Here is a 72,089-nt window from a genome sequence, read left to right on the forward strand (position 1 = left end):
CTCTTCTTTTATCACTCAGTGTATGAAATTTGAACAAAAAGATATTCTCTTCAAAGCATACAATATCAACCGTTTTAGTTAACCTCTAAACGATTTTGAACATATTGGCCATTGCGTCTTTCTTGAACAGCCTCAATGAGTGAATCTTACCTACCATCCACTTCCGTTCCTCCCCATTCTCTACTGTGTCCTAATCATCATCCACTTCCACGTTTACCTTTGTTTCTTCAGTGAACGAAAGATTCTGCCCCAATAGATCTAAATCCTCCTCCATGTCTTCCTCAATACCAATCACCCTCCCTACCATTGCCACTAGATGAACCGAAAAACTCTTTATTTCACTGAACGCCCCCAAAGACCAACGTCGCTGCCAATCCTAAGGGAAAAAAACACTAGGACTCCTCCCACAAAAACCTAGTTCCTAAGGAGACTCTCTCGTAGTAATAAAATAATATTATTTAATCTACTATTATTCATAATATCATTTTTTATCTTATCTTATTTATAATCTTATACACTAAGGATGTGTTTGTTTTACAAAACTATGATAAGATAATATTATTAATAAGATTAAAATAAACAATATCACCCTATATTGTATTTGATGTACATGTATAATGATTAGGATAAGATAATTTATTTATTGATCAAAATTATTCTTCTTAAAAGTTTGTATGATTTAAATTATTGATATAATTTTCAAAGATATAATAAAACATGTAAGTTTAATCTTATAAATTAAAAATAATATTTTTTAATTGAAGAGAATTGAATCATCTTATATCAAAAAGATGATTAATCCTTCTTATATCATATCCCTTATTTTAAATATAAATCAAATATAATATAAAATAATTATTATTCTATCCTATACATAAAAAATGACCTAAATATAACATTAATTTCCTTCATTCCCATATCTTTTTATGCTTCCTTATGATAACAATTAGACTTCATTACAATGACAACAAAGATTTCATATGGAAACCATCATTGTTACATTAGCTTTTTTTTTTTTTTTTTGGGTATTGTCCATTTTCATATTAATTAAGAATGTAAGCAATTATTCTCTATTTATTAAATTAAACACAGCCACATTTTTAAGTTAAATGAAAATGGTAGTAAAAATATGACTGTCCATGTTGGATTTTCCAATGTGCAATTTCTATTTTGTCCTTCAAATCATGATACTTTCATTCAAATTATTTGTAAAATATCCGCAATAATGTAATCTATTAATAAAATATTAATTTTTTAATTTAATAAAAATTTAATTTGTGATGATTTTATATAAAAAACTATTTACAAATTATAATAATAATAATAATAATAATAATAATATATTCATGAATATTTATACAATTTCAAATATTCTTTCATATATTATCAACAAAATTTTTTAATTTTATAAATGAATTAAAAGAATATCATGTATTTTTATTATATTAGTTTTTATTTTTTAAAAAAATTATTACTTTATACATCATCAATTGAAAATAGTTCATAAGACTAGAGAAAATTGAGAGTATCTATAGGTATTGATTATGAGTGATTGATTTGATTGTATGTTTGTAATTCTTTATAACTAGTGAATCTTTTTTCTTATCTATGAATGTAAGTCGATTGAGCTGAGCCATGCTAAATTGCTACCTCTTGTATAATTGATTGATTGTTTGATTTTGCTTTTGTTGACGTAAATATTTAATTAGATTATAGCTATTTGACCTAATAAGTGATATCAAAACTATCGTGATCTCTAACAATGTATGCTAAAGTAGATTGAGATTTCATTAAAAATAAGTGAAGAATTAAAAAAAAAGTACAAGCATTTACAAATCAAAGTTTATAAAGGAACTATGCAAAGCAGACAATTGATGCTGCAATAGGAAAAAATAAAAAGAAAATAAAGTTAACAAAATTAAACCCATTGTTGCTTTTAGTTTATATATATAACTACAATATACTTTATTATGAATTTTATCATAACATTTAAAAAGCTTTCATGAAATAAACATCTTAAAAAATTTTCAAACTTACACCAACACTACCATAATCCCTCTTTCATGTTAGACTTGTACCAAAATAACGCTACCACAAAAACACTTAAAACATCCTAAATTGATCGTAAAATTGAAAGATCAAATCCTAGGTTGTATATTAAAGCAAAGCTCACACCATAAACTTGTCATATAGCCATGTATGGTTATTCAATCATCAAACAGTATTAATAAGCATTAGTCTTTTCCACTATCTTCATGAACAAATGAAACAAACAAAACAATGTACAAACCCTTTCAAACTTCATGAAATCTTGTTTTGATAAGAGAAAAATAAAAATAGGTAGCATAGTAGTAACGGGTAGTTAGAGAACAAAACTTTTCCTAAAAGGAATCCAAACATAGCCTAAAATTTATCATGCTGAATTTCTTTGCTAAGTAAGTAATAGCTCCCCTAAAATGATGATTTCTGGCAATAACTAAAAATGCAATCTCATCTCAACAAAAAATAAAAGTCTAGATCAAAATTATGTATTTTTCATTATTAGTCTTCTCTACAAATAAAAATCCAGCTCTATGTTTACCTATCCTAAATACATCACATTATAATTTGTGTGCTAGGAAGTAATATTACAGGAAGCTGATAAAGCTCTACATAGCCAGACAATATTAGCTACAAATTCAAGCAAACCTTATTCAATACTAGTTTCTTCAATTTCAATCATCAAATTTTTTCACATAAAAAATAACCAAAAAAAACAAACAAACACTAGGAAACAATCATCTGAATGCAATGCTAAAATTAAAGTTTAAACATTACACTACTATAGATATCCTATTTTGTCTAAGAATTTTTTTCAACATTAAATTGGGCTTTGAATTCTTGAAGATGGGATGCAAAATTCTCATTAGGTTTTAATTGTTAAACTGAATTTTAGGCCCAAAGAAAAAAATAAAAAAAAAGCCTAAATTTCTATTTTTAGCCCAATTTATTTTCATTTTTATTATTTATTATTTTATTTTTTAGTTGTTATTTTAGTTTTAGTTTTAGTTTTTTTATTATTATTATTATTGGGTTTTTCAAACATGTGCCAAAAAAAAGGAAAAAAATATGGGTTTTTTTTTTTTACAAAGAGAAAAGTTAAAGATCCAGTTCTTAAATCCTATTAAAGACTGAAAATTTAAGAACCAATTGTTTTATGGAAATACTTGAGCCAAAATCCGTAGGAAACAGGAAAGATCATAGAAAAAGAAATCTTAGAAATTTTTTGCAGATTCAGTGGAATCTTAGATTTTCCAAGTTGAAGTGGGATTTCATCCCTATAAAAGACCCTAAATTTGTAATCACAAGATAGAAGTAATTGGCACACATAAGCAATTAAAAGCAATTAGCAAATAGCAAATAAATTAATGCAATTAGAGCATTAAAAAAATTTTCTAGGTCTTAGTTTTCTAGTTCTGGGAATTTAGTTGAAACTCTTGTTGTTCTTAAAAGTGCTTTTGGGTTTTCATTTTCTAGGTTCTTGGCTTTTCAGTCCAATTTTTGGAATTGAATTTTTTATTTTTGGGGTTGCTTGGAAGATTTTGGAAATTCTAGGTTTTTTTAGATTTTTTTTTAATTTTTATGCTTCTGTTTGAATTTTTTGACAAAAGTTTGAAGTTTTTGCTAAATTTCACGGTGGCTAGAGGAATTTATAGTGGCCAATTTTCTAGGTTTCTAAAAAATTTTGAGGAAGTTTGAATTTTCCAGCATCATTTGAATTTTTTTGTGCCAGATTCTAGGATTTTCGTTAGTTGATTTTTGGAAAACCTTTGAAATTTTTCATGGGTTTTTAGAGAAAATGATGAGAAAATAGAAATTAGAGAGAGAAAAAAAAAAAAGGGAAATTCTAAAAAAGTCTTATATTTTTTCCTTTTATATGCAATTGAAAATGATGTCGTTTGGAGATAGCCTAGATTTGTGCCTCAACATGTTCCTACTTATTACCTGACCCAATCGCAGGTTTCTGTTTTTCTTTTTCTTTTTATTTTCAATTTTGATTTTGATTTTATTTGTTTTATTTTCTTTTTTTACATTTTTATATTTATTTTATTTTCTTATTTATTATTTTTAATTATGATTAAGTTAAAAGTGATGAGGGAAAAAAAAACTTTAGTAGGATTGTATAGTCTATTTTGCATGATTTTTTTTATGGTATTCATTTGCATGATTTATTATGATATTTGTTACAAGAATAATTATAATATATCTATATATATATATATATATTTGCATGATATTTTGCATGTATTTAATTTATTCACATGATTTATTACATAATATTTTGTATGGATTTTATTTGCATGAAGTTTTTATGATTTTTTTTGCATGATAATTTACATGGAGTTTATTTATTTGCATTATTTATAATGATTTATTTTTCTGTGTTTGAATTATGATATTGTTACATGACATTTTTCTACGATAGTATTTTTATATGACAATACTTTATAAATAAATAAAGGAAATTGAAATTTATAAGATGTTTAATAAATCCGACAACGAAACCTCTTAAACTAAATAACAAGTTTATCTTAAATACTCTTAAGGTGAGTAAATTTTTTTTTTTGTGAAAACCTAAAAACTTTTTCCAATATTTAAATATCAAAATTAATAAAAATAAAAGATAAAAACCATTTGAATCAAGGCTTAGACAAGATAACATGTGATTAATTTGGTACCAATTTTGGGCATTGTGAGGGTGCTAAAACTTCCCTACACATAACCAACTCCCAAACTTAGTTCTATTATGTAGACTAGAACCTATTCTTTTTAGGGAACCTTCGTTTAAACTTAGGACAACTTTAAAAAAAAAAAAAATTCATATAGGTGACCAATCACACTAAAAAAATAAAAGATTAGTGACGACTCTATATTTTTTTATTTAATAGATAAGTTCTTGGACTTGAATGTTATGACAACTAATAACTCCACTAAGGATATTAGAGTGTCAAGCAATTTGTTAGTTGTGTGTTATCTTAAACCTTGCTTTGATTGTTTTATTATATAATTATTTATGATTTTTCATGTGTACTAACCCATTTGTTTATTTTGTAGCTTATAATATTTTACTAATTTATTTGTTTTATTTTGTAGATTTTGATTTTTGTATGTGTACTAACCTATTTGTTTATTTTGTAGCTTATGATGTTTTACTAATTTATTTGTTTTATTTTGTAGATTTTGATTTTTCATGTGTACTAATTTATTTAATTATTTAGCTGGCATGGTCCTTCACAACACATGCATTCATGCATAAGCTCTAGACCCAAGTTTTATCCTTTTTTAAAAAAGAACAAGTACCTATACTTTCATAAGGTGATAACCTCCGTGCGAGCTAGCAAAAACTCTCATTTATATTTAACCCTTTTTTGTTTTAGTATATAATGGTGGGCGAGGATTGGGGTGCCTTACTAGTTTATAATGAATGATAATATAAGAAACAATTTGGGAGCCTTTAGATTTTCAAACCTTTGAACCCTGCATGTTAAAAAACCCTAAAAATCCATACCTAAGCTAGCCTTTCCCTTTGTATAAAAAATCCTAAATAAGGCACATGAAAAAATATTTCTTACTATTTTATTTTGCTCATTTTATATATTATGTTTACTAATGTTTTCTTTTACTGTATATGTATGCATTTACATCATCATATTTATCATAAAAAGTGATTGCCATAAAATAATTTTAATAAAAAAAATCTTGATTATTTCCATGAGCCCAACAAAGTCCTCTATTGGCCTGAAAATGAAGTCCGAGCTTGCAAACAAAAGGCTTAAAAGGGAATTAGAATGGAGAATGGATAAAAATGTTCAAGCACTTAAATAAGAAAGGGATGAATGGAAGAGTTTATTCACTAAGCTTAACATAACACAATTGTCCACCATTCGTGAACTGGCACAACTCTTGAAAGAAAATAGATAATTACAAGCAAAAGTGCAAAAAAGCAAATAAGAACTCTTTAAGGCACAAAAGCACATCCAAATGCTAAATGGGGTGATAATTGAAATTGGAACACAAATGGGAGCCTTGAATAAGGAATGTGAGCAAGCAAAGAAAGTATATGTGAGAAAGCATTACCAATTGGAATGCCTACTTGATTAAATCACTCTGGCTACTTATAAAGTCAAGGATATGATAAAGAGATCGAGAAATGGAAAACAAGGATACCATCAGTTGGAACACATGGCCAAGGATTGCTAGATTTTCTCAATGCAACATAAGGTCAATATCGACAAATTAAGGAATTTCGTCTACAATAAACTTTAGACTTTCTATAAATGTAATTCTGGATTTTGTTAAAAATAACTTTTAATTCAATAAAGATTTTTCTTGTTAACAATTGTTATGTGGTAAATCATCCTTATTGCATTCATTCATGCATTCATTCATTCTCATACACAACTAAAGTTGAGATAATTTTATAATATCTTTCTAAATAGGCATGATAACATGTCATCCTAACTTAAAAATTATGGTAAATTAAGGTTCAAAAATAGCTCAACTTTCGAACAACTTGAGGCACTACAACACCATATATCAAGCAAGAATCATGGAAAAAGAGCACACTCTCCACTTCCAAAAATTAGAAAAGACAAAAGAGGAGCTAAAAGGACAATTAGAAACTATACATGAATTGTTAAAGAATCTTAACAAGGGAAAAAAAGTTATTGAAAAATGGTTGTCCAAAATGAAAGTGATTTATTATATCCCTCTGATTTTTGCTCATACTCAGTACAAACATCTTAAGCGACCCAACATCAAGTACCATTTACTCAAAGCTACCCTATGTGCATACCAAGATACTTTCAATAGCTACTCCTACTCATTTCTAAGGACATATCACTCTTATTTCAAATTTTAAAATATCTTATTGAACTTAAGTTCTCAATTTGTATGATCCAATGAGCAGAAGAATGCAAAAATAAGCATAATATAAATAAAAGAAGACTCTAGATCATAACAAAAGATAGATCTCACAAAAAAAAAGCTCAGAGCTATTGAAAAGACAGATTTCTATAGATTAATGAATGCTACTAAAATATGCTTAGTTCCTGGTATAGTTATTCTACCAAAATTTAATGTGCTTGAATTCGAGAAATATGATGAAACTAAGTGCCCTATAGCACATGTCATAATGTACTACTGTAAAATGGCTACATATGCACATGATAAGAAGCTACTTATCCATGTCTACCAAGATAGTCTCATTAGTTCTACTACCAGATGATATGTATAACTAGATAGGACTTGCATCATTGGCTAAAGAGAATTAGCAAGGGCTTTCATTGCCAAATACAAGCACAAAATAGATTTGGCACGAAATCATTTGTCCTTACAAAGTATGAAAAAGAAAGATACTGAAAACTTTAAAAAATATGCCTAAAGGTATAGGGATGTTGTTGCCTAAGTTCAACCATCGCTCAATGAAAATAAGATTATTATTCTATTTTGTCAATACTCTCAAAGCCTTATATTATAAATGGATGATTGGAAATGTCACTTAAAATTTTACTGTTATGGTGATTTCTAAAGAGATAATAGAGAATGCAATAAAAAATGACAAGCTTGAAGGTGATGATGCAACTAATGTAAAGAAAAAGGCTATATAGAGAAAAGATAAAAAAATATACTCAAGCTATAATTCATAAGAGACAACAAGTTGGAGGCTTCACGTTTTATTATCCTTATCCGATGTATCAACCTTATTACCTAGTCATAAATAACATATCTCCAAGTCCTTATACTTATCAACTAATTATGCAACCAAGATTACAAATAAATTTCAGGCACCTATACCTAACCCTGCATTTACAAATCAACCAACTGCTTAACCCAAGAACTTGGTGAAAAGAGAAAAAGTTCTTATAGATATGATAACTATAACATACACTAAATTACTCTCTTAACTCATTGAGAGTCAATTGGTTGCACCAATCTATTTAGAGCTTTTGAAGCCTCCTTACGCTAAGTAGTATGATGCTAATGCTACTTGTGACTATCATCTTGGGATTATCAACCATTTTACAAAACAATTGCATGGAATTGAAGTATAAAGTGCTAAGTTTGGTCAAAGCTAGTATGGTAAATTTTGATCAAAAAGTAAGGCTGAGCATCATTAGAAACCTTTTACGTAACCACACAATGGCATAATTTTGAGAAAGCTTTCATGAATACCTGTCATTATAAGAATTTTAAGAAATAATGAAAGTTTTTAAATATTTATGAAAATTTAAGAGTTCTTTTATATTAGTCTTTTGTTTATCTTTCTTCATTAATAAAATGAAAATTGCATTTTCATCACATTTTTTCTTTTATTCTATTGCCTTTATATATTCTAACCCTTCATATATTCCAAATATTTAATGTTTAAAAAATCATGACAATAATTCAAAATTCAATTTTATAAGCATTATTCATATTGATAATTTAAGACTCTTAATCTATTAGGACTACTGAAGTAAAAAGAGGTAAATTTTATGAAATGAGTCAAAATTGGCAAGGAGTTTCCCCTATTAAAAGATGATTTTTATGATGGTTTATTCATAAATTAGCTCTTAGTTAATAAAAGTTCTTCATCAAGAGTATTTATGTTTGAAATGAGAAATTACCATCTTTCTTCTCCTTTCATGAAAAGAAAATATCCATTTGCTACCTCTTATGAGTCTATTGAATTCCTTTTGGAGAAACCCTAACCAAAAATCACCTTTCACACTAGGGGGTAATATTTGAAAAAAACTTGTTCACAAAACAAAAAAAGTGAAGGTCCTTAATCTTTCTAAAAAATGATGAAAAGTGCAAAATCAAAAGTGAGAGAGAAAATGTGAAGAAAAGATAGAAAAAAAATGAAAAAAAAAAGAAAAACTAATGGGGTAAAATGCCAAAGTACTCTGTATGATGAGAAATGATTCTTTGATTTATAACCCTTCAAATACATTTTGGGCTTATTTTATCCATTTTTCTATAACCCCTCACCTTAGCCTATATTATATGCCTTAAAAGTTCATTTTGATCAAATGTGAATGCTCAAATTAGGGAATCATGAATTGAATTAAGGCAGACTTATGATGTTATCAAAGTAAAATTGTTTTGGATTTTGATAGAAAAGTCACTGATAAGTCAAGAAAAAAAGAAATGAGAAAAAGATTTGCAAACAAAAATGAAGAAAAATGAGGAAAAATGGAGACTTAAATTGAAAACCTAAAAAGGTGAATTAAGTTAAAAAAGATATTTGAGCTAAAGACTAGAAAAACAACATTAAGGTATGAAGATTTGAGGGTCCCCTAGGGTGTCGATAATGCTTGTACTGTTGAGTTCAAAGATTAAGAATATCAATAAAATGAGTTTTTGAAAAAAAATTCATAATTAATTTATTTAGAATTGTTTGAATATTCATTATATTAGATGTTGTGAACCCTTCCAAGCACTAATCTTCGTAATTTACTTTGAAATGGTTTCTTTGTCTATTTATTCTTGGTTAGACTTACTCATATTACAAATATCTTTTCTTTGATTTGTCTTGTTCTTCACCATATATTTTTTCCTTTCCCATGATGAATTAAGGAAATGTGATTTATTACATTTGTCATCAAATTGGAATGATGATGAATCAACAAATTATTAATATAAAAGATCCTTACATTATTTTAAAAAGATAGTTGAAAATGATTTTGGCAGATTGAAAATGAAATGAAAATGATGAAAAAAAGTTTAAAAGGATATTAAATCCTATAGCTTATAAATAAGAGAAAAACATTTGAAATGTTGATGAAACTAGTGAAAGGAAATTTTTTATTACAAATTGATCGATATATTTGCTGGCCAATTTTAAAGAAACTAAAGAAGAACATAATGGGAAGCTAAAAAGGAGAAAGGATGTGAAGAAAAGTCTTGAGAACCTTTTACCATAATTAGAGATATATGATATTGATTTTTGCATTTCATGAATTGCATTCATAGAATTTAATTCAGACTTTTGAAGTTTGAAAATGAAATTCTAAGAATTTTCACAAAAATATTGGACTGGACAATTCTCAATTGAAAAAATATTTAAAATGTTTGACATGACAAGATTTAAGATTAGCTGGACATGATGACATTTAAGCCTAACATATTGGCACAAAAAAATAAAAATGTTGATTTTCTTTAAAGTTTCATAGCCTTTGGTAAAAAGAGCTTTTTCATTTTTCAAGTTTCATAGCCTCTAGCAAGAAGAGTTCTTTCATTTTTTTTTTAAAGTTTCATAGTCTTTAGTGAAATGAGCTCTTTCATTTTTAAAGTTTCATAACCTCTAGTGAGAGAAGGTCTTTCATTTTTTAAAGTTTAAAACCTCTGGTGAGAGGAGTTTTTTCATTTTTAAAGTTTCATAACCTTTGGTGAGAGGAAATCTTTCATTTTTCTTAAAGTTTAAAGCCTCTATTGAGAGGAAACATTTTAAAAATTTCAAAGTATCAAAGCCTCTATTGAAGGGGAGCTTTTTTTATTTTTCTCTGGTAGCTTTTTAAGTCAAAAAAAAATAAATGCCTTTTATCTTTATACAATTCCTATTTCATAGAAAATATGCAAAAAGTGGTAACTGTAAATATCACATTTTGTCCCAAATTTTTTGGCATTAGAATGGGCTTTGAATTCTTGAAAATGGGATTCGAAATTGTCATTACGTTTTAATTGTTAAATTGAATTTAAGGCCCAAAAATTTTTAAAAAAAAGGCCTGAAATTATGTTTTTAACGTAATTTATTTTCATTTTTATTATTTTCTATTTTATTTTTAGTTTTAGTTCTTTTATTATTATCATTTTTGTTTTTTTGGACATGTGAGAAAAAAAGTTTAAAAAAAGGAAAAAACAACGTGGTAACTTTTTTTTTTTTGAAAAAAGAAGGCCTAAGATCTGGTTCTTGGATCCTATTGAAGATTAATAATTTAAGAACTAATTGTTTATGGAAATAATTGAGCCCTAATCCATGGAAAAAAAGAAAGATCATAAAAAATTAAATCTTGGAAATTTTCATAGATTCGATGGAATCTTGGATTTTTCAAGTTAAAGTGGGATTTCATCCATATCAAAGGACCCTAAATCTATAATCACAAGACAGAAGTACTTAGCTCACAAAACAAGTAGCAAAGATTAAACAAATTACAGCAATTAAAGCATTAAAATTTTTTTCTAAGTTTTAGTATTCTAGTTTAGGAATTCGATTAAAACTCTTAGTGTTTTTAAAAGTTGTTTTGGGTTTTTATTTTTTGGGTTCATAGCCTTTCAATCCCATTTTTGGAGTTGAATTTTTTATTTTTGGGGCTACATGGAAGATTTTAGGAATTCTGGCCTTTCTTAGATTTTTTTTTAATTTTTTGGTTTCTATTTAAATTTTTTGGTGAAAGTTTGAAGTTTCTGGTGTATTTCATGATGGCCAGAGGAATTTGTGATGATCGATTTTCTAGGTTTTTGGAAAATTCTAGGGAAGTTTAAATTTTCCTACACCATTTGAATTTTTCAGTGTTGGATCTAGGATTTTAGTTGATTTTTGGGAAACTTTTAAATTTTTCGATGGTTTTCAAAGAGAGGAAAGAGAAAAAAAAAACTTGAGAGATAAGGAAGGAAATTCTTAGAAAATCTTTTTTTTTTTGTCTTTTATATGGGATTGAAAAAACGCATTTGGAAGTAGCCCAGATCTGTGCCTCGACTCATTCAACCCACATGTCAACCTATTTTGGACCCAACCCAATCGCAGGTTTCTATTTTTTTTTCTTTTTCTTTTTTATTTTGATTTTGATTTTGATTTTGATTTTGATTTTATTTCGTTTATTTTCTATTTTTTCCTTTTTTATGGTTTATGTTTTTCTTTTTTTTTATTTTGATTTTGATTTTATTTTTTAATTTATTATTTTTAATTGTGATTGATTAGAAATGATGAGGAAAAGAAAAAATAAAAAACTTTAGTAGGATTTTTATAGTTTATTTTGCATTTTTTTTTATGGTTTCATTTGCATAATTTATCATGATATTTTTTGCATGATTTTTTTATGGTATTCATTTGCTTGATTTATTATGATATTTTTTGTATGAATAATTATAATATATATTTACATAATATTTTGCAATAATTTAATTTATTTACATGATTTATTACATAATATTTTGCATGGAATTTATTTATTGGCATTATTTACTATGATTTATTTTTGCATGATTTATTTTGCATGTTTTAATTATGATATTGTTGCATGACATGTTTCTATGATAATATTTTTGTATGACAATAATTTGTAAATAAATAAAAGGAATTGAAATTTAATAAGATATTTAATAATTCTGATGATGAAATCTATTCAAGTAAACAACGAGTTTATTTTGAATATGAGAAAAAAAATTTTGTGAAAACCTAAAGACTTTTTTTCAATATTTTAATATCAAAATTAATAAAAATAAGGACTAAAAACCTTTTGAATTAAGGCTTAGACAAGATAACATATGATTAATTTGGTGCCAATTTTTAGTGTTATAGGGGTGCTAAAACCTTTCTCACACATAACCGACTTTTGAACTTAGTTTTGTTGATGTATATCACAACCTATTCTTTTTAAGGACCCTTAATTTAAGCTTAAGATGATCTTTAAAATGATAAATTCACATAGGTGACCAGTCATACTTAGATAAAAAAAGATTAGTGGCAACTTCATATTTTTGTATTTAATGGGCAAATTCTCGGACTTGAACATTGTGACATCTATAAAATCAAGGAAAAAGAAAGGACACATTTTGATAGATAATTAAAGTAGATTTCTCAAAGATATTTAAATGATCAAATAATAAATGAGAAATGTAGTTATAAACCTATTAAGCCAACAACAAAGCTATCAAGGAAAGGAAAATTGAATCTCTCATGTTTCCCACATTTGCACAAGTAAACAGTTGTTTCCTAAAACAAATTGTGAACTTTGCTAACTAAACATAAGATAATATATAACTACAGTAAGCAAACATCAAACCTACCTCAAAATTAAAGGCTTATATCAACAATTCAACATGTTAATTAGAGAAGGAAATAAGGAAAAACCAAAGACATGTGCGTTCTAATGTGAGCCTGTGTGAAATTCTCGCTCTCAACTTTAAAAGATTGTTGAAAATAGGCCAATGTGGCAATCTCTTTCATTCACCACAAATAATGATGGCCACTACATTATTTCTATATTAATGATAATACCAATGGTATAATTCCCTTTATAAGGAAAGAACAAATTATTTTGCATCATTTTTACGTTTGGTTCTTTAAAAGCTAAATATAAATTCCTTTTGTCACAGTTTACTTATTTTACCTTATAAAAATTTTTCCATCAATCTTTATCAAGAATCAAATTAACAACCACCACTTCCCAATTTCAATATTTCTAAGGTGAAAAGATATAATTGAACTATTTGGAACCATAGTTGATTAATTAATATTAATTTAATTCAAAAACGATAAAATATAGTGGGCCTTAAAAATTGACAATATCAATGATTCTAGCAATACAAGAAGACCCAAGCCAAAATAAAGGCAAAGAGAAAAAGTGAAAGAATAGAGTCAACCAGATGTGTTTACCCACATAAAGACCAATGCCGAAACAAAGGCAAAGAAAAGAGGCAACAAAGCATTGTAAACACCCAATTTGGTCTAGGCCCAGACCAAATGGGGCCTAGCTCCATGGGGTCTAATTTGTTAAGCCCATTTGTTTATTTAGTTATTTGTTTATTTATCTGTTTATTTATTTTGGGTTTTATTTTTTATTCATTTATCTTTAATTTTTCGTTTAATTTATCTTTGATTTTATGTCTGATTTATCATTAGCTTGTTGTTTTTTATTATTATTAAGTTATGAGATAACAAAAATAATGAAAAGAAAAAAGTAAAAAAAATGATAAATATCCTGTCATGAATTTGGGGTTGGATTTAATTTAGGATAAATACTTATATTTGTGATAATACAAAAATTTTATCAAGGATGGAAGTATGGTAAATCATAAACTCTTTTGATTTCTCTTTATAAATACACACAATGATCAAGCAGAATGGGACAAGAATTAGGGAGAGATCACAGAGATCATAAACACATAAAAATCAAAGAGAAACAGATCACAAAAAAAAAAAAGCAGAAAGTAGTCAAAAAAAAATTTTAAGATTTTTTTGGGTTAAAAAAGAAAAAAGGATTTTTTTTCTTAAAAAATCTAGAAATTTTCAAGATTTTGAGCAAAAATTTTCAGTTTTCAATGAATTTTTTTATGCCAGTTGAATTTTTTGATGAATTTTCCTACACTGGTTGAATTTTTCGACAAGTTTTCTAGAATCCGGTTGAAGATTCCGATGTCGGTTTCATTTTTCAACAAACTTTCAATAAACCAACCTAGATTCCAATAGGATTTTTAGAATCTGATAAAGGATTCAACCAGAGTTCATCCATTTTAGAGAAAGAGGGAGAGAAGAAGAAGAAAGAAAAAGAGTAAAGGAAGAAAAATCTGAAGAAAAAAAAAGAACAAATTTTGGCTTTTATAGCCAATTAAAATGGCTTCATTTTAAGGGTTAAATAGCCTCCAGGATCTACGCATTTCCATTCGGAGCAACTCGACCCGAGCGTAACTTGCTTCACCAACTCGTATCCCAACTAAACTCCAAGCTGAGTCGAGCTGATTTCCCCCGAGCTATGTTTTTTAATCACATTCTATGTCTGCAGTTGAGCCAATTTCAACCGTCAAGCTGAGCTATTTTGGTATTTTATTTTTTTATTTAGTTATTATATTTATTTTGTAAGTTTTTTTTGCATAATTAAATTTAAAAAATATATAAAATAATAAAATATTTTTTCAGAATAGATAATAATTATCTAATGATGGAATTCTTAGAAATTTCAAATGGTAAATTTTTATAAAATTATTAGGTAAAAAATTTTATCTAAATTTATCCCAAATTGTGAAATAATTTAGATAAAGTTTCAACAACAATAATTAAAATTTATTCTCAATAAAAAAAATAAAATAAAAACTATTAATAAAATTTTTTGGAACTAAATACAAATTATCCAAGAATGAGATTTTTAGAAATTTCAAATGGTAAATTTCTAAGAAATCTCTAAGTGAAAATTTTCTCTAAATTTGTCCCAAATGATGGAATAATTTAGATGAAATTTCAATAAAAGTAATTGTATTCTTTTCAAAATAAAAAAAAATTTGGTTGAAAATATTTTATAATTATCCAATGATGAGATTCTTAGAAATTTCAAATGGTAAATTTCTAAGAAATCTTTAGGTGAGAATTTCTTTAAATTTGTCTCAAAAAGTGGAAGAATTTAAATGAAATTTTAATAAAAATAATTGTCATATTATTTTCTTTACAAAGATATAAAAATTTAAAAAAATTTTCTAAATTAACCCAAATAGTGAAAAATTTAGAAACAAAAAAATAATAAAAAAGTTTTTTAAATAAACCTAAATGGTAGAGAATTTAAAAATTTTGAAAGAGAAAATATTTTTAATTTGGCCTAAATGATGAAATAATTAGATGTATTTTCAATAAAAAAACAAAAACAAAAAAATTAAAATTAAATTTTTTTCGATGACGAAGTTTCTTTAAGAAAACAAATGAGATTTTTAAATACTCTTGAAGTGAGAAAATATTTTAAAAATTCTACCAGATTAATGAAAAATTTTAAGAATTATTTTTAATATTTAAACATTAAAATTTAAAACCATTAGAATCCAGACCTTAGGATAAATTTAAAATAAATTGGTATCATCTTTTGGATGGACATGTAGAGGTGCTATAACCTTTCTCATATGTAACAAAACTCTCAAACCCTGTTTCGGTTAGTAGATATGAACTTATTCTTTTAGGGATCTTTATTCAAGCTTAGGAGCTCTTTAAAATGATAGATTTATTAGGTGACCAATCACACATAAATAAAAAAAAATTGATGATGACTTATTTTGTTAAGTCTAGCTATAGATTTACATATCTATATGTTATGATAGTTTGACAACTCCACTAGGGATACTATAGAGAGTTAGGCCATAACATTTTAAATTTATCATATCCTTTAATCTAATGGTTTTAAATTGTAATGATTATGTTATATGTTTACTAATGTTTTTGTCTTTTCTATCTTTTATTTTTAGGGTTTAAAACCAATATGTTCTTTCACACACTCACTGTCACATGTATTTGCATTACATAAGTTCTATACTCGATCTCCATCTCTCTTAGAAGGGAGTAAAGTACCTACGCTCTTGTGAGATGATAATCTCTACAATGGCTACCAAAATACACTCACTCAAATTGAATCCTTTCTATCGGTAACCTGTGATGGGTGGGATTAGACTGCCTTACTAGTTTATGATGGACGATGATGTAACGAATAATTTAAAAATCTTTAGTGGTCAAAATCATCTAACCTTGCATATAGTATACACTTAAAAGGCTAGCCTTAAGATAAAGCCATTCTTATCCATTGATAGATGTAACCTAAAGATATAACATAAAAAAGAATAGTTTGTGATCTAACCATTTTGTTTATTTGACTTTGTAAATTTGCATTAAGTCATGCATCATTTTCATTGTCATATGCAACATTGTGCATCTGCATCATTTTCATATTAGATGTCATTCATGAAAATATACATTTCATTTATGCATCAACATACCAAACATAAAGCATAACATATTGTTTCTAATCACAATTGTGGTATTCAAGGTTCAAGGATAGCTCCACCAATCAAGAATCCCATACAATCAATTCATCAACATAATACAAGAGCTTAAGCCAGACAAATGGAATAAAAAAATTTCAATCATCTCGAAAGGATAAAGAAAACTTAAAAAAAAGCTAAAAGAAGAGTTGAATAAGATTTTGGAGGCCTTGAATAAGTTAAACAAGGAAAAAGGAATAGAAGGAAATACTAACCAGTAGGACCATCCATTACAAGAGGTGGATGACCCTCTGTACCTTTCTAGTTTCAGATCGTATCAAGCCCAATCCATACAAGACCCATCACCACAGTAGTTCACATATCTAGAACCAATATCAATCCCTAACTTGGATGATCCAAAAGAGAAAGAAAAACAAAGGCCTAAGGAAAAATAGACTTTAAAAGCCTCAAAAGCTAAATAGAAGATAAACTTATTAGAAGAAAGGTTGTGAGCCATAAAGGGAATTAATTTTTATGGTTTTATAGATATTGCTAGGCTTTGTCTAGTCTCAGATGTTGTTATTCCTCTAAAGTTTAAAAAATCAGAGTTTAATAAATATAATGGTACAAAGTGCCTAAAGACTCATATTTTCATGTATTTTCGGAAAATGGCAGCCCATGTCATAATGAAAAGCTATTAATACATACATTTCAACATAGCCTCACTAGCTCTACTACTAGATGGTATGTCCAACTAGACAAAACTCACATTCGTTCTTAGAGTGACATGGCCTATGACTTCATCAATCAACACAGATATATCATAGATTTGGCCCCTGATTGCATGTCTTTGTAAAATATAGAAAAAAATGAATGAGTCATTCGAAGAGTATGCCCAAAAGTGAAAGGACGTAGCTACTCAGGTGCAGCCTCTTCTAACTAAAAAAAAACCATAGTGTTGTGTGTCAGCACTTTAAAATCTCCTTATTATGAAAAGATGATAGGGAATGCAACAAAGAATTTCATCGACATAGTGATCTTAGGTGAAATCATTAAAAATGCCATTAAAAATGACAAGTTGGAAGGAGGGAAAACCAAGAAAGCATTAAAGAAGAAAAAGACTGAAGCTCAAGCTTTAAGCTTTGACAGACAATTCGGGGTTTATCAACCCCATCCATAAACTTATTCCTTATACTATCCTACTGTGAACAATACCTCACCCTACCCATATCAGCCTTTTTTACAACCATCTTACTCACCAATATACCAGCCTATTTTCAGCCCCCAAGCTCTCATATACAGCTTTAACATTTATCTTCTCGTAAAACCCCAGATTCATCTTACTAACCTTATAAATGGTTTACGAGAGCAACAAACTACCCAGGAAAAACTCGTATTTGACCCAATCCCTATTACTTATATAGAGTTATACTGAGAGTTTTATAACAACCACTTGATTGCCCCCAATTGTCTAGAGCCATTCAAGTTACCCTATCCCAAGTGGTATGATCCTACAGCTCATTGTGACTACCACTATAGAATTGCTAGTCATTCCACTGAAAATTATACTACTCTGAAGCATAAAGTGCAATGTTTGATTAAGGATGAAATGATAAACTTTGATACAAGGGGGATGACAACACCTAATGTTAGTGGCAATCCATTGCCTAGTTACAATATCAATGCTTCGAATAAAGATCAAGAAGGAGTGTGATCTAAAAAAACTTGGAAAGCTACAATGAATCAAAGGGCTAGATGTCAAGAAAAATCCTTCACTTTATCATATGGGGGCATAATTTTAGAAAGATGTTAAGGTTAGATGTTGTTTGTCATTCTAGATTTCTTTCAAAGTAATGTTAGGAATTTTTTTTTGCAATAAGATTTCATTTTTTTTATCATTTCAATAAAAGGTAAGGATAATGCATTTCATTACATTTTTTGTTTCATCCCAATCATTATTCTGTGCTTTGTTATCCATCATATCTTTTTATTCTCATTCTCAATGATGAATGTTTAGAAAATGATAACAATAATTCTGTGATTTAATTTTGAAAACTCATTCACATTGATTTAAGGAAACTATGTGAGCAAAAGAAGCAAGCTACTAGCAAATTTGAAATATATATGTCTTGAAAATATGCAGTCTTGTATAAAGATCCATGAGTTTGTTTTGGTTCAATAGATGATTTTCAAGGAAGGCATTCACATTTGAGATAAAAATGGCCGTCTTTCTTCTACCTTTCTTGAAACCATCCATTGCTACCATTTTGAGCCTATTATGATTTCTTTTTCTAAAGAACCTTGACCAAGAATCACCTTTCACACTAGGGGTAATTTTTGAAAAAGAAAAGAGGTAAAAGATCGTAAAATGTCTCAAAGATAAAAAGTAAAAAAAAAAAAAAAGAGAAATAAAACAAAAAAAAGAAAAGAAAATTTAAATGCCACAAATGAGTTGGGACAAAGTAATGAGAATCTTTTTGTGAAGAATGAGGTGAATGAAAAAGGGAAAAATAGTGAAATGATATGGGATGGGGCAAAATGCCAAGTTGCATCAAGTGATGAGAAATGATCCTTTGATTTTAAATCTTTTAAATATATGTTTGGAGTCTATTTTATCCGTTTCTTTCATGACCCTCACCATAAGTTACTTACAATCTTTAACAATCCCTTTTTGATCAAATGTGAATGCTTGAATTGAATGATCATATGTTGGACTAAGGCATGCTTACAATAGAGTAATGAAATTGTGCTATGTGGATGTGTGAAAGATATCAATAATGAAAATTTTAAAAAAATTAAATAATAAATAATAAATGAAAAACAAAAAAAATGACAAAAAAATGAAAAATGAAAAAATGAAAAAATGAAAAAATGAGAAAAATGAAAAAAGAGAGAAAAAAAAGACTCAAATTGAAAAATTGAAATGACGATTTGAGTAGAAAAACCTCTGAACTGAGAGTTGAATAAATAGTTCAAATGGATGGAAGATCAAGCATCTAAAGATATCTCAAAGTTAGGGCAAAGTTCAATAAACTCAAAATGATCTAGGAAGTCAAAGGAATGAGTTTTTTAGAAAAAATTCTGGATTAATGTTAAGAATTGTCTAAGTATTCATTGTTTGGACATTGTTTCTCCATTTGTTCAATACCATTCCTAATGACATACTTTGAATTTGTTTCTTTGCCTATTTATTTTTGTACTAGACTTGTTCCTTATTGATTACCTTTTTTCCATTTCATTTTGTACCTTTTTATTTTTATATCCCCAAAATAAATCGAGAAAATGTTTGATTGCATTATATTTATCAAAAATTGAAATGATGATGAATGAATGATAATGTGCATAAAAGATTCTTGCATTCCTTTGAAAAAAAAAATCCAAGATGATAAGGGGTAAAAAAATAAAAAGATGTTTGAAACCTGAAAAAATGACAAATGTATGATGATGGATTGATCGACATAACTTGTGAATGTGATCAAATGATGAAAATAATGTTGATCAGTGGACGAAATTCATGGCTAGTGCTGAGAAGCCTGTGAATGGTGATCAAATAATGGAAATAATGTGGATCAGTGGATGAAACACATAACTTGTGAGTGATGATCAAATATTAGGGATCAGTTGACAGAATTTATTCTAAGATAGCTAGTGCTGAGTAGCTAAAAGGGAATATGAGATGGAAGAGTCTTAAGAACCATATTACCATAATTAATTAGAATTTCATGACATTTATCTACATTACATATATGTAACTTGGTTTGGATATGCATAAGCCAGTAAACATTTGATTATGACTTAAGAGTATGGCATCTACATTATTGTGAGAGTATGGCATCTACATTATTGTGAGAATCCAAATTATTGCATTTGCATCATTGATCATGACATTCATTACATACAAAATTTTGATTTTGATAAAATTTTGAAAGTCATCTAGAAAGGAAATTTTGAGTATTTTGATAAAGTCTTTTAAGGTAAGATTGTGAATCCTCAAATAAGAGTCTTTTAGTTTTCAAGTGAGAATTTTTTGAGTTTTCAAACGAGAATATTTGAATTTCAAATGAGAAACTTTAAGTTTTCAAATGAGAATCTTTGAGTTTCAAATAAGAATCTTTGACATGTGAAACCCTAAAATTTGTTGGATGTGAATATTCAAATTCGAATGAGAAGCTTTGAACTCTCAGATGTGAATCTCTAAATTTTTTAATAAGAACCTTTGAACTTAGATGTGAAACTCTAAGATTTATCAAATGTGAATTTTTTAACTCAACTTTTGGAAGTGAATCCCTAATTTTTTGAATGAAAACCTTTAAACTTAGATGTGAAACTCTAAGATTTATTGAATGTGAATCTTTGAATTCAAATGAAGAGTTTTGAAAATTTGGGTGAAATCTTGAATTTTTTAAGTGAGAAAATTTTTAATCAAAACCTTTGACATTTGGGAAGTGAATCCCTAAAGTTTTTAACTTTAGGGTGTGAATCACTAGAATTCGAATGTGAATCTCCATAATTTGAATATTTAAATGTTGAATGTGAGCTTTGCAATTTGCATGCAAATCCCTGAATTAAAATTTTAGGTGTGAATCTCACAAATGTAAATCTTGCAAATCTTAATTCTTGCGAAATTCAAAACTCTTGCAAATTTGAAAATTTGTGAAACTAAGATTTTGAAAATCAAATTTTGGTGAATTCTTGCAAAGCTAAAAAGTTCTTGTGAATCTAAAAATTCTTGTGAATCTTTAAATTGCGAACTCAAATTGCGAATATTTGAGTTTCCATTACAAATTTTATCAGACATGATCTATGACTCCTCTGGACATGATTATCGAAGAGTTTTACTTTTTAAAGTTATTTAGCCTCTGATTAGAGGAGCTTTATTTATTTTTCAAAGTCATTGAGTCTTTTATTAGAATAGCTTTATTTATTTTTCCAAAGTTGTTGAACCTCTAATTAGAGGAGCTTTATTTATTTTCCAAAGTTGTTAAGTCTTTGATTAGAGGAGCTTTATTTATTTTTCAAATTTGTTGAGCCTTTGATTAGAAAAGCCTTGTTTATTTTCAAAGTTGTTGTGCCTCTGATTAAAGGAGCTTTGTTTATTTTTCAAAAGTCATTGTGTCTCTAATTAGAAGAGCTTTTTTATTTTTCAAAGTTATTGAGCCTCTGTTTAGAGAAGCTTTATTTATTTTTTCAAAGTTGTTAAGCCTCTGTTCAGAGGAGCTTTATTAAATTTTCAAAGTCGTTGAGCCTCTATTTAGAGGAGCCATATTTATTTTTCCAAAAGTTGTGAGCTTTTCCTTATGAGAGTTTTGTGTCATTTGATAAGTTTGAGTGTCTGATTAAAACAAACCTAAAAAAAAAATAAACATGTTGGAATGATTATTTGGACATGAAAGGTGAATACGTCTTTACACAATTTTTGTTGCATAGAAAATACGCAAAGAGGATAACTATAAACACTCAATTTGGTCTAAGCCCAGACCAATTAAGGCCTGGCTTCATGGGGTCCAATTTGTTAAGCCCATTTGTTTATTTAGTTATTTGTTTATTTATATGTTTATTTATTTATTTATTTTTGGGTTTTATCTTTTATTCATTTATCTTTGATTTTTCATTTAATTTATCTTTGATTTTACGTCTAAGTTATCATTAGTTTCTTGTTGGTTTTTTATTATTAAGTTATGAGATAACAAAAATAATGAAAAGAAAAAAGTAAAAAAATAATAAAATGATGAATATATTGTCATGAATTTGAAGTTAGATTTAATTTAGGATAAATACTGATATTTGTGATAATACAAAAAATTTATCAAGGATGGAAGCACGATAAATCAGAAACTCTTATGATTTCTCTTTATAAATACACACATTGATCAAGTGGAATGAAGATAGGAATCAGGGAGAGATCAAAAACACACAAAAATAAAAAAAAAAAGGCAGATCACACAGAAAAGTATAAAGCAGTCAAAAAAAAATTTGAAGATTTTTTTGGGCTAAAAAAAGAAAAAAAGATTTTTTTTTGGAAAATTCCCAGATTTCGATGAAAATTTTTAGTTTTCGATGAATTTTTCAACATCGGTTGAATTTTTCAGTGAATTTTCTTGCACTGATTGAATTTTTTTTTATAGGTTTTCCAAAATTCAATTGAAGATTCCAATGCCAGTTTCATTTTTTTGACAAACTTCTGGTGAACCAACCCAAATTCTGACGAGATTTTTAGAATCTATCAAGGATTCAACCAAAGTTCATCCATTGTAGAGAGAAAAAGAGAGAAGAAGAAGGGAGAGAGAGAGTAAGGGAAGGGAATCTAAGAAAAAAGACTAGATTTTGGCTTTTATAGCTAATTAAAATGGTGTCATTTTGAGGGTTAAACAGCCTCCAGGATCTACACGTTTTCATTCGAGCTAACCCGACCCAAGCACAACTTGCTTCACTGATCTGCATCCTATCCAGACCCCTTAACCGAGTCAAGCCAAGCCAATTTACCCCAAGCCGCATTTCTGAGTTGTATTCTATGTTTGTAGTCAGTCGAATTTCAACCGCCAAACTAAGCCGTTTTGGTATTTTATTTATTTATTTAGTTATTATATTTATTTTGTAATTTTTTTTGCATAATTAAATATAAAATAATAATAAAATATTTTTTAAGAATAAATAATAATTATCCAATGATGAAATTCTTAGAAATTTCAAATGATAAATTTCAATAAAATTCTTAGGTGATAAGTTTTATCTGAATTTGTCCCCAATTGTAGAATAATTTAAATAAAGTTTCAATAACAATAATTAATGTTTATTCTCAATAAAAAATATTAATAAAAATTTTTGGAGTTACATACAAATTACCTAATGATAAGATTCTTAAAAATTTCAAATGGTAAATTTCTAAGAAATCTTTAGGTGAAAATTTTCTCTAAATTTATCCCAAATGGTGAAATGATTTAGATGAAATTTTAATAAAAGTAATTGTATTCTTTTCCAAATAAAAAAAATTTGGGTGAAAATATTTTATAATTATCCAATGATAAGATTTTTAGAAATTTCAAATGTTAAATTTCTACGAAATCTCTAGGTGACAAATTTCTCTAAATTTGTCCCAAGTGATGAAATAATTTAAATGAAATTTAAATAAAAATAATTGTCATATTATTTTCTTTTCAAATATAAAAAAATTAAAAAAGAAAAATTTTTAAATCGACCCAAATAGTGTAAAATTTAGAAATAAAAAAATAAAAAAAAAATTTTCTAAATAAGTCCAAATGGTAGAGAATTTAGAAATTTTGAAAGAGAAAATATTTCTAATTTGGCCCAAATTGTTGAATAATTAGATGTATTTTCAATAAAAAATAAAAACAAAAAATAATAAAAATTAAAACTTTTTCGACAACGAAGCCTTTTCAAGAAAACAAATGGGATTCTTGAATACTTTTAAGGTGAGAAAATATTTTAAAAATTCTACCAGATTGATAGAGAATCTTAAAAATTATTTTTAATATTTAAACATTAAAACTTAAAACCATTAAAATCCAGACTTTAAGATAAATTTAAAATAAAATGGTACAATCCTTCGAATGGGCATGTGGGGGTGCTATAACTTTTCTCATATGTAACCGAACTCTCAAATCCTATTTCGGTTAGTAGACATGAACCTATTCTTTTAAGGACTCTTAGTCAAGTTTAGAAGCTCTTTAAAATGATAGATTCATTAGGTGATCAATCACACCTAGATAAAAAAGATTTGTGACAACTCTTTTTATTAAGTCTAGCTATAGATTTACAGATCTATATATTATGACAAATGTGAAATGCTACGATTTTTTATCCTTGGTAGTACATTGCTCATTCTTGCTGCCTTGATAATTAGGTGAATGGTGGTGGAGGAGAAAGGCCATTAAAGGTGAAGAACTAAGAATGGAAAATGATGTGGTTGTCTAGAGGAAGGTTAGGTTAGGGACAGATATTGTGATTAAAAGGAGAAAGATAAATGTTAAAGAAAGAGTGTTAGGGATTTAACCTCTAATTGAAAATTAGTCATGGAATACCAACAAAAATTTTGTCGGTATTCTAAAGATTGATTTACAACTAAAAACGTATAAGTTTTATTAATTTTTTTTAGATTTATTTTTTTATTTATTTTTTCACCAAAACCATTTATCAAAGAAATTATTTCATTGATATTCCATTGGTAAAGTACTTGTCGGTGTTACTATAGATGGATAATTCCATCAATAAGTTTAGCATTAAAATTTTTTAGTCGCACCAAAAATATGTCGACAACTTAGTGATAAAATAAATTTCATTGGTAATTTTCGTTGATAATTTATTAGTATCCCATTGATAATAAATTGATAGTTTTATTTTTTATTTCATTGGTAATCTATCAATATTTTATCGGTAATTATCTACGAAAAAAAGGTTGTCAAAAAATTTTCATAGGTAATAAGCATATTTCTCGTAATGTATATTTTTCTAAGTTGGGTTTAGGCCATATAAAAGTAGTTTTTTTAAAAATCGAGGTTAGGACAATGGCAATTTTAAGTGAAATCCATCTTACTTGACTCAAGATATTTACAAAAATAATTTTTATAAATATAATATTATTTTATGATTTACATAATTACATCTTTTTTCATTTTTCTTTCTTTTTCCTCCTCCCATTCTCAGGTCAGGTCTCTAAATTTTCTTTCACATTTTACTTATTCTCACTCACACTATCCCAATTCTCATCTCCACTATGAATGATATACCATAGATAGGTTTTTGCTTATGCCCTGCTACCTACCCTTGTTTAAGACTTTTTGTTTTGCTTCTATTATGATTTGTCATTCCATAAATTGTTCACCCCCTTATCAAATCTTTTGACTACTATGATGTTTATGCATTACTATATTAGCATATATTAGAATCATACATAATCTTTATCCTTCTATCATACAATTATTCTTACATCAAACACTAACTTGATTTATCTTCTAATGTCTATTTCTATTTAATACCTTCATTTCTTTTCTACTGGAAAGTAAAATAACAAAAAACAACTTTTATATGGTATTAATTGATATTGCAAAAGAGTGTAGTCTTTGTAAAATATTAGATACATTGCAAATTTGGGGTGGGTAGGCAAACAAAAGGGGATTTCTGCATTTTGGAGTCAAACTTGGGTTTCAAAACTAAAACTCTAACTAGAGGTGAGTCAGGGATCAAGTAGAGATATATGAAGGTTGAGTCAAAGGTGTGGTCGGTAAAAACCTACTACGCCCCGACCCATTGCCATCTTTAATTTTCATTGATAAAGATTGGAGGTCTTACCACAAAATGATCTTCACCACTAAAAAATAGTCGTTGTTTCAATTGTCATAAGACATGCTTCATGTTGATCTTCACTTGTGTATTCTTTTGGATTGTTACTTGTTAAATATTGTTCTTCACAAGGCTTTTTTTTTTTACTTCTTCTTCTCTATTGTTGTCTCTATATATTTCTTCTAATCTACTCTAATTTTCCTTAAAGTAAAGCAATTTCATATTAAATTGAAGTTATGTAAGTCAAAGAACTTCAAATAAAAGCACTTGGCCTTAGCATCATTTTGTATTTTCTTCATGAATGTTTTATCATTTGAATGAGTTATAAGAACAATTTTTATCACAATCTAAGCTCTTACATCATGTGCCATTATGAATGCCTTCGTTTTTATTCTCCAATACAAATATCCAAATTGGTCAATTCTTAAAGTTGTGTGGAGTTCCTCATAACCTTGAACAAAACTACTTTGAGCCATAGGATTGCTATTAAGTTGTTAGGTCTAAAAAATAGAATACAAACCTAATACCAATTATTAGCTCAAATAACTGGATAAACCAAGATAGGAAGAATTGGATAATTAAAAATTTTAAAATATATTTAAACAAATATAAAATTTAACACAAATACAATAAGTAAGCAATTATATACAAAATTAAAGCATCAATAAATAACTTGAAAGATTAAAAGATAAGGGATAGAAAAATCAAATACTAGATTTATAAAGGTTCATGTTTCTCCAAAGGCACCTACGTCTCCTCCCATAGCTTCTTTTATCAAAAAGCTTAAGCCACTCATTAAAACGGTTTTTGGGACCGCTAAATGAAATTTTTAAAAAGTTTAATAAACAAGAGGAGTCATCACCAATCTTTTTCAATATGTGTGATTGGCCACCTAAAGAATTTATCTTTGTAATAAAACTTTAAAATTAATTAAAATCTATTAAAAAGATAATTTTAGTCTATAGAAATCAACGTCAGGTTTGGGAGTACGATTATGCATAGGAAGGATTAGCACCCTCATAGCACCCATTTAAAAATGATACCAATTAATCATGCATCATCTCTATGTTTTGGATAAAACTGGTTTTAATTTAAAATTTAATAATAATTTTCTTCATTTTTTTTTAAAAAAGAAAATCAATGTTATTCAAAATCGTTATTTAGAAATGTTGTGAAAATCTTTAGATTAAAAAATTATCTTAAAATTTTTCAACATCTAGATATAATTTAAGGATAATCCTTTCCATCTAAAATTCCCCACGACATGCCTTTTAAAATGAAAATAACTTTCTTTGTAAATGATAATTGTTAATAGCTTTCCAACATCTAGGCAAAGTATCAAAAATTATTTCCCTCGAAATGCTATTTTATTTTTATTTCAAAAATTATGTTTTTGAATAACATTTTTTGTAAAAATTTTATGCAAAAAAACGATGGTGTTGCAATTAAAAAAGAATTAACAATGATAATCAAAAGACATAAACATGTAAAATAAATGCAAACAACAACCCAAAGACAAATATATGCAAATTGATGCTATGCATGATGATGATATGAGATTTCAAGATTGGATCTTTAAATACAAAGAGACCATCCAAACTCCCTAACCTCTAAGTAAAGTTTAGGTGCGATTATTTATATTTAAGATCTCACTTTTTATTTTCATTTTTATTTAATATTATTATTATTTTTGGTTAAAGAATTATATGAAAACTTTAATGAAATAAAATTTCCTAAATACCCTATCATCTAGGCATCATTCGAAAATTACGTTATAGAAGATTTTCACACAAATCTTTATAATTTGGGGATAGCTTTAGGTGTTTTAGGTTGATTTAGGGTTTTAAAACTTATCTAGGGTTTTAAGGTTTGAGATTTTCATTTAGGGTTCAGGATTTTTTTAGAGTTTTAATTTTCACGAATCTCTTTAAAAATCTTCAACATCTAGACAAACTTTGGAGCAAGCTTACTTTTTTATGATTTTTTTAAAAATTAAATTTTTATACTTTAATACTTTTATCTTTTTTTTTATTTAAAAATTTTAATTTATTTATTTCTTTTTATTATGATTCATTTTTTTGCTATTTTTGATAATTCCTGAACATCTAGGCCGAATTAATTCATTAAAACTTGATTTTGAACTCTTTCTAACATCTATACAGGGATTTCAAGATCTTCTTTTCTTTTGAAAATTTGTTTATTGCTCTTTTTTTTAAGAGATCTTAAAAATGGAAAAACCAATGAAAATACATGAATGAAATATAAGTATGCCAATTAATAATATGTATTCAATCAAAATTAAACATAAGTCAAAATAGTCATGTAAGCATAACGACAATATCAATGTAAAAGGCTATCTAAACAATCATAAAACCTAAGTTTTTAATTTTTATTTATTTGAATTTTTTATTATTCCTTTTTAGTTTAAAAAATTTCTTTCCTTTTTAGTTTAAAAAATTTTTTCTTCTCTTCTCTTTTTTATTTATTTTAATTTAATTTAATTCCTAAACTTTTCAAGAATTGATTTTGAATCCCTTTCAACATCTAGGCAGGGTTTCCAAAATATATTTTTTATTTTAAAAAATATTTTTATTAATATTATAGTTATTATTTCAATCCCTTTAATCAAACTCATGTAATAATTAAAACACCTAAAAGGAAAATGAAACAAACTCAAGGTGTCCTAATCAAAAACTTTACCATTCTCATCTATCCCACATGAAACCTTTCTTTTTTATATATATATTTACTAAACCCCTTACTTATATAAACTTAGAAACCATACGAAATTAAAAAAAAAAAAAAAAAAAGCTAGGCTCGCACGATGGCTCATGTACGACACTTGCATCTAAACCAAATGAAATATAAGCCTTGAAATGCTAACCTTTGCAAACAACCCAAAAAGGAATGGCATCAAATAACGTAAATGGTAACACTTTAAAGCCTTTTTATTCCTCTCTAAACGACCATCATGCAAATAAAAGAGACAATAGACATACAAAAGTTGAAGCCTTAAGCTTCCTCACAAAGACCATATGTGCAAAAGGAAACCAACAAACATTAAAAGACAAAGAAGAAAGCAAACTTTAAGCATTCATCACAATAAAACATGAAATCGATTTAAACTGCCAATTGCAAACTCACGCAGGAAAAGAAATATCAAGCTAAAGCCCTAAACTTCTACTAGCAAACCATGCCTAAAAAAACAAATAAAATCAAGCAAATATGGTAATAGGGGGATCAAAAACTAGTTTGAGAACTTTCAATCCTTAAAGCCCCTACAAACCCTCCATTTCCTATGTTTTTTGGGTGGTTTACAATTTTTTAAAGAGGAAATGAGCCTCTTTTCATTATTTGCAAACTACAACATGATTTTAAAAGGCAAAATCACAACTTTAAGCCTACAAAGCATTGACAATAAAAATCAAACTAAAATAAAGCTCAAAGGTAAGGTCTTGATGCTTTATAATTTTAAAAAGTTGTCTTTATTTTATGCTTTTGGGATCTTCTATCCTTTTTTTTTTGAAAAAAAATGAGGCCTTTTTACTATAAAAAGGGAAAACAAAAACAACAACAACAACCATTATCCATAAAAAAAAAAAAAAAGCTTAAAGTTCATGATTTATCAAGGTAAAAAAAAAAACAACTGAAAGTTCTCCTAAAATATCATTTCTAGTGAACTATTTTTTTTTCAAAAAGATCCCCTTAGTTTATTTAGAAAGCTCATGGCTTTTTACATTTTCTCCTTTATAAAGCAAACAATGAACCATTTATGTGTAAACCTATATGGAAAAACATACAAGCTGCTTTTCAACTAAACAAACAATGACATTTATGCATGTAGGCTAGTTGAAATAAATAAAAAGCTATCTTTTTTTATTTTTCACCAAAAGATAGTAGCTTTTTGGTTAAGCAATTTTTTTTTCCTCTCAAAACTTTCTTTCTCTTATGAGTTTTATCTACTAAAAATGTCTCCTTTTTCTTTTGTTTTCTGTTTTTCCTTTTGGCTCCCACCCGAGAGCTCTTTTTTTTTATTTTTTTCTCTTTTTTTTAAACTTCAAGCCTCTCTTTAAAACCCTTTTTTTTGTGTTTTTTTTAACAACCCCTTTTTTTCTTATTGCTTTTCTTTAGCTTCCCAAACTTTTTTCTTCTGTTTCTTCTTAAAATTTCTTAATTTCCTCATTTTCAAAAAACCCTCAACTCCTGAAAGCCTCTCTTATTTATAATGAACCGAGCCTTTTTCACCAACCTTTTTTGTTTTGTTTTCTTCTCCTCCCATTACTCTACTATCTACTAACTTGATTTTGTTTTCTTCTTTGCTATAGTTCTTCAAATGTCGATGGCATAAGCTTTCAGCTTATTTCATGCTATATGTCTCCCTATTACAAACATGTATCCCTCTTACGTGAAAAACTAATTAGGTTCTTTGGGCCTTTATTTTTTGTTGTTCTTAGGTCATATTTGGAGATTCATTTTAGGCCATGTTGATTGCCAATTTGGGCCCTTCTTTTTTTCTTTTTTTTTGTCTTTATTATTTGGGCTATTTTTTTTAGGTTAGCTTAGGCTTTTGATTGGGCCATGTTTTGGGCTTTTTTTAATGGCTCGTATTGAACTTTGCATGGGTTCTTAAGAGGGCCACCTTATGGACTTGAAATACACTTGATTTGGGTTTCATTACTTAGGCTATCTTTAATAGACAATTTAAGCTTTATTGTGGGCCGTTGAATGGGCCATTGTTAAGGATCAATTTGGGCTTCACTTTAGGTTTTCGTCAAATAGATCATGTAATGAGCTTGAAAAACAAAGGTCTAGAATCATGTGCAAATATGAGCCCTGATCAAATATAAAAGCAAAATGCCAAAAATGGTCCCAAAATGCTCAAATCAAAATCATGTTTGAATAACATCAAATTATTTCAGACAAAATTAGGTGTCTACACCACTACTTCTTTAATCTTACAATTACGTTTCTAGGTTAAGGTATAACCTTTACAATCTTACTCAAATCCTTAATTATTTTTTTCCAAATTCTCAAAAACTCAATCAAAGATTTCACTCTTTTTGAACTCATAATCTCAAATGATGTAAACTGGGTTTCTGTAAATGAAATCATCTCACAGAGGTTGAGTTGTTTCTAATTAAAGTACAAAGGGAAACTAGAAAGATATAAATGAATATTGGATACAATGATGAAGAATTTAAACTCTAAACACTTTGATGCATTTGGATGCTTGAAGAAAATGTTGAAGAATTCTTGTAATTGATTTCTCTTGGTTTAGATGGTGTTAGAAGAATTCCTTATATAGATGAAAATTTTTTTGAAACCTTTGAGATTGAATTATTGAAAAGAAAATCCGGTGGTTCTTCTTTCAAAAGTAACCATTTAAAGCTTTTTAAGATAAGGGGATTGATCTTATCTTTGAAAGGATTGATCCCTTCATGCTAAAAATTCAAAATTTTAAATGTTAAAAGTCAAGCAATCAATCACTTTTGGCACAAGATTGATCCTTTTTAACTTTGTAGCCAAAATTAGCATTATATTTGAAAAAGGATCAATCCATTTTAGAAAGGGATCTATCCTTTTAAACTATCAAACCAATTTTAAGCCTATAATAACATAGGGGATTAATTCCCCTTGGTAAGAGGTTGATCTTTTTTCGCAGAACAACTCTTAAGGCCTTCATGCCTTAAAATGGATCAATCTTATCAAATGGGGGATCAATCCTTTATTTTAAATTTATAGAACTATACATTTTAAATATGAAGAAAAGATTAAGACCAATTGAAAAAGTATAATGTGGTTTTATTTGCAGTAAAAAATCTCATGATGAAATAAGAAAAAAAAAAGAAAATTTTGAATTATTTGATACTATATTTAGTAAAAATATCATGAAAAATAAATAAATAAAATTAAAATTCTAATTTTAGCTTCATGATAATTTTTTCTCCTATCATATTATTTTCAAAATTTAAAAAATGATAATAATAGTTGATCAATCTATCGTTTTATTATCATGGTTTGTAGTGACATGAGTAATATGTTCTACAATTGTCACAGTATTGGATCCTCTACATCAGAAAACTTATGAAATTGTTAAACCAACTATTGATCTACAAAAGAAAAAGTTAATATAGTAAGATTTATTGAAATAAGCTATTATAAGTCAAACCACTTGTTCGACGTTTATGCCAGAAATGCGCTTAAATTTAGAGCACCAACTAAAATATCTTGGTTTATATTTGAGTTATAGACTGCTTATATTTGGTAATCTCTTGTAAAGGCAACCGTTCAAATGTTGTTCTCTTCATCCAAAATATCTTGATAGACATTGACAATAGTTCACACAATATTATTATCTTCTTAGTGGTAATGATGATGTTAATCTCAAGTAAGCTTTTCTTAATTTAGTCCCTGCAGAGCTTAGGCAACATGTATAAGTTCAGTTTAATGTCAGATTCATTAAATTCAAGAATTTGAATCTTGGAGACATTTACAAGCTTATGCTAAGAGCCTTTGACAACATTTGCAAAAAACACAAGTCAATTGCTAACTATCTATATTCTCTTGGACCATCCCAAAAATTCTTTATGGTTCCAATTAATCTGGATGCAAATCGTATTAACACCATTTGCGAAGTGACATTAAAGTTGGAGTTAAGTTCAATTAATTCCCATGCTAAAAAATTCCTGAAATTTGGTATGCCATTTTGATGGAGAATATCATCAATCACACATACTGAAAACTTTGTTGAAGATGAATAGTTATGGACCTGTGGGTGGCTGATCTGTTTACATTGGATCAGGGTCACAAATTTTTTTTATTTTTTTTGGAACTTCTTCGAATCTGAATTCAAAAAGAAGTATATCAGAAAGTGAATCTTTTGTGTCTTCTATAGCTTAAAAAGTATGAAAGGGGAAGAATCCAATTCATCCTTGATAATAAGATTATCATCTGACAAATAAGAAAGATTATCTTACATCATTTGTTGTAACGATGAGAAAATATTTTGAGTTGAGGAGATCATGAGTAGCAATGGAGAATTGGAGGAGGCTCTATGGTATCTGCAACATGTGATAGTAAATTTAAATTAGCTGTTTGCTTATGTTTGGTACCAATAAAAATAATGATAAAAATTTAAATCATCTACACAATAATAAAATTATATCTTTTCTTTTTATTTTACGAAAAAAAAAAAACTAAAGAAAGAATATCTATCAAAAAGTCATATTGAATTTTGAAACAATGAAAAAAATAAATTATATTCTGACAAGACGCGTGCGTACGACAGAGGCATTACATCATGACTTTTTTCTCCTTTCACCTCCTGAACATGTGGTTCTTTCCGCTTTGCAACTTGATTGCCTGCTGAGCTGTTTCCCTGCAACAAGAATTCGCCACGTGTATCATCTTACAACTTGGAGCCACGTGGCACGGAACCTGATCACTAACCCAAAAGTTGTTCCGTCCGAAAAAATTAATTAGAAAAAGCGTGCAACTTGGGCCTTTTTGGGCCCCACTTCCCGATCTTCTCCTGATTTTTTGCGTGTTCTAAGGAGATTCTTCTGCAGCTCCTATCTCCTTTTTTGCTTTCTCTTTCATGCATTGCTGTCTTTTTTTTTCTTTTTTTCTTTTTTTCTTTTTAGTTTATATACATAATATCTATGTATTTATAATGTCTCACCTTTGTTCATACTTTTTCTTTTTAATTCTATATAGGTTGCTTCAATTAGTAATTACACGTTATATAGGTTGCTTCAATTAATAATTACACGTTAACAGTTTATTTAAGAATTCGATTAAAAGATTTGATCACATTAAAAATGTATTTTATAATTAAATTAATTATAAAATGCACTCACCGATTGAGTATTACTTTATATGCATTCATTTTAATTCAATTGGTAAAGATGACGAATTTTAAAAAATTTTATTGTGTAATGCTTTCTTTAAATAAATTAAATAGATAAAATTAAGAGGTTAAAAGTAAATTAGAATTTCATAAGAAAAATTACCTTGATTAAACCAACTTATTATTAAAATATGCATATAATTAAATTTGAACATACTACTCCATTTAATAAGAAACAACTAGCAAATTGCTTATGTCAACTGTATGCAGAATTTTTATGCCTTGTTTCGATTGTAATTTTTTTTATTCATTTAACATTTTTCTTAAGATACATCTATATTTTAAGATTATCATATCAAGATCATTTATGTTTTAAAGAATTTATTGTTTAATTCAATTGATTTATATAATTATTTTTAAAAATAATATTTAATAAATTTAAAATTCAAATATTAATACTTATAATTTTTTTATTCCCAATTTATAATTTCTTATATATATATATATATTGACATTGGTTCTTTTATAAAACGTGTAGACGAAACGATGATTTCATTTATGATTTTGTAAAAAATTAGGTTGGTGTTAAAACACAATTGTTGGCATCCATTGTTAAAAGGTGTAATGTTAGGTGTTCGAATGCAAATTGATAAATGACACTTAGCTGTGAAGATTTTCAAGAAGTTGCTGAGCAACTACCCACAGCATTGCTTATTATGAATTGCTAGATTGTGTATAATACAATCTTTTAATTAAAGTTGAGTCTGGTAAATTAACTGCTTCAAAAGTATTCTTTAAGCATATGAAGTAATAATTTATAATTTACACATTACAATGTAAAGAATAATGTTATAAATGGTATTTGAATTATATTGAAATATTAAATATTATAGTTAAATTATAAAAATTTTAAAAATGATATTTTAATTATAAATTTATTACTTAATATAATATTTAAAAAATTATTTATCAATTATATGTTATTATTTGAAATTAATGATATTAAAGATGAATATTTCATAATAATTTAATGGTCATTGGTGATATTAATCCCAAGTAAGATTAGAACATTAATAGTTAACAAGTTCACACCCTTGTGATTGTGGTATTTTGTATATTTAATGAGTGCTATTTAACCCTACAATTTTCTTTTTTTTTTTTTTGTCCCTCCTAACGTGACAAAATTTTATTCAATAATTTAAATTTGAGAAAAAAATTATTCTTACATATAATGTTTAAATTAAAACCAATGAATTTTTGTCACATTAGAAAGTACAAATAATAAGGACAAAAGTATAAAATTAAAAAGTATTTTCCATACTTACTAAATAAAGTAGTATTTTTGCTCTATTGTGTTTTGGTTAGGATGGGAATTATCACATTATTAGTAATACTATATTATTTAATATAATTTTTTTTTGTAAATAGTATTTTATAAAAATTTTTAAAGATATTTAGCTGATTTACATGAAATTTTTACATTCCATAAATGAATTAGAAAACTTACTTGGCTTCTATAATAATTAATAAATTTATTTATCGATCTTTTAATTTCATTTATAAAGTTTAAAAATATTATTGGTAGAGCATAAAAGTTTTTAGTTAAGTAAAAATATTTTATTTTATGATTAATATCATGAATAGTTTCTAAATTATAGTAAAATATTTAATTAAAAATTTCTAAATTATAATAAAATATTTAATTTAAAATTTAAATTTTAAAAATTAATAATTTGATACTTAAATTATGAATATATTAATTAATATGATACTCATTTTTAACATATCTAATTTTAAATTATGACATGTAACAAATAAAAAATCATTCATATTAAAAATTTTTAAAATTTAAATATTTTATTAAATATTTTATTATAATTTAAAGATTATTAATGATATTATTTATTTATTTATTTTATGAATGATGGTGATATGCACTTACCAAAAAATATCTAAAAGATTTGAATCTAAGACTACAATTAATTAGTGACACAAAATTTGACTACTAGAGGAGCAAAAAAAACTTAAAGCTCACAAGCTATCTATCATGGTAGTATTTATCAAATATCTTTTACCTTTCTACATCTAAGTTTCACTTAATCATATCTTATCTTGTTGCTTTACTAGATTTTTTTTATCAGAGGGTGGAATATTTGTAAAATTTTGAAAGCAATAATTGAAATTGTGACAATGATGCCAAACAATGTCATATCAAACTCAAAAGAGTTGGGTAATGATTTTACAAACCATTATACTTCATTTTTCCTTGATTTAAGGGGATTTTACTTTTGTTGAATGTCTTCTTCTCTCAAAAACAAAGAATAATTCTCTCTAATTCTACAAATTTACCTAAAACAAGATTTTTTTCTTATGAGAAATTTAAATGATAAAAATTTTAAAATTTAAATATCAATATTTTTTAATTTTTTAATTTTCAAGAGTATAAAAAATATATAATTTAAGTTTTAGTAATATGAAACAATTAATTTTATAATATTTGTAACATCTATCCTAATGAAACTTAACTGCCAGGTGTTATTTGTTGACAAGTGTTTTGGATATATGAGTTTGTGAAATTTTAAATTAACATTTTTTGTATTTCGATAAAAGTAAATAATTATTCTTTCTATAATTTTTTAATATTATTAATGAAATTAAATTATTAAAATCTATTAATATTTATTAAATACTTTTAATTTTTCAAAATTATTAATATGAGTAAACTATTGAATTATATATTAACTTCTATCCAACTTCTTAATTGATATTCAATAATTATCAAATTTAAGTGACTAATTATGATTTTTTTATAACGGTAGATAATTCTTTTTTTTTTTTTGTAATTTTTTAAAGTTAATAATGAGATTAAATTATTAAAAGCTAGCTTTAAAATTTTTAAGATTGTTAATAAATTGAATTATTACATTATATATATATCAACTTCCGTTAAAATTCTCTAATATTTAATAATTATCAAATTTAAGTAAATAATTTTAATATTTTCACGAGAGGGGAAACATTTTTTTTTGTCATTTTTTAAATCGTTTTTGAAAATGTATTGTTAAAAGTTTTTAATATTTGATAAGATAAATTTTTTTAAAGTTATCAATGGATTAAACTATTATATTTATATTAACTTCTACAAATTTTTTAATAAAAATTTTAAGTAAGTCTCGAATTCGCGGGAGATTGTCTTAGTTTTAATTATTTCCTTATTTTTAAATGCAATATTATTTGTTATCATATATTTTTATTTATTAACAACTTTTTTAAATAAAGTAAAATTTAAGTAGCCTACAGTTGTAAATATTTTATTTAAATAATTAAAATTAAAATTTTGATATTTTCAAATATAAAAATTTAAGTAACAAAGATAATAATTAAACTGAAAATTAATTATTAAAATTAAAAAATTCTATTTAATTTCATACTTTCAGAAGGATTGAAGTTTATAAGACAAGTCAATGAGATATTGACCTAATAGTAAAGAGTAAATTTTAAAATTTTAAGATTTTAAGTTAAAATTTTATTTAATATAAATTAATTATTTAATTAAATTATAATTTATTAACTAAATAATATAATTATTAATTATATAAATATTATATTTGATTATAAATATAAATTTTAAAAAAATTTATAAAAAAATAACAAAAATCTATTCCTTTTTTCTTATTTTAACGTGGGTAGTTAATCGAACACCCATGAGTTTTACGTTAATCACAAAACGACCGCTCCGCTTACGTGGCAATTAATGGTGGCGAGTAGATATCCATAAGCTTACACGTCCAGACAAAAACCTTAGACAGAAAGGGACGTAAGGCTCAAAATCTGCGACACAAACACGAGATTGTCACCCACGTGTCACTTTCCCCTTTCTCATCGTCAGGTAAAATTTGGCCCGGAGCTTTTAGAGAGAAAGGAAAAGAAGAAAATGGTCTTATACGTTTACATCCCATATACTTTCTCCATTTTATAAATCTATCCCTTTGAGTTTTTTGCACTATACCCCTTGCGTTTTCAATACTTTATAAACTTCTAAGACATTACAACATTAAATGTTATCCCAAAGAACTCTAGAAGTATCCTCATATTTAAAAGGTAATATTTTTGTTGACATCTAAAATTAATTTTATAAGAATTCGTTAATGACTATTTAAAATTACTGTTTAAAAATATATAAAATGCTATTTAAAAGAAATTTTTTGCATTTAATATAATATTTTCACTAAATTAAAATATAATTCATTATATATTTCTTTCTTTAAATATCACTTTTATCAATGTTACTAAGATTTGATTAATTTTTTTTTATAATTTTACTAGATAAAATTAATAAATTATCACATGAATAGCAAATTAATTTTCAAAATTTCAAACACATAAAAGAGAAAAGATTTTACTTTTTGCCATAGTAGTGAGTGATATACACATTTCTTCCATATTTATTTCTTAGTTTTTTTTTTAAATGAAAATTTTAAAAGTTTATTTGGATGAAAATTTTCAATAAGTAGCTTCATTTATAAAGAAAATTTTAAATTTAAGGTTTTTTTGGCAAAATAGAAATAAAAATTTTAAATTTTTTGAAATTTGAACGAGATTTTGATCTATTCAAATTCTTTTTCATATTACTAGTTAAGAGGTGAAACTTTTTTAGTCTTTAATTTTTTTTAATGAGATGAACACTTATTATGTTTCATTTTAAATTTAATTTTTTTTATTTCTTCAACTCCAACTACAAAAATCATTTAATTGTTTCTTTTTTCAAATCATTAGCAATACCTATATATTTTTACAAACGTAATGATACCCATATTGTATTTTTTTATTTTTATTATCCTTATTTTTCTATTATTACTTTTTATCTTATCAAATTTCAATATTCAAAATTTTTTTCTACAAAAAATTTACTCGAGTAATGTAATTATAAAAGCTATTATTTTAAAACGATACATTTTAAAATATTTTTATCTTAAAATTTTTAAAATTTAAAATCTCTAGTTTAAAATCACCCTAAAATATAAAAGATATGCTTGTCTTTGAACATATTATTTTTAAAATAATAATTGAGAGAATTTGAAATTCAAATCTAAATATGTTATAAAAAATATATGTAATATTGTTTGACCAAGTGTTAATACCTATAAATTTATAATGTTGCGTTTGAAAATCTGGATTTAAAAATAATGATATTTAGATTTTAAATTTAGTATAAATTGTATGATAAAAACATATCACGATTATTTTCAAATTAATGTATTTATTAGATTTTTTAGTAGTGAATTTAAAATGCCTATAAATATTTAAAAATTTTAAATTCATTTTTTATATCTTTTTATTGTATAAATATATTAAATTTTAATTAATTTTTACATAACATGTACTTTTCATTTTATAATTTATATGTCAAATCAAATTCAAAGATACTCCTTTGAATTCATCTTTTCAAACATAACATGAATTTATTTTTGAAATCTTAGATTTAAGCGTGAATGGACACTGTCTCAAATGAAAAACTAAAAAGTTATAGGGTGCAAATAAGAACAACAAACCACTTTAACTGCAATTTCCCTAAAATGAAAGATAAGTAGCTAAACCCAAACTAAGATAAGCCATAGACAGATTTTCCTCTCTATCCAATGACACGTGGCTATAAAATGTGGCTCCCACAATGATTATGCGACACGTGTAATAGGTAAAAGGACATAGTCATGTTTAAAGAAACCAACGACGTGGCGACAGCACGTTTGGTGTCACCTCGGAATCTTTGGTTTTTAATTTTTTGCTTTCTCAAACATCAACACGTGAGGTCATGTCCTTCCTTTGGGTTGCTCTGCATTCCTCCACTTGTCTGGTTTGCATGACCAGCATTTTTAAAGGGTATTCTTGTCATTCAACCAATTCCTTTCTCTTTCTTCTCTTCCCTTGTTTTCCTTCATTTTCTTCCATTTTCTTTGGATTTTTTACCTCTATTTCCTTTTCCCTCTATTTGTTTGATTGTTTTTCGAATGAAAAAAATGGGAACTTTGAGTTTGGGGTTAAGATTTCATCGTTACGATTTCATGTTTTATAAAATTTAATTTCATCAATCTTTTTTATTATTATTACAATTTTTGGTTTGTCTTTTGAATGGCCAAAGCTGAGGAAATTGGAAAGAAAGAAACCCAACAAAACAATTCCATGCAACTGGCCAATCTTCCAAGGGATCTACTTCAAAGATTCATGTCATCAACCAGCCATTTTTCTCACAGAAATCATGAAGAGGAAGAAGAAATTGGTGAAGAAGAACATGTTCAGTTAAGCTTAGGACTTTCATTGAATGGTCGTTTTGGGGTTGACCCTAGAGCCAAAAAACTCACTAGATCATCTTCAATACCAGATTTCAACAGCAACTCAACAAGAAATGACACTAATGAATCTTCTTCTTCTTTGTTCCCCATGGCTTGTAGTTCTCTTGTGAGGACATGTTCTTTGCCTACAGAGACCGAGGAAGAGTGGAGGAAGAGGAAGGAGTTGCAAAGTTTAAGGAGAATGGAAGCTAAGAGAAAGAGATCAGAGAAACAGAAGAATTTGAAAGCTGTAAGGGATAGGAATAGAGCAGGTTTTGCTGAGGAGAATTACGAAGAAGATAAGAGAGACGAGGCTGGTAATGGAGCTTATTGGATTCATGGTGGTAGAGGAACTGTTGAAGCAGTAGCTGCTTCACAGGGTTCAATTGGATCCCAAGGAAGTGGTTCCTCAGGGATATCAGAACTTGAGTGCCAATCAGCTCAAGGTATCAAAATATCTTGCCTACCTTATTTTGTTCATCATAAAAAACTTTTTCTCATTTCTGTTAGTTTTGATCTTTATGTGGAATTTTGGGGGTGAATTTACTCGTGCTTTGTTCCATCTTGATTGATGTTACTTTTACTAGCGTTCATGTCCTATAATTTTTTCATATGATCTTGACACTGGTGAGACTAGTGTTTGTTTTGTCTTATTTTTCCCCTCTAATAAATACTAATATGAAAGGTAGGAAAACTGGGATTCTCTTGTCATCTTAAGTTAAAAGATGACATCAATCATGTTGTTGCCATATGATCATGTTGATTTGTACTCAAATATCAGTTTTTCACCGCACCTTTCGGGCTTGCTTAAGGTGACATGTGTGAATGTATTTAGATACAATTCAGTAAGACATTTGGCTTGACTGGTGGTTCAGGTGGTCTATGACTGATTATGTAGATGGATTGCAGCCAAAACATGATGTCAAAGCCCTGATGTTTCTAGAACTAGGTTTTTTCCCTTGGATTTGTGGAGTATCTTTGCTTTTTTTCCAAAAAAAAAAAAAAAGTTTTGATGTTTTCCTCTAGATGACTGATCATCTTGGGTTGCTGTTATGTTACAGTTCTGTTTTAGTTGAACTAAGAATATCCTAGTTTTTACCTACGATCCAACAATAAACAATGGAAAATTGAAGTTGGGAACATAAGTTAAAATTGTACTATCTTCCTGAGATACAAAAAAAAAAAAAAAAGAAATTCAAGTGAAGAATAATACGATAAATGGCAGTGATCTATTACTGTCCTTTATATTAAAGCATAGTTTTAGCAAACCAGGGTACATAGCTTTAGGCTGGAGTTTTAAGTTTGTGAATATCTTGTAGACCTGGAGATATGGACATGCCCTTTTTTCCATCCTTCTAGGTGAACGATGGACTTTGTGTTGTGGTTTGAACAAAAAGGACGATTTAGTTTCTGATGATGGTATGGTGATACAAAAACCATTTAGTGGCATTATCTTACTCCGTTTTATCATTTTTGAACATCCTTGCGTGAAATCATGCAAAAAATATTCAGTGAAATGCAGGCAAGATTTACAATTTTCAAGGGCTTTTATCTAGTCATCGTCCTAAGCATAAACCTCGTGACATAACGTCATAGCTTCTTTGAACTTTTTTACAGCTTAAAGTGGAAATTTGGCATGGAAGGGTGAGAAAAGATGTTCTGGAGACTGGTAACTGATTCTAATATCCGTAACACAGCTATCATATCTTAATGCTAACGTGATCTGCTAATGACCTTGGATAACATAAAAAAAATTTATAGTTGACAGTATGAAATGTTGTCATCTCATCGGTAAATGGATTTTGGCATTTTTGTTGTTATGCAGCAAATGAAGGGGAAAAATATGCAGGGAGCGGGTTACTTATGCTATGCATCAACCTTTTGTAAATTGTTAATGAGCTACACTATTTTTTTTAGTAACTTTTCTTCAATACTTTAAGTTTACAAAGGAAATGATCTTGAATGAAGTACAGCGGCAATATGACTCTACATTGTGACAAAATGGCATAGTTTGTTGTTTTTGTGGTTATTTTAAGCTTGCATTCAGCTTGAGCTCATATATACTGCATTATATTACAGGAATTTACAAATGCTCGGAAGCAAGAAGCCTTACTAGTGTGCAATCTGCAGCAGAGACTGGGCAGAAACCAGTCATCATCCCTGGAAAACTCTTGACTCAAAAATCAGAAAAGTTAGCTGGTGTTGTGACTGATAATCAGCCTAGTCAACCAGCAGTAGCTGAAAAGAGAGTTAAGGAAGTTGTGAGGAACATTTTGGAGGATATGCCTTGTGTGTCAACAACAGGAGATGGCCCCAGTGGGAAAAGAATAGAAGGCTTTCTTTACAGATATAGAAAGGGTGAGGAGGTGAGAATCGTATGTGTTTGCCATGGCAGCTTCCTCTCCCCGGCCGAATTTGTGAAGCATGCCGGTGGTGGTGATGTAGCACATCCATTAAAGCATATAGTTGTTAACCCTTCTTTCCTTTTCTGATGCAAATCCACGAGGAGGAATGCAGAGAAAAGGTTAATGAATTTTCGCCTTTATTAATTGCAAAAGCTCTTTTCTTTTATTCTGGACAAGGCTATTAACCTTTTTAGCGAATGAAGCTTCTCTTTGAAAAGTTAAAATGGATGCATTATTTTCCTTTCAAGACTTCTGATATGAACTCTTCCAATCTATCACAAATTCAATCCTCATTCAAACCATAAAACAAAGGCTTCCTTTAAAATCACATGCTCGGCAAAAGGAATCCTTGGATCTCCTTCAAGGGACCTAAATCAGCAAAATCATCAATGGAAAAATTGAAGTGAAAAGAGGCTGGATTTGGAAAAGTAGTTATTCAAGAATTAAAAAAAAAGAAAAAAGAAAAAGAATTTGAAGGTTTCTAATCCATCCCGAAGGGGCAACCATTTAAAGTGTCTTAAAGGGCAATACAATGGCATAGTTATTTCAGACCTGACTGAAAATGTCAGTGATATGATGGGTGAACAACCAAGTTTGATTGCGCCACCTCATGCACTATGATATGTTCCATATACACGTAATGCACAACCACAATCTTTCTTGGACTCACTGTATAACTCAGGATTCTAACAAAATAAATCCTGAACCTCATATTCCCATAAAATCTCAGGGTTGTCTTGATAAATCTTTTGAGACTGGTTTCAAAGTCTTTTCATGTAGTGGTGGCATTTGGGGGCTGTCCCACGCACAAAAGAATCAAACTGAAACTGCGAACGATTGCCTCATTGGAATTTCAAGTGTTAGAGACCCTGCATTAGCTTTAAATCTCCTAATAATGGAAAAACATCACCCATTATAATCTGTCTTTCTTTTTACAACTCTAACAAGTCAGAGAACAGATACAAAACATCCTAGTATTTATTTCTTAATCTTGGGTCCAAAAGGAATTAGAAGTTTGCATATACCAGAGAAAGTGCTGCAGATTATTCCAATGTCACAGTCTGCGGATGCAAGGCCTGAAATCAAATGTACTATCCTTTAGATTTTGAAGATAATCTGATACACACAGAGATGTTCATTTTGAAGTATTGACAACTTTATTTGCAGTTTGGGAGCAGAATAATAACACTAGGCAATGAAATCATGATACAAAATAAAAAATCTACCGGAAGCATTTGCAAACTTCATCGTGAAGGAAAATTTCCTGCCAATTGTTTTCCATCCTGCAACTTCAACTGTTCAACTTCAACATCACTTACCTTCTAGAGTTGCAGAAAGTAAGTTCACAGCAGAGGATATTTGCATTACAGGCTTCATATAGATTAAACTAAAATAGACACGACATATGAACTGTGAAGAGAGGAAAACTATTCTACTGTTTTATTAGATATCAAATGAAACTCAAATACATGTGTACAACTTGGATTTAAAAAATATACATTTCCGTATTCTTCTGCAGAGTCATCAGTGAACCCCTATCCGAGAAATAGCATCAGAAAAAAAGGGGGCAAAACTGTATTACAATTTACAAGTGGCAATAACTACAGCTTAGAATTCTACCTAAGGGCAGCCTGCTGCAATGACCAAGCTTGGGGCTTACCTCCTATGAAGACTATGTTGATCAACATAAGCTTTATCAAGTAACTAACATGATGGTGGCTGAAGTTGCTTCAGCCGTCGTACTACTTGCTTCATTGTAGGTCTTGTAGAGACAGAATCGACAGTACACACAACTGCCAAGTGTAGAACTTCTACCAAGTCATTCTGGGGACCTGCATCCCATAGCCCTGTAGTGAAGAACTCCTTGGCCTGGCCTTGTCGCAAGAGCAAGCAAGACCACTGAACAATGTTGAAACCATTTCCATAAGGAGAAAACGATGGATCTAAAGCTTTCTTATCTGAGAGCAACTCAAGGAGCACCACCCCATAACTGTAAACATCAGCCTTATCAGATACACGGCAAGTCATTGCATATTCCGGTGCAACATACCCAAAAGTTCCAGCAACACCTGTGGTAGCATGGGTTTCCGAAGTTCCCAAAAGTCTGGCCAAACCAAAGTCTGATAAATAAGCATTGTAATCATCATCCAAAAGGATATTGCTGGGCTTGACATCACGATGAAGAATTCGTGGAACACATTGATCATGTAGGTAGGCAAGAGCACGGGCTATGTCCAAAGCGATCTTGTGGACGATCCTCCAATCCACAGCTCTTGTGGACCTCTCCTGAATAAACTTCTCCAAGTTACCACCTGGCAAATAATTGTATACAAGGAATGTCTCTATTTCACTGGCATGATAGCCAATTAAAGTGACAAGATTTGGGTGGCGCAACCTCCCAAGAATTTTAATTTCTGCATCAAACTGCTGAAAGCCTTGCAACCGCCCAATTGCAAGCCGCTTTATTGCCACTAAAACTCCAGGTGAAATCTCAGCTTTATAAGTTGACCCAAAACCTCCATTCCCAATACAGTTACTAGCATTGAAATTCCCAGTGGCCCGCACAATGCTGTCAAATGTCAATGGGACCCCAATGTTAGTGAAAATTGTCACTTCTTTTTTGGTGGTGCTGATAATTTTGGATTTTGAATTCCACTTTCTGGTATAGAAGAATAATATAACAAGAGCTAGAAGAACTGAAAAAATGGCCGAAGCAGATGTTACAGATGCTATCTCAATTGAATTGAAACCATTATTTTTATTCCTTTCGGCTGCAGATCCCGGTGGTGATGCAGCATAAATTTGTGAATCACCCGCACTTGCTTCATCTGAAGATGGCATTAAGGAATATGCAAGGCAAGGCTGTAGGAGAGGATTTCCAAGAAGACTGCTGCATTTCATCAAATTATTGCTTGATGGCAGTGGCCCAGACAAGTTATTGAAGGACACATTGAATGCAGAGAGCATGGTCACATTTGCCAAACCAGAGGGAATTTGCCCAGAGAGTTTGTTGTTATCGAGCAGAAGAACAGTCAGGTTTCTCAAGTTAACCAGACCTTTAGGAATTTCACTAGAAAGAGAATTTGATGACAGCTCTAGCATTTCTAAAGATTGCAACAGCCCAAAGGTGGAAGGAATAGGCCCGGTCAGATTGTTAGCAGCCAAAGAAAGAAACCTTAGATCCTTTATTTGCCCAAAACTGCTTGGAATCTGGCCTTGTAATCGGTTCCAACTCAAATTAAGAGAAACAAGTGAAACCAAGTCTCCAATGCTAGGGGGAATGGGCCCAGCTATTTGATTCACAGACACATCCAAAACTTTGAGAGATTTGCAAACTTTACTGATTTTAGCTGGAATCTGACCAGTCATTCTGTTGTAGCTAACATTAACAAACAGTACATCCAATCTGTTGCAGTTCTCCAACAAATACCCAGGAAATGGTCCACTGAGCAAGTTTTCTCCAGCATAAAATGCATAAGAGATCTGTTTCCCTAATCTTTGTGGTGCGATTGGCATTGACAAGACACTGCCAGTAAAGTTGTTACCTCCAAAGTTGTGAAACACAGCAGGACCACCATCTCCAAAAAATTCAAAAGGTGTTCCAACCTGAGCTTTACTTGCCAAAAATGATAAATATGCAGAAGTTGGGTTGAAGGGTTCAAAGGAATACGAATCTGAGAAAAGAATATCAGGGCATTCACGGTTGTAGAATCTAGGGATAAAACCTGACAAGGAATTTTCACTGACATCAAACACACTCATACAAGGAACTGCAAGTTCCTCAATAAGCTCTCCAGTAAGGTGCTTATTTGAGCTTAAGTCAAGGTACCGCAGCTTCTTGCAGAGACCAAGACCAACAGGAATTTCCCCAGCAAAAAAATTCTGAGCCAAATTTATCATCTCCAAATTATCACAAGCACCCCAATCAGTTGGTAAGTTGCCCTCAAGCATTGCCCTTGGAGCCCATAATACCCTCAGTTTTGGAAGCTTTGCAATTTCATCAGGAATCCCACCTTGATAAAAATTAAAATCCTCATTTAAAGATGGATCCCCCTTAGCCATAGCAAGGTCATCATAAGGATTAAACATATTTGAAAGCACAAGCACAGTCAAGCCAGAACAATTCCCTAGCTCAACAGGTATGGGACCACTCAAACTATTCCTCGAAACATCCAACACTTCAAGATTCTGAAGCTGACCAATTTCACGTGGAATCACTTCCTCCAACATATTCGTAAATAACAACAACGATCTCAACTGACTGCAGTTCCCCAAACTAGCAGGAATCTGCCCGACGAAGTAATTTCCTGACAAATCCAAATGCTCGAGCTTACAGCCTTCACCGATTTCAGCTGGCAACAACCCACCAAGCCATGTAAACGATAAGTAAACACCTCTAAACCTTCCAACAAATCCAGGAATGGTTCCATTCGCAAGAGTACCAGCCAAATTCAATATCTCCATATGTTCCAAACTCGAAAGCCAACTTGGTATCTCTCCACTAATATTATTAAACCCCAAATTAAGAACTCTCAAATTCTTTAACCCAGAAACGCCAACAGGCAATGACCCAGATAACAAACTGTTTTCTAAATCAAGAACTTCCAAATTTTCCAACTCCCAAATTTCAGTAGGAATTTCACCAACAAATCTATGAAAAGGAAGTGATAAAATTCTAAGTTCACTCAATTTTCCAATAGAAGGCAACAAATTTCCAAACAAACTCCCATTAACTTCACCACAATTCCTTCTAATACCAAACCCATAAAATGGAAATAAACTATAATCAGAACAAGAAAAAGAAATTGAAGCAGCTGTACCGTTGAAATTACCTTTTGGCCCTTTTCCAAAACCAGTTATGTTAAGAGACAAAACCTTGGAGTTTTTGTCACATGAAACACCAGACCATGAACAGTGATGGGAAGTTTCGGTCCAAGTGGACAAAAGCCCTGAAGGATCTGAGACAGACTTCTTAAACTCAAGAAGAGCAGCTTTGTCTGAAGAATTATCACCCAAAACGTCACAGTTTAATACAAAGAAGAAGAGTAAGAAAAATGGCTGCCACTTGATAACTGAAGCTGAAAAAGAACCCATTTTTTTAGTACCCTCTTCGAAGGGTACTCTAAAAAGTTCTTTCTACAAGAATTTTAAGTTGGAAATCCGGGTCTTTCCTTTTCTTTCTTCTGTTTTTCTTTTTATAACCCCAACCCTAATTTTTTGGGGTGTTTGGGAGGAGAGAAAATAAAATAAAAAGGAAAGAAAGAGATGGAAAAAGAGAGAAGCATTCAACAATGAAAGACGCGTTCTATTTTCCTTTCTGTTCTTCTCCTTCTGTTATTTTAGAACTTTCCCTTTGTGCAGTTTATGGGAAAATTATGGACAGGTATGAAAAGTTTACCTTATTTATGAAAAGCTCCAACATGTTTTGCTTAATTTAAATTTAATCCTGATTGAATGTATTTTATGGAGGTTTCCTTTTTCACGACACAATAATGGACATGTTTGAGACTTGAAGATTTATTTTAACAAGTATAATTTCAAATTGATTTTTTAAAGATAATTTTAAAATGATTTTATTGGCTTAAAGAGAGTTTTTTTTTTTTTTTTTTTTTTTGCATTTTAAATGGAGGTAGCCAAATAAAAATTGTTTAAAAACTTTCTTTATTTAATTTTATCATTTTTTTTATATTTTTCTCTTTTTATACATGACGGGCTTGATGGTACAGCAGGTGTTATGTACACTTTTAATTTTATTTATAAAAATAGAAAAAAATGAAAAAATCTTTAGTTATCATTTATTTCATTTATCTATTATTAGACAATGAATGCAGTTAAAATTCTTTTGACGTCAAAGATACTATAATTTTAAAATAAAAAATTACAAATATTAATATTTAAAATATAAATTTATCAAATATTATTTTTTTAATAATAATTTCTTTAATAAATTTAATAAAATTTATTATAATTTTTTTTCATTCCATAAATTTCATTATTCTTTTCAGATAATTAAATTCAAAATGGAACAAGAAAAGTTGTCCAACATGGATAGGGGCTTTTTCGATATTGAACAAAAATTTCACGGTTCTTTAAAAATATTTCTAACTTTTTTGTTCTTTTTTGAAATTTCAACTTTTTTGTTTTCAAATAGTTTAGGGCTTAGGTTGTCGTTTTATACAATAGGCAAAAATTCATCAAGGAGGTGATTGGGTCCCACAAACCGGTCAATAAATGCATCAGCACCGTCAACTTAAGCGCTAATTTTTACTAAAATTTTAATATTTTTAATATTTTATTTCTTTGATTTGACAGGGTTAAAAGGCATACTTTAAACTTTAGATTGTCCTCTACAGGCTAGATTGCCCAGGTGGCATTGGATACAGGATTCCACATGGGGTGCCCTTCCAGAAGGTGAAGTGGGGCCTTTTCCTTTTAAACTAATTTTATTGGGATTACCTTAATTTTTAGGGTTTATGAGGTCCCGATAAATTAGGGGTCCCCCACAAAAAGCCTATGGGAATATTTTTGGTTTAAAGGGTTTTAAATATAAATCAATGAAATTCTTAAATGCAACTAATCACCCAATAATCTTTTCTAACACCTAAATATTGATCCCAATGAATTATTTTATATATCCTAAAATACGAATGACATTAAATATGTCATATTTTATTTTATATTTAAATTTTTTATGCAAAAATGATTATCATTACTTAAAAACCATTACAATCTGCAATAATAGTTTTTTATATTTTATTTCTTATATTTGAATTCTTAAATTAATATTTAATAAATTTATTTGAAATAAATAATACAATATTTATTATTAAATTCAAACTTAATTTAATTAATTCAATGAATCTCTTACATTTAATAAATTTTAAATTTAAATTTTAATACTTACGATTTATTTTTTATTCTCACATTACAACTTATTTTTATCCAAAAAATTTCAAATGTCATGCATGATAAATGTTAAGAGGATACTTTCTAGTTCAAAATCATATTCAATAAATTATAATTTCACCTATATACAAAAGATTTGAATTATATACCATGATTTTTATATAATAATTGTAAGTTTTGTCATATATGAATTATAACACTAGGTGTAAGCAAAATTAAAAAATTCTAAATCTCTAAAGAGAAAATCATAATTTTATAGTAATTATAGCTAATCTTTTGAGATGTTTCATTGAGTTAACTAATATAGCAAGGTCATAGGAAAATCATCAAGAAACTAAGATATAAAGGGAAGTTAATAAAAAATGTAGCAACTTATTAGAGTCATAGTTTCTAGCATTTTTTCATGACATGGTTGGTTGACAAATGAGATCTTGACTTAGTGATAAATTTTTTAAAAAAATTTTAAATTTTAAGTTCAAGTTTTATTACGTATAAATTGAATTATTTAATTATGTTATAATTTATTAATTTATTATTCAATAATTAAAATTTAATTACAATGAAATAATTAATTATTTTGATAACCTTTTTTATATTTATAATTTCATTAAAAGAATTTTAATTGTCGTTGTGACTTCGTTCCCTTATACTCTACACAATTGGCCAACTAGTCAACCTAAAGTATTGTTTCACAAAATTCTATGAACATTGAACAATGATGAATTTTGTTTAAAAATAAAAAAATGATAAAATTTAAATTTTAAATATCAAATTTAATAAATAATATATACTCAAAATAATTATATGAATTAATTAAAATAAATCTTTAGTATGACTTAAAAATTTTCACTTGTTAATCTTAAAAGCTTTTGTTAAATGATCTAAAATCTTAAAAATACAACAAAACTTGATAGTTTGTGTAAATAATACTACAAATTTTAAGAATAAATTCAAAACACCATATATGTTTTCGAATTCTTCATCATGTTTCAAGTTTTAAAAGTTAAATTCAATTTAACCCTTTATTTAGTGAAAAATGGGCCCTTCAAAATTGTTTCTTCAATGTACTTTATCATAGAAAAATGGGAAAATAATTGCTTTCTTCTTCAACACGTACCGGCTAACCGGCATGCAAATCCCTTGTTTTGGGTCAACATAAAAGCTAACTTTACACTAAAGTAAACATTATTTATTAAAAAAAGGAAAAAAAATTACATTGAGTGCTTAAAACTTTTTGTCATATGTCCAACAAAGAGTCCACACATAAAAATAAGCAAACTTCTTGTCTCCTCCTAATTCTTTATTCAATTTATAATCATATAATTAATACATGCAGCTCAATTAATTTTCACATTAAGGTGATGAAAGAGTGATGCCATCAAATTTATTAATTATTCCTAGCTAATAGGTGTTATTAGTCTTTTTTTTAATTAAATTAAATAATAAGATGAAGATGAATTAACATTATATTATTGTTAATCAAAGTTGTTAATTTGGTGCTTTATTAAAATTTTGAACCGTAGTCTTTTCAATCATTTTAGAGTGAGAGAATAAATTTTTTCGGATTTTTTTGAAGTTGTGTCATGTAACTTATGAGCAACGAGAATTAATCGAATCGGTAAAGAAATTTTTTTTTGCTTTTTATCAATAAAAATTTAATTTTTTTAAATAATATCATAAAAATAAAATCATATATAAATCAGATCGATTAAAAGCCAATTGAGACTCATGGAGAATGAAATTCCAACTTGAAGCTAATTAAGGCTTATATATCCATTAATTTAAATTATCAATTTTTTACCTTATTATTTCGATGATACCTCCAATCTGTTTTCAAATGAGCGTTTATGAATTGCTTGGATTCTGCAATTAAAAGGGGAAAATGGCAAAAATTTAAGCCAAGGCTACTTTTTGCCTTTCTAATATATAAAAGGAAGACAACCTTTATTTTTCCCACAGGGCAAATTGATTCAATTTTCTGATTGATTTGTTTAGAGGGGATTTTTTTTTTTTTTTTTTATGTTCAACTGTTGTTGTGAATGCTTGTTGTGAGAGTATTTTACTAATAATTTTTGGCAAAGGATTTTTTATTATTTAAAAAATAGTAAAAAATTTTAGTATTTTATTCAATTGTGATTAACACATTTTAAATTGATTTTAAAGTTCAAATTATTTTATTTTTAAACAATTTTTATATTTAATTTAAAATAATTAAATTTTAATTTTAGATTTAGTTGAGAGTGTAATTATCATCATTGAATAAAATAATCAAAATTTTCATTATTTTTTAATTAGTAGAAAAGATTTTCTTTCATAATTTTTTTAATATAATTTTACAATTATTCACTCACATTAAAAATTTATATAAAGATCCACCACTTATCTATATATAAATTTTTCGTAATTTTAAATTATAATTAATTAATTATATTATAATAATTATAAGTAATATAATCTCGTCTACTATATGTTGAATGTTGATTGATTGTAAACTGTGGTTAAATATTTGATAATAACAGTGAATAAAGTAATTAGAGAATTAAAAAGCTTATATTCAAAAAAAAATTGAAAGTAATAAAGAAAATTTGTTTTTTTTTTTTTTTTTTTTTTTTATAATTTTAACCTTTAAAGGTGTCTATAAAGAAGCTCTTTATGTGCTTCCGCCGATGATAGAATCCCCCTCACCTGATGTGTATGGAAATGGGAATTCGGAAAGAAAAAAACAACCAGACTCAGTTTTCCATGAACTTGTGGATGTCCTTTTTTTTTTTTTTTTTCTTTTTGTTTTAAGAACTTGTGGGTGTGTGAAAGTATTGAATTCAATTTGTCAAATCTTTGGTGGTTAATTTTTTTTTTCTTTTAATCTTTTAATATCAGTGGCCTGTCAAGAAACTGGCATTTAACATTAACAAGAATGCTATCTGTTTTGTGTGAAATTTTTTTTTTTTTATAAAAATAATTTTAAATTTTCTTTTTTTTTTAGGTTTTAGATTTTTTAGATTTAAAAAAAGTTTAAAAATCTCATATCTAGAGTTTTTATATGGTTATTTGTATTGGTTAGTTGTAATTATATATATTTAAATTTATTAAAAAAAATCTCAATTCTAAAACCTTTAGTTTTTTAATTTATTTCTTTTTTTTTTGTTTTTAAGAGACAACATTTTTTAAAATATTTAAATTTTAGATTTGGTAATTTTTTAAATAATTTTTTTGTTATTTTTGTGAGTTTTTTATTTGATTTTTGTGTAGATTATTTTTTCAATTGATTTTTATTTTAGTTATATTTTTTATATTTTAATATGTGATTGAGATTTAATATGCTGGTCTTAGGATTTTTTAGGTTAACTTTTTCATTAATGAATTGAATATATTTTTAAGAAATTCTTTTATTATCTAGATATTTGATTTTTTTGGTAAAAAAAAAAAATTTGAAGGCCTTTGTAATTACCAACAATACTTCCTCCTTCCTTTACTCACCTCTTTTTTTTATTATTTTTTCATTATAATTATAATTATAATTAAGCAAATAAAAAATTTAACTTTTTTAAAAAATAAAAAAAAAAACCTTTTTCTGTAATTGTATTTGGTAAAAAAAATAAAGAAGGAAATGGAGTAATTTGAGGCATTAGCCACATTTATAATATCTATAAAAGTTATCCCCTAATATGTATTGAAAGGATAGGTAAACAATGTAAAATAAAAAATTAATGGGTAATTTTAGAAAGAAAGCTTTTCTAAAAGCTTTTTCCAAAAACTTGAAGGGAAAAGCTTCTTTAAAAATCATATGGGTATTTAGACAAAGAAAAAAACAAAATATAAAAAAAGAGAAAGCAAGAAAAAAAAAACTCACTTTGAAATGGAGAAAAATAATAATGGGTTGAGAGAGCTGAGTTAAACTAACAAGTTGAGTTAGAAAGAGAAAGTAGGAGTGGAATTTGAATCGATGCATTTTGGATTCAAAGAGAGAGAGAGAGAAAGAGAGAAACCCAATAGCAAGAATGGAAGAGAAAACATTACAACTCTTTTTGTATTGTTTGGAGAGTAAAAAAAAAAAAAAAATGGAATAGAGAGATGGGAGATGGAGATGAAGATAGATAATGGGTCTCGATGCTGAACCAATCCTACATTGATTTTGTAGCTTCCAACAAAGAATCTGTAAGTTGAAATTCTAATGACTTTTTATTACTAACAATTTTTTTAATTCAAATTCTCTTTTTTTTTTTGTTGTAGGTTTGTTTTTTTTTTTTTTGTCATTGACTTTATTTTAAGCTGTGGGGATTCTAATTATAAGGTTTTTTATGTTTGCATATTAGGTATATTAAAAAAAAACTCTTCCAACTATAAAAACAAGATGAATTTCTTGTTCCAAATCCACAAATAAAATCTTTCCACTTTAAGAATAAACTTCATTTTTTGTTGTTTGCACTAAATTCTACTTGGTAAGTTCTAATTTTTGTAGCTTTCAGAGGCAACCTTTGCTAATGATAAGAGTAGACCAAATGGACCTGTCATAATATATAATTTGTGGATCTATCCTAAACATAAATTTAAGAGTTGCTATTAATCTTTTTTATCTATGGGTGATTGGGCATTTAACTGAATCTGTCTCATTTTAAATAAAAGTCCCAAGCTTGACTTAGAGATTTTTAAATGATAGATTCTAGTTTACGAAATCAGATTTAGGATTAGGATTGCGATTACACATGAGGAAGGTTATAACACCTTCACAATGCCCATTCAAAGAATGATACCAATTTAATTTCAAGTTGTCCAAGTCTTAAAATATCTTTATAATTTATCAAATAATTTAATTATTCGAAATTGATCTTAAAATTTCTTCAATAGTTTGGTAGTAATTTAAGATAATTTTCTCACTTCATGAGCATTCATGGAGACTAGTATCCCATTTTGAAGAGGTTTGTCGCAAGATTCATTTAAATTTTTTTGTAAAAAACTTTTATTTGTGATAACAAGATTTAGAACCTTGTATAAAAAATTCTTATCTAAATTCTCCAATATATTGGTAAAATTTAGAAAAGATTTTCTCACTTAAAAATTTACGTAGAGATTACTATTTACAACGCTCTTAATAATTTCATTATTGAAGATTCAAAATCTATTTTTTATAAAAACAATTTATTTTTAAAAATATCTTCCAATATGTTAATAGATTTTTTGTCAAAGATTATCTTCTAATATATTGGTAGGATTTTATAAAAACTATTTTTTCAAAAAAATTAGGTTATGAAATTTTTCAATAATTTGGTAAAATTCTTAAAAAAATTTAAATATATTAAAAATCCTCTAATAGTTTTGTAGGACTCATGAATTTATTTTGAGAAAAATCAATTAAAAATAGACAAAATTTAAATAAAAAAATTACCAAAAGATTTGATACGGCTCGGCTCAATTAGGAAATGGCTCAGCTAAAAGAATAAAAGCTAGTAGTAATGGCAAGAAACTTGGCTCGGCTCAATAAGGCTACTAGGAACTCAGTCTGCGTTACACATCAGGTCATAAGTGTGGGTACTTAGTCAAGTTAAAAGAAACACATGTATCTTCTCGATTAATGAAATGGTATGTCTTATTTTGCCTTAAAAGAAAAAAATTCCTCTTTTTTTTTTTTTTAAGTTTTCAAACTCACTCTTTCTCTTTTTAAATTTTTTCTGCCTTCTCTCTAAAAATCTCTTAACGAAAAATTCAACCAACCACCTTGAACCTAGATTCTGGAGTCGAGAAATTCAATCGGTAGCCAAAAAATTCAAACAAAATCCAAAAAACAAATAAAATCCAAAATTCGACCACCATGAAAACCAATGAAAACTTTAAAGCTTAAACAAAAAATTCAGCAAAAATCTTAGAAAAGCCCAGAAAAACATTGAATTTAACCCAAACCTTAAAAAAAAAAAAAATTTCCCAAAATTTCCCATATTCCAAAATTTAAACAATACCAAAAATTTCCTAAAAAAAATTAAATTCAAAACCAAAAATATTTAAAAAATCAACCCAATCCTTAAAATTCAAAATAACTTTAAAAATCAAACTAGAAATTTTAATCCACAATTAAACTTACAGAACCAAAAACTATTTTCTAAAACCAAAATTCTAGAATTAAAACCCAAAAAGTAGAAAACTTTGAATGCTTAAAATTGCTAGAACTTGCTTATGCATTTGCCTATTGATCCCCCTATTGCTGTTTGTGTATAGCTTTTTTATAGGGATTCAATCCTTTAATTTGGAAAAATTGAATCGAATCTAGTAATTTTATCTGGTTTTTGTGAATTAATTTTTTGTGATATGATTTGATTAATTCCCAAAATCGAATTTATGACTGAATCCATGGTTTCCTTTTTCACAATAATCCCATATTTTTTTTATTTTCCCTTTTTTTGTTTTTTTGTTTTGTTTTGTTCTTTCACTTTTTGTAACTTTTTAACTTTTTGGCCATTGACTTTGACTAAAATGAACATTAAAATTAAAGTTAAACTAAAAATTAAAATTAAAGCTAAAATTAACCAAGTCTAAAATGAAATCAAAACTCAAAACTTTTTTAGCCTTTTAATCCTTTAGCTCAAAAATTTTTGAAGTAAGACCCAATTCACGATTAAAACCCATTTCAATTTCAAAAATTTTTTCAAACAAAATAGGGTCTGTACATTTGCCCTTTTTATGCATTTTTTATGAAACAAAAATTGTACAAAGATCAAAAGATATCCATTTTGTTTAGATCAAAGAAAAATTGAAAATTAAAAAATGCTTAACTTGAAATATAAATATTCACAATTTGGAAATTAAAGGGTTCGTCATTAAAATCAAAGGTTCACAAAATTTCAAAGATTCGTAAGATTTCATAGCAAAGATTGAAAGATTCCAAACTCCAAGATTCGTAAAAGATTCAAAATTTTGTAAAATGCTAAAAAAATCATAAAATACTCAAGATTTGCAAAGATTTAGAGATTCAAAAATTTGCTAAATGATTCAAGTTTCACAAAAGTTTCAAGATTCAAATTTCTCAAAGATTTTAAAATTCACAAAAGTCTCCAAATTTGCAAAGATCTTTAAATTCACAAAGATTCTAGATTCATAAAAACTTCTAAATTCATAAAGGTTCCCAGATTTGTAAAGGTCCGCAGATTTGCAAAGATTCCAAATTCACAAAGATTTCTAATATTCACAAAGACTCAAAAATTTGCAAAGGTCCTAAAATTTGCAAAGATTACAATATTCATAAAGATTCCAAGATTCACAAAGATCTTTAAGATTCACAAAGACTCTAAAGTTCGTAAAGATTCTATGATTTGCACAAACTCCAAGATTTGTAAATATTTTAAGATTCGTAAAGATCATAAGATTCACAAACTTTGAGATTCACAAGAATTTCAATTTCATAAAAAATTAAGTTTTGAAAGAATTTTCAAATTCGCAAGACTTCTAAATTCGTAAGAATATGATTATTAAGAATTTTAGGTTCGTAAGAATCTTGAATTCTCAAAAATTTCAAAAATTCACAAAACTTTCAGATTCGCAAGAATTTCATAATTCGCAAAGATTTGAAGATTCATCATTGTAACGATTTGCAATTGTAATTTTTAAAAATCCACATCCAAAATTTCTAAATTCATATACAAGATTCAAAGATTTGCATTCAAAAATTATTTGTTAGTGATTCACATCCAAATTTTAAAGTTTCACATTTGACAAAAAATTCATGGATTCACATCAAATATTTCAAGACTCACATCCAGAATTCAAAGATTATAATTAAAAATTTTTAGAGATTCATACCCTAAAGTTAAAGATCTTTTCATTCGAAAAAACTTAGGAATTCACATCCAAATTTTCAAAGATTTACATTTGAAAAAACTTTAATGTTTCACATCCAAAATTTTAAAGGTTTTCATTCGAAAAATTTTAGGAACTCACACTTAAAAGTTGAAGATTTTCATTCAAAAAACTTAGGGATTCATATCCAAAATTTCAAAGATTCACATTTGAAAAAACTTTAGTGTTTATGCCCGGAGGTTTTATAAATCATGGCTATTTTTGAAAAAAAACTCATTTAAACAAAAGCTTTCTACTTTAAAAGTTTGAAATATTTTTTTGGTCTAAACAAATCTCATCATGAAAAATCTTCCTCATTCGAAAATTCGAAAGTAAAATATTTTCCCACCAAAGTCAAAATCTTGTATACAATAAATGTCATGATAATAATGCAAATGCCTTTCCAAATGACACAAATGCAATAATTCAAATTCTCAGTAAATGATCCAAATGCATGTCCTAAATATATTGCAAATGCAATTACCAAAACAAGGATTCAAATATTCATCAAATTATGTACATGTACTTATTCAAATAGCAATGCAAACACAATATATGTAAGGCAAATGTCACTAAATTAAGGCTATGAAAATTTAATCGTGGTAATAAGGTTCTCAAGACTCCACATCTCATATATTCCTTTTTAGCTTTTTAACAATGACAATCTTAGAACAAATTTCATCAATTGTTCCTCATTATTTTCTTCATCTAGTCACAACTTATAGGTTATATTGACCAATTTATCATTGTATTCATCACTAGGTCACCTTATTTTCTTTTTTCAAATCATATTCTCAGGTTTCTTTCACTTCTGTCAACTTGAATTTCTTTCAAAGGAATGAAAGAATCTTTTATGGATATTATCATTCATTTATTTATCATAATTCTAATTCATGACAAATATGATATACTTTTTCAATTTATTTAAAGGATACAACTTGGTAAAGAATAAGAAAAATGAGTATTCATTATTGAAAGGAAGTTTGGTAAAAAACCAGTCAAAGATGAATAAAAGCAAAATACTGTGACTGTTTAAATGGGATATCAACATCCAAAATAATGTCTATTAAGATAATTTTGAACTCTAACTTAGAATTCTCTCTAAAAAACACATTCCATTGACATTCTCAATCTTTGAACTAAACATTATCCATATCCTTGGGATCTTTAAATAAAGTTATTTTTCTAAGTCTTTATTTTTACTTAAATTGTTCTTTCTAGTTTTTAGTTTAAGTTTTCTTTTTCTCTTTTTTTATTTTTTTTTAATTTTTTCTTGCACCTCTTTTTCTCATCTTTTTTCTTATTTCTCTTTCCTTTTAATCCATCAGTAATATTTCAATCAAAATTTCAAATAATCTAATTGCAAACCTGCCTTAGTTTAATTCATGATTCTCCAATTTGAATATTCATATTTGATCCAAAAAAATATTTTAAGGTATGTAATATAGGCTAGGGTGAGGGATTATGAAAGAAATGAATAAAACAAGCCCAAAATGTATATGAAGGGTAATCAAAACAAAGATCATTTTTTTCATGTAAAGCAACTTGATATTTTGTCCTATCAATTTCCTTTTTTTTTCACTATTTCCTTTTTTTTCTTTATTTTACTTTTTTTTTGCACTTTTAATCATTTTTCAAGAAAGATCTAAGCACAAAAGGGCATTGCCCTTGAAATTACTAAAGATTTTCACTTTTCTTTCTATAAACAAGTTTTTCAAACTTTACCCTTAGTGTGAGGGTGATCCTTGGTTAGGGTTTCTTGAAAAAAAATTTTCAATAGGCTCAAATAAGATAGCAAAAGATAATTTTACTTTTAATGTAAAAGGTAAAAGAAAGATGACCAATTCTTATTTAAATATGAATACTTTTAATGGACAATATTTATTGACCAAACATAAAGATCATATATTGCATCAGTTTCATCTTTCAATGATCGAAATTTTTTCAACTTTATCTTATTTTATTCAGTAATCTCAATAAATTAATAATCTCAGCTTATTAATAATCTTAACATGAATTATGCTTTTAAAATAGAATCTTGAATTGTTGTCATGATTGTTTGAATATTTATTATTTGAAATTTAGAATTGAATATAGGAAAAGATATAAAAAGGTAAAACATATAATGGTTATTCATGCAAAAGAGGAAATGTTATAAAAATGACTCATATTTGTCACTTTTATTAAAATAATAAAAAGTAAAATGAAATCCTAGTACATAAAAGAAATCATTATTCTTAAAAATTCCTAAAATGACAAGTAGTTCTAATAAGCCATTTCATATCTTTTCTAAAATTATATCCTTGGGTGATTGGATAAAGAGTCTTTATTGAGATTTAGCACCTTTGATTTATTAAAGTTCATTGAGTCTATTCGGATCAAACTTTGTACCTTGTGTTTGAAAATATGGTAAGTTTTTATAAAGTGACCCATATTCCTATTATGGTAATCATACATGATATTAACATTGTACCATTTATGATATGATGGCTTCAATGGTTTCAAATTAACTAGAAATACCAGATTGTTCTAAACCAGTTATAGGAATAACTTATTAAAGGTTATGGGTATAAGATCAATGCGAGCTCTCTTTTGGTTATTCTTATATTTTCTTAAACCACTCGCTTGATTGTTAGGCCTTGAAACTTATGTAGTAACAGGACTAGGCCTATATGTAAGTATTTTAAAGGCTGGTTGGTAAGTGGATGGGTAAGCTGGTTATGAGACAGATTGATAAGGACTTATACAATACTATTGATAGCGATATAGTAAGCAGGATGAACAAGTTATGGATATGAAGCATAGTTTATAAATTATTACCTTTTAAAACTTACAGCTTGGGCTTAAGCTTCTTTCTGTTTAGGCATCACTACTTTCTTTATGTTGCTTGCTATTATTCCTCAAGCTTACTATTCTTGATGGTATTTTCAATAATCTCTCATAAGATCATCATGTCAGCAAAGTTTTTTATTGCGTTTTCTATCATCTTATCATAATAGAGTACTTTTAAGGTGTTAACAAATAGTACTGCAATTTTTTTTTCAATTAAAAAAGGTTAAACTTGAGTAGCCATATCCATAAACCGTTGGGCATATTTTTTGAAAGATTATGTTACCTTATTCTCCATACTTTGTAAAGAAAAATGATCAGGGGTCAAGTCAATAATGTAGTGGTACTGATTAATAAATGTCCAAGTGAGCTTCTTTCACGAGTGGCTATGGGTTCAGTCCAGTTGAACATACCACCTTGTGGCCTAATCAGTGAAATTGTCTTATAACACATGGATTAACAATTTTTCATTACTAATGTAGATAGCCATCTTTTAATAGTACATAGTGACATATATGATTTTTCAACAGTATATGGTGACATGTGTGATTGGATACTTAGTACCATCATACTTTTCAAACTCTAGTACCTTGAATTTTAGAGGTATAACCATATCTGAAACTAAATAAAGTTTGGTTGCATCCATGAAACCGTAGATATCAATTTTTTCCACAGCTCGTAATCTCTTTTTGAGCATGTTTATTTTTTTATTTACCTTTAAGTTTTTTAAAGATTCGAGCACTTTTAGTTTCAACTTTTCATTTGGATTGTCTAAATTGGGAACTTGGACATGCTTTATCGTCTTTTCAGTAAAAAAATGGTTGATATAGCTTTGGACGTTCTTTTGGCTTAGTGAAGATGGCATTTTTAAGTAAGTATACTTTGCAAGAAATATGAACTATTGTGATGAAATGCTTTAGGTAGATTGGGCTTGATATGGGCTATAGCCAAAAGGATATAGAGGGTTAACAACATCCTATAGTGGATGATCTTCATGGCCAACATTTTTCTTTACTATCTTTCTTTTGTTCACTTGTCCAATGCTTTAAAAATTTTATTTAACTCTCTTTTGAGCTCTTCATAGGCTTTTTTTATTTTTTTAAAGCAGTTCATGTTCTCTTGCTCTATTCTTTTGGCTTGAGCTCAGGTGTTATACTGGTGATAAGTTAGTTGATCTATTCTTGAATCTTATGTAGCATAATTAAAATGCATATTTAGAGTGCTATTTATGAAACCATCTAATTATGCATGAAAATAAATGTAGGAATGCATGAATGCAATAAGAATAACTTACCACATAACAATTATTAATAAAACGAATCTTTATTGAATGAAAAGTTATTTCTAACTAAATCCAATATTACATCTATGAAAAGTCTAAATTTCATTGAAGAAAGATATCCCTAATTTGATGATATTAGTTTTACACTTTATTGAGAAAATCTAATAGTTCTTGGCCATGTGCTTTCACTGGTGGCACCGTTGTATTCCATTCTTCAACCTTTTTTACCATGTTCTTGGCTTTGTGAGTAGCTATAGTGATTTGGTCAAGCAAGTACTTTAACTAGTCATATTTTCTCACATATGTCTCATTTACTTGCTCATATTCTTCATTCACAACCCCCATTTGTGTTTCAATTTCAACCATGATCCCATTTAGCATTTAAATGTGCTTTTGATTCTTAAAGAATGCCTCTTCACTTTTTTGTAACTTTACTTGCAACTGTCCATTTGTTTTCAAAAGTTGAGCTAGCTCTTGAATGGTGGATGACTGTGTTATGTTAAGATCAACAAACAAACTCTTTCATTCATCTTTTTCTTATTTAAAGGCTTGAACTTCCCTTTTTAACCTTTTATAGACATAGCAATTTGAAACACGATACGATTATATGATACGAAAATGGTATGAATAAAAGACATGCAGATAACATGGCTTAAAATTTTAAACAAACCATAAATAAGTTTAATAAAACCAAAAAAATGTATTTTATGTTTTTGTGTCAACACGAACTGTGACACTCGATTTTCATATAAAACACGATACGATTAGAGTATTTTACACGACACGATGACATGAATTGCTAGGTCTAGCTTTTTATTTATAAGTTTCAACTTTTTAGGCTCTCTTTTCATGCTAATAGAAGACTTTGCTAGTCTCTCCATAGATGTAACTAAAATTTTTCTTGTTAAAATAATTTTATGGCGATCACTCCTTATGATAAATCTAATTATGTGAATGCATGTATAGTAAAAAAAAAAGGGTTAGTATACACATAATAAATACAAAGAACAATATGTAAATTTATAATCAGAATAGTAATAAATGTCCTACCATGTGCCTTATTTAGGATTTTTTAACATAAAGGAAAGCAAAGCTCTAACTTCGGTTCACACCTTTAAGGTCTATTTACATGTTAAGGTTAAAGATTTAATAGTCTAATGATTCCCAAATTGTTTTCTTACATCATTGTCCATTATAGACTAGTAAGGTACCTCAATTTTCACCTATTATAGGCTACAAATAGAAAGGGTTTAATTTGAGTATGAGTATTTCACTAACCCATATGAAGACATGAAATCTCAAAAGCGTGTAGATACTTTACTCCCTTTTAAAGGATGAAACTCGGGTGTAGAGCTTATGTTATGCATATACAAGTGAATAACATATATGATCAAAATAAATAAATAAATAAAACACATACAAGAAAAAAATTCTTAAATTTATTAAGTTAGGCTTGGATAATAAGAAATTATTTACCGACATAACTCTTGGTTTTCCCCAACAGAATCACCAAATTATTATAATGTATAGATTCGTAGACCTATCGCTAGATATAGATTTATGAGCCACCACCAATCTTTTATACATAGGTGTGATTAGCCATCTAAGTGAATCTGTCTCATTTTAAAAAAGAGTCTCTAGCCTGATTTAGATACCTTTAAATAATAGATTCTAGTCTATGAAATTAGATTTACGTTCGAGACTACGATTACACATGAAAAATGTTATAGTACCCTTATAGCTACTATTCAAAGGATGGTACCAGTTTGATTTCAAGTTATCCAAGCCTTAAAATATCGTTATAATTTACCACATAGCTTAATTATTAAAAATTGATCTTAAATTAATCCAGTAGTTTGGTAGTAATTTAAAATAATTTTTTCACCTTACAAGTATTCATGGAGACTAGTGTTCCACTTTTAAAAGGCTTTATCATTGGATTTATTTAATTTTTGTAAAAAACTTTTATTTCTGATAACGAGATTTAAAACCTTGGTATCAAAAAATATTATCTAAATTCTCTAATATGTTGCTAAAATATAGAAAAAATTTTCTCACCTAAAAATTTATGTAAAGATTGCTATTTACAATGCTCTTATGAATTTCATCATCAGAGATTTAAAATCTATTTTCTATAAAAATAATTTATTTTTAAAAATATTTTTCAATATGTTGGTAAGATTTTCTATCAAAGATTATCCTTCAATATGTTGATAGGATTTTAAAAAAACTATTTTTTCACAAAAATTAGGGTATACAATTTTGTAATAATTTGGTAAAATTCATAAAAAATTTAAATCCATAAAAACAATTCTTCAATAGTTTAGTATGACTCATGAATTTATTTTTTAAAAAAAATTTATTTTGAAAAAAATCAATTAAAAATAGAAAATTTTAAATAAAAAAATTACAAAAAGATTTGATGTGATTCGGGTTAACTAGGAAGTAGCTCGACTACAAGAATAAAAACTGGTAGGAATGGCTAAAAACTTGGCTTGGCCAGGCTAAAAAAGACTGCTAAGAACCAAGTTATGTGTTAAGGATTGATTCGCAAGCACATGTAATTAGTTGGGTTAAAAGAAACATGCGAATCTTCCCTATTAATGAAATGATGCATTTGGCTTACCTTAAAAGCAAAAAGCTTTTCTTTTTACTTTAGTTTTCAAACTTTAACCCTTTCTCTCTCTAAAAAGTTTCTATGCCTTATCTCTAAATATCCATTAAGGGATAATTCAACCAATCAACCTAAACTCATATTTCGGTGCTAAAATATTCAATCGGTTGTTCAAACAAAATTCAAAAAACCAATAAACCCTAGAATCTAACCATTGTAAAAACCTTTGGCCATCGTGAAACCACTAGAAACTTCAAAACTTTAACAGAAAACTCAATATAAATCCCATAAAAGCTTAGGAAAACCTAAAATTTAACCTAAACCCAGAAAAATGAAAAATTTCCCCAAATATTCTCAGATTCTAAAAATTCAAATAATACCAAAAATTTCCTAGCAAAAATTATATTCAAACCTAGAAATATTTAAGAAATCAACCGAATCCCAGAAATTCAAAATAACTCTAAAAATCAAACCATAAACTTCAATCCATAATCAAATTTCCAAAACTAAAAAATGTTTCCTAAAACCAAAATTCCAGAATTAAAACCCAAAACCCAAAAAACTTTGAACGCTTAACATTGCTAGAACTTACTTATGCATTTGTTACCATTCCCTAATTATTGTTTATGTGTGTCCTTTTTATAGGGATTCAATCATTTAATTTGGAAAAATTCAACCGAATTTGGTGATTTTATTTCATTTGATTTTTTGTGAATTAATTTTTTATGATTTGATTTAATTAATTTCCAAAATTAAATTCATGATTGAATTCACAGTTTCCTTTTTTAGAATAACCCATTTTTTTATTTTCCCTTTTTTTGAATTTTTGACTTTTTAACCTTTGATTTTGACTGAAATCAACATTAAAATTAAGTTATACTACAAATTAAAATTAAAGCTAAAATTAACCAAGTCCAATATCAAATCAAAACTCAAAATTTTTTTGGGCTTTTAATGCTTTGGTGCAAAAAAATTTTGAATTAGGGTCCAATTCACTATCAAAACCCATTTTGACTCCAAAAAGTTTTCATACAAAATGGGGTGTTTATAGGACAATTACTGAAAATCAAATTTTTAGGAAGGGATTTAGTTATGATGATTATGGGAATGTTACTATTATTAAAAGCCAAAATTTAGAGGGAGAATCAATATTTGTTAATGATGGAAACATAATTGAAAAGCCTCATGCAAATGCATGATATATTCTTAAACATTCTTCAATCATGCTTGACAAAGTTACAAGTAAATTTCATTTTCTTTTTGTGGATATAATTGGTGGATGCATTGTAGCCATTACTTTTTCTTTTCTGGAATTAATATAGTTTAGGCAAAGACATTGATTCTTTCTAATCAATGGACTGTAGAATGTCATATTATTATTATGGTTTAAAACATGTCCATGTGCATCTAAACGTCTATAACAGGTGATAAACTTTTGTTTTGATGAACAGAAATCAATTCAATTTTAGTAGAAAATAGGAAAAAAAATCTCCATCATTCATGTTTTAGTACTTTGTTTACTTCTTACGTGATATTTTTCTTTCATCCATTGGTTGGATTTCTTAATTGATTTTGTGGTGAATTATAGATGGTGCAACATTTTTGGGAAAAAAATAACATTAAAGGTGCAATCAATGCCCTACGAAGCTATCAAATCATTTTGTGGGATTTATGGGAAGATTTCATGCGTTTTGCTTTAGTTTTGAAAATATTTTGTTTATTGCTTTAAACGTTTTTGAATAAATGTCAATATGAAAAGACTGTCTAAGAACTTATTTTCTTTGCCTTAACAATACTTTTTCCATATTGAATGGGTTTTTAATGTGGTCTTCTTGGTTTGTTTTTTTACCACAAAAGCTTTTGGTGATCTCTGTTGCTTGCTCTACTCTCCCATTTTGTGGGAGTTTTTACTTATGGCCCTATTATGGCTCTATTTTTAAGATGTCAAAATCTTTTTTTTATGTTCGAGTTTGAGCTTCTTGTGCTTGTGTGTATGCTTATATATGATATAGTGCATGCCATATAGCAACTTTCAAGTCCAATTAGTTATTGTAAAGGATTCATAGGGTTGTCTATGATATAGTTATCCTAATCACAATACGTACTAGTTTTTATTTTAACCGTATTATTGTGTTTTATCTGGAGATTTATCTCTCCATTCTTATTTTCTATTGATTAGGCTGGCTAACAGGATTGATATATTTGTTGAATGAGTATCATGCAATTCCAGCAACTGAAATAGAGGTGAGAATTTTTTTTTTTGGCATTTTCTTAGTGAAATTGTTCAATTTATATGTTATAAACTTCCACTATATGGATATTAAATAATGCATAAATTATTAGCAAATGTTTATAGGAAACAAGGCAATATTATCATATAAGTTTTTCAAGTTTGGGTTAGAAATGTTTTAATACTTTGGCATTATTTAGCTATTATTATTTATGGTAAATTGAAGCTACCTAATATGTCATAATGAGGTGTATGTTGCATTTAACATTTCACTTATTAGACAAAATGAGGAAAATTTAGAGTTTAAACTTTCAACAATTAGCTTTTGTATGTGTATTGTCAGATTTGAAGGCCAAATTGACTTGATACCTTGATGTCTTCTATACTTTAGCTTAAAAAACAAATTATTTTCTAGTTTATCTTGAAATTTTAAATTCTATGAGTTACCCTAAAGACGGTATAGAAAAGATTACTGTACCTCATTAATTTTTTATAAGTTTACAAAAAAGTTTGTTATAATTATTTTTATTGTCTGTGCACACCTCATTGTCTATAAATGGCAAAAAGTGATTTGAGGCTGATTATATTGCCTCATATTGTCCTTGCATGGAAGTTCATTACGAGTGTTATGAAGATGTTGCAAGTGGAAGCAAGATTCACAATGATGTTTTGGTTGTGTGTCGATTTTATGTATGTTTATAACATTGTATTCCTGCTTTTTTCAGTTTTGATCATGATAAATCCTCATTTCATGAAATAGCATGATTTAGTTGATTACTTTATAATTGGGAATGGTAGGAAATTTTTTGAAAATGTTTCTCGGACCAATCAATGTGCATGTATCCCATAAAAACATAAGTTGAAAGTTAAGAAGGAATATAACAACTACAAAGTAAGCATCACTTCTTTATAACTTTTTTCTTTGAAATTTTTTTCTATTCTTTGATTGTTTTTATTGCCATCTAGACATACTCTTCATATATTCATATATATATATATATATATATATATATACTTACCAATTGGTTTAGTTTAATCTCATGGAAGAAGAATGTAAGGTATGGTATTGCTTTCTTTTTCTTAATAACTTTTTGATAATTATGAGATTTTGTTCAGTTGTCTTTCCTTAATTTAATGGATATTTCTCCATAAAATTTGAAGTTTTCAACTTTGTTGTAGTCATGCATTAGATTATTAAGTGGAACATTGCCTAAGCCTATTTGGTTATGTAAGTAAGGATGGATATTTCTATTCTTTGTTCCTTTTATCAACTTTCCTTCTCTACACCAACTACTGGCCAATACTTAAGAGGTAAGAGGTTTTTGAGAATGACAAACAATTTTATTAACTTAACTTGCCTATGGATTGAGATGTATTTCATTTTTTTTTAATTACTTATAAATGGTTTGTCTGATATATTTGGTTAAGAATGAAATTGAAAATTTCCCAAATAATTTTATTTTGACGGGTTTGATAGCTATAACAGCTATACCTTATTTAGGACTTAATATTAACAAAGTTTGGATGAAAAAGACAAGATTTTGTTGGTGGATGTTTTATGTTGACAGGTTTGATAGCTATAGCAACTATACCTTATTTAGGACTTAATATTAACAAAGTTTAGACGAAAAAGTTGAGATTCTGTTAATGGATCAAAGGTATGCATCGCCATCCTTATATTGTTATTACATTGAAGTTCTAATTATAGATGGATCCAAAAGTATATTGAAATTATTAGTGACTAGAATCTCTTATTTAATTTTGCCAAATAAACAACTTCTAACTATTCAAATTATGTTCTAATGTCTGTCTTTACTTGATTTTACATATAAGCTATGCTAAAGCTTAGATTCACCTCACAAGCTATCCTCAAACTTAGATTGTTCTCATAAGCTATGCTAAAACTTGAACCCATGCAACATTTGATTGTGGTTGTTCAAACAAGAAGGAAAAGTTTCACTTTCAAATCAAATGAGTGAATTTTTATTGTATAAAAACTTTTATTTGTTGTAAATTATTTAATCTAAAATATTGTTCTTCGAATTCTATAAAGTCCTCTTTTAGTTCTTAAAATTTTTTTATTGTTTATAGGATAAGATAAATGTTGGAATTATGTTTTGTATTTTTTTTTATTTTCAAGAAGTTGAAACTACCATAGAATTGATTCTTAGGAAATCTTTGCCATTTAAAGAATAAGATAAAGCTGAAATTATTTCACATATGAAAGATAAAAGCAGTTTTAGTTTCTTTAAATCTTTCATTTGTGAAAAGATGAGTGATTTCTTTATCTACACCAGCATATGCATTTTGAAATACCATTGTAGCCTATAAATTAGGTCCTAAATGCAAACAAAATTTCAGTATTTCATTTTTTGCAATATAGTTTCTTTTCATGAAACTTATTGAAGCAAATATTTATTAACCTTGGTGAGGTTTAACATGTAATAGTTTTGATTTCCTTCTATAAAACTTCTAATATGCTCTAATATCTATTGTTGCATGCCTAAATTAAATCTAAGTAGTTTGATACTTATTCCAATTTGGATGTATGGCTCATCTTAAATAAAATTTATACTTGTTGTGATTGTATTATACCTTTAACCTTTTGATAAGTAGTCTAAGCTAATAAAACCCATGAAAAAACATGAATACAACTATTTTTATTATATATTTTTTAATATTTAAATTAATAAACAACTATATTTTACTCTCACAAACGAAACTACTTTCTTGAAATCTAGTTGTGATAAAAATTAAAGAATTTTTCTTTTTAGTTTGCAAGATGGAAAATAAGAGAAAAAACTGAATAAATTCGCATATTTTCATTTTTCTCAAATCCGATTATTTTCAAAAGTTCAATAATTTTATTTATAATTTCATTTCTGTATTTTCATCATTTTTATCAAACGAAAAAAAAAAAATCTCCTTCTTCGGTGTTTCTTTATCTTTTTTTTTTTTTTATCAAACATTGTTTTAGTGTCAAATAATATATTCCCGGTATCATATGTAGTAGTCAACTTGCGAAAGTTGCAGCATGAGGGTAGCAAGACTTGTTATCATCCATTGCTTTACGTCAATGAAGACTATTCTATTTAATCACGTGCCATTAATTAGGAGGGAAAAAGACTGAACGCAGTTAGAAGTGTCAAAATAAGTTGGACAACCCATGATCTGGTTCGGCACAATATGAGCTTTGCTTGACAGAATTCATTGATAGGGCAACAGATTTTGCAAAACATGGCTCATATACTTGCGTTAAATTAGGTGTTTGCCACCTAATGTTGTTGCTTCGATTTTTCATTTTCTGAAGTATCCTTTTATAGGCATAAAAATCTGACCTTATAAATATACGAGGGACATAGGTACAGAAATCTGACTTAGCAGACATGGATGAATGCAGCATACAAGAAGACACTACACAAACGTTCACTCTATAAGGCTTATATTAATGGAATAAGCAAAATGCATGCAGGCTTTAATATATTTAATTTAATTGGTGTTTTAGAAACTTGAAATATGGTGTTTTCTTAATGCTTGGAATCATGAAGGCGAAGGAAAGAGTAGTGTTATCGGTGTCATCAGAAAGGCCAGATATGATATTGGTAGGTGAATGAATTATGGAATTTCTTAATTTTCCTGCAACTGCACCAACATCCATTGTTGGAGCATTGCTAATTGGATTACGAACCTCCTCAGCTGGAGAAGATTTGGGTCTTAATCACCAGTACTTGATCTACTTATTACATTATGCTAACTACTTTGTACTTCTTTTTTTTCCCACCTTTTTAATATATCAAAATATTCATAAAACTTAAAAAAAAAAAAAACCAATTTCACAACATAAAACTGGAATATTGTCTCACAAATAAATGTTCTAATTTCGGCCCAAAAACATCCTAAATTCGTCATGCTATTTATGACAAAATACTTAAAAAAAAAAAAAAAACTATATAGTTTGAATGCATGATATTATACGTTAGTTTCAAATAGCCAACAAAAACAAAAAATTTCAACATATAATCATGGTACTATTAAGTAAAAATTTCTCTAATTCTTAAATTTTATAAATATAAAACAATATGTTAAATTGAAGAAAAAAACATTTCTTAAAATAAAAAATAAAGATAATCGCCCAAACTACTTAGGCACGATTTGGCATTTGCAAGGCTGATTGAAAAGTTTCCACCCTTTATGGCTATAAAAAGAAAAAAAAATCAGGGTAATTAAGGGCATATACTAGAAACTGACAGACATATATTAAGCAAAGTTCCATACAATTTTTATCATGTTATCTTCAAAGCCTAAAGCCTGTGTTAAACAAAGCATATGCCATCTTTTTCCTCACCATTTTACACTTATTTTGCAACAACAAACACACACAAAAAAAGAAATGCTAAATCTTGCGGGCAATAATTTTTCGACGGAGAAAATGCTGTTCAACAATGGGCTTCAGCGGCTCTTTAACTGTAAGCTTAGCTTTTGGCCTTTTAAGCTTTATTAAAAAAAAATCTTTAAGCTATATAATTGTACTTTTCAAAATTGTCATGAACTTCATCAACTAGAAGAAACCCCAAAAACAAGAAAAAAAAAATGAAAGGAGATATGGGTCTTGATTATTTTTTCAAATCTCTCATCTCAAGATCAATAAAAGACAAGAACTTGAATTTAGGCTTACTTTTACATTCACAATTTATCAAAAAAGCTCTAACCTTTAAGCCCTTTATAACCAACCATCTTATAGCCATGTACTCGAAATTCAATGAAATAAAAAGTGCCCAAAAAGCCTTCGATGAACTTCATGTGAAAAACAGATATTCTTGGAACATTCTTCTTTCTGTGTACTCACAACATGGTCATTTTGATAGAGCTTGTGACTTGTTTGATGAAATGCCTAGGAGAAATCATGTTAGTTATAATTCATTGATTTCTGGGTTTCCCGACATGGGTTTTACAAAGAATCAGTAATCATGTTCAAAAAAATGCTAAATGAATGTGATCATTTGGTTATTGATGGCTGTACGGTTGTAAGTATTGTTGGTGCTTTTGCCTGCTTAGGTGCTTCGAGATTGTTGTGTCAAGTTCATGGCTTTATGATAGTTTTTGGTTTGGAGTTGAATTTGATTGTTTACAATGCTTTGATTGATGCTTATGGGAAATGTGGGGAGGTGGATAGTGCTTATAAGATTTTTAATCAAATGAGTGAAAGGGATGTGGTTTCATGGACTTCTATGGTGATTGCTTATGCTAAAGTGTCTAGATCGGAGGATGCCTGTAGTGTATTTAATGAAATGCCGATTAAGAATACAGTATCTTGGACTGGTTTAATCACGGGTTTTGCACAAAATAATCATGGAAATGAAGCGTTAATTCTTTTTAGGCAGATGATAGAGGCTGGAGTGCAGCCTAATGCTTACACATTTGTTTCTGTTTTAAGTGCTTGTGCGGATTTAGCACTTATTGGAAAAGGTAAACAGATCCATGGACACACAGTTAGAGTTGGCAGTAGACCTGATTTGTTGAATCAGTTTGTTTTTAATGCTTTAAGTGACATGTACTGCAAGTGTGGAGACATGAACTCAGCTAAATTACTGTTTGAGAGGATACATGAGAAGGATGTTGTTTCATGGAATTCATTAATAACTGGGTTTGCTCAAAATGGGCATGGGGAGGAATCACTTAATGTGTTCAGAATGATGATAAAAGCAAACATAATGCCCAATCATGTCACGTTTCTTGGGGCATTATCTGCTTGTAGTCACACAGGTCTAGTCTCTGAAGGAATGAAGATTTTAGACTTGATGCAAAAGGATTTTGGTGTGACCCCTGGGTCTGATC

At 27.9% G+C, this 72,089-nt stretch overlaps 3 protein-coding genes across 3 annotated transcripts in view; 2 read left to right on the forward strand and 1 right to left on the reverse strand.

Annotated features, from left to right (window-relative positions):
* The first annotated feature begins 39,645 nt into the window (after window positions 1–39,645).
* On the forward strand, window positions 39,646–42,738 carry LOC111291688 (ninja-family protein AFP3-like). Its single transcript, XM_022883567.2, has 2 exons — window positions 39,646–40,613; window positions 42,247–42,738. The coding sequence occupies exons 1-2, from the start codon at window positions 39,968–39,970 to the stop codon at window positions 42,657–42,659; spliced, it is 1,059 nt and encodes a 352-aa protein (XP_022739302.1). The 5' UTR covers window positions 39,646–39,967; the 3' UTR covers window positions 42,660–42,738.
* A 1,247-nt stretch (window positions 42,739–43,985) lies between these two features.
* LOC111291686 (LRR receptor-like serine/threonine-protein kinase RPK2) lies at window positions 43,986–47,942 on the reverse strand. The gene has a single exon (XM_022883566.2). The coding sequence runs from the start codon at window positions 47,664–47,666 to the stop codon at window positions 44,277–44,279; it is 3,390 nt and encodes a 1,129-aa protein (XP_022739301.1). The 5' UTR covers window positions 47,667–47,942; the 3' UTR covers window positions 43,986–44,276.
* Window positions 47,943–70,517: 22,575 nt separating this feature from the next.
* LOC111293106 (protein CHLORORESPIRATORY REDUCTION 7, chloroplastic-like) overlaps window positions 70,518–72,089 on the forward strand; it is a 4,112-nt gene continuing 2,540 nt past the window's right edge. The window contains exon 1 of the mRNA XM_089766943.1: window positions 70,518–70,720. Coding sequence (XP_089623069.1) covers window positions 70,540–70,720 — 181 coding nt within the window. The 5' untranslated portion in view covers window positions 70,518–70,539. The remainder of the gene's footprint in view (window positions 70,721–72,089) is intronic.

This window comes from Durio zibethinus, chromosome 10 (genome assembly GCF_047325235.1).
Source record: "Durio zibethinus cultivar Kanyao isolate XHJ-2024 chromosome 10, ASM4732523v1, whole genome shotgun sequence".
Classification (NCBI taxonomy): Eukaryota; Viridiplantae; Streptophyta; class Magnoliopsida; order Malvales; family Malvaceae; genus Durio; species Durio zibethinus.

Excerpts from the sequence above, each read along its gene's own strand:
- LOC111291688 (XM_022883567.2), top strand. The coding sequence starts at position 39,968 with ATGGCCAAAGCTGAGGAAATTGGAAAGAAAGAAACCCAACAAAACAAT. Across the intron at positions 40,614-42,246 it reads TGAGTGCCAATCAGCTCAAG|GAATTTACAAATGCTCGGAA; the intron begins GTATCAAAATAT and ends ATTATATTACAG.
- LOC111291686 (XM_022883566.2), bottom strand. The coding sequence starts at position 47,666 with ATGGGTTCTTTTTCAGCTTCAGTTATCAAGTGGCAGCCATTTTTCTTA.